The sequence below is a fragment of the Mauremys reevesii genome, unplaced genomic scaffold, assembly GCF_016161935.1.
Source record: "Mauremys reevesii isolate NIE-2019 unplaced genomic scaffold, ASM1616193v1 Contig1, whole genome shotgun sequence".
Lineage (NCBI taxonomy): Eukaryota > Metazoa > Chordata > Testudines > Geoemydidae > Mauremys > Mauremys reevesii.
The window spans coordinates 4,873,802-4,944,948 of NW_024100715.1; the positions used below are offsets into that span (position 1 = coordinate 4,873,802).

General features: G+C 51.6%; 1 protein-coding gene and 3 pseudogenes across 2 annotated transcripts in view; 2 read left to right on the plus strand and 2 right to left on the minus strand.

Moving 5' to 3' along the window:
- Positions 1 to 6,435: 6,435 nt before the first annotated feature.
- LOC120392534 lies at positions 6,436 to 12,614 on the plus strand (annotated as a pseudogene).
- A 3,590-nt stretch (positions 12,615 to 16,204) lies between these two features.
- LOC120392535 lies at positions 16,205 to 30,606 on the plus strand (annotated as a pseudogene).
- A 7,371-nt stretch (positions 30,607 to 37,977) lies between these two features.
- On the minus strand, positions 37,978 to 44,821 carry LOC120392528 (annotated as a pseudogene).
- Positions 44,822 to 69,423: 24,602 nt separating this feature from the next.
- LOC120392515 (killer cell lectin-like receptor subfamily B member 1B allele C) overlaps positions 69,424 to 71,147 on the minus strand; it is an 18,958-nt gene continuing 17,234 nt past the window's right edge. For both annotated transcript variants that reach the window (XM_039517319.1, XM_039517318.1), the window contains exon 6: positions 69,424 to 69,964. In XM_039517319.1, coding sequence (XP_039373253.1) covers positions 69,847 to 69,964 — 118 coding nt within the window. In that variant the 3' untranslated portion in view covers positions 69,424 to 69,846. The remainder of the gene's footprint in view (positions 69,965 to 71,147) is intronic.

The following is a 71,147-nucleotide window of genomic DNA, read 5'->3' on the forward strand; positions in this document are numbered from 1 at the left end:
TTCAATCTGTTGAATACTTGACTGAAGTAGTTAAAAAATGTTTCCCTGATTCCAAAATTGCTGAGGCTGTAACATTAAAGAAAGATAAATGTACTGCTAGAATTAGCAATGTTTTGGCTCAAACTGAGACTGAGGAACTTGTAGAAAAATTGAAAGTTAATGAATTTAGTGTATTTGTGGATGAATCTACTTCAGGGAATAAATACCTCGCAGTTGTTGTGCGATCCAATCGATCCAATGGCAAAATTACCTCACAATTATTAGAACTTGACACCAAAAATTGCACTGCAGAGGGGATTTACACTACTTTTAAAGAGTCTATGATGGGGAAAAATATTCCTTTGAATAATATTTTAGGTGTAGCTGTAGGGATATTAAAGAAGGTTTACATTAAACAGGGTTTATATGACAAATGATTTATTGATTTATTGTTAAGTAATACTTTATAACTTAAGGTTTATGTTAGAAGTACATTTGTAATGATTTATTGATAGCTGTATAAGGTTTATGTTAGAAGTAAGTCTGTGTGGATTTATTGTTAAAAATAGCTGTGTAAGGTTTATGTTAAAAGTAAATTTGTAAGGATTTATTGTTTAAAATAGCGGTGTCTGTGTAAAGCCTGCTCAAGGAGATACTTTGTACAAAACTTGTTAGACGTCAATTAACTCTAAGTGCCTGTTTTCTAAATGAAACTTTGAAGTCGCTACTTTGCTTTGTAAATGGCGGCTGTAAGCTGTTAACTGGTTAATGGACGTCAAATGACTCTAAGTGCCTGTTTTCTAAGTGAAACTTTGTAACTGCTACTTTATTTTGTAATGGCCGCTGTAAGCTGCTGATTGTTAATTGACTCAGCACCTTGTTAACTCATTGCACGAGCTGTCAATTGACTCTGTAAGCTGCTAATTGGCCAATTGACTTTGTTAACTCAGCGCCCAAGCCGTCAATTAACCCTGTGCCTCAGGCAAAACTATGTAACTATCTTGTGCTCCCCCTTCTCTGGCTGCCTTGCTGGCTGGAGCTCCTTCTCCAAAAAATAAATAAATAATAATAATAAAAAAAAACCCCACCGCAGTAAGCCAAAACAGTGGACCCCCCACCTCTGTTAATTAATTTTTATCTCATTTTATGTTTCTTGATGGTTAAAAGACAAGGAGTCTCACACCCCAAAAAGATAAAGAAGACAGTAAAATAAATGTAGTTATGAATGTGAATGAGTGTCTAGTTTAAATGCTGAATGAATGGTTAGGGAGTTACCAGCCGAGAAAATTCAGTGTTGGCTGAAGAAGGTATCAAGTGGAATCAACCAGATGACCCCCGGAGGGCGAACTGGAATCCACCCCGGCACCTCAAAGGAAACAAAGGACAGAATGGAACCAGCTATCTGCTGATTGATCTAGCAACAGCAGAATGAAGAACTAACATAGGGAAAAATCCCTATAAAACTGAACTCTGGAGAATAAGGACTTTGAGTCAATGGTTCTGCTGCCAGCCTCCAGGAGCATCAGGTGCACCTGACCCGGAGTCGGCTCCACTCTTGTGTGCAGGATACCTGGCCAGTATTCTGTCACAAGCAACTTTAGGCTGGTAACTATAATATCTACACAGAACTTGTATGAATGATTGTGTGAATGGATGGATATATATATATATATATATATAGTAATCATAGGAATAAGTAGCCAAACAACGTTGTTTGCTGTTATCTTCTATTTTATTGTGATATTTACAATAAATGTGACAAATGTCTTTTCCCCTTTAATAAGATCCTGCTAGTTTTTATTGGTATAACATAGCCTGTGATGGAGCCAGTGTAATGATAGGGCCAAAGAACACATTTTTCTCTAAACTGAGAGATGTTCCACACATAGTTTTAGTCAGGTGCATTTGCCACACATCAGCTCTGATCTCTAGTTCTGCTGCAAGTGTTTTACCTAATTTTGTGGAGCAATTTATATCAGATATGACTAACTATCCTGCACATAGTGTAGAAAAGAAAGAAGAAATTCAGGAGATGGTGGAATATTTTCTAAACATCAAATTAGGAATGTTAAAACAAAGTTTAACCAGATGGTTAGCTTTGCACCCATGTGTTAATAGAGTTTTGATCTTATGGGATGCCCTGTTTAACGATATTCAACTTAAATGTATCAGTTGAAAAAGCCCAAAAGCAAAATATATTTATGATGTAATGTGCTATCCAGAATTTAGAGCTTATTTGTTCTTTTTGAAATATGTTTTGGATTATATGAACAAATTTAATGCTCTTTTCCAAAGCGCAAGACCGCTGATTCATGGCATCAAACCGGAATCTGAAACTTTTTAAGCTTATAGCAGCAAATTACTTAAAGCCAAATTTCCTGAATGAAGAACTAGTAAAAATTAATGTAGCACATCCCTCAATTTTTAAAAAAATTGAAGACATTTACACTGGCCCAGAATGCGAAAACTACTTAAAATCTATTGAGCCAAACTTAGCTTTGCTTGTCAGAAAGAATATCCTACACTGTTATATCACTTGCTGTCAAGAAATGCAGCACAGACTGCCACTTGATTCTGTTGTTTTCACAGAAGTTCAGTTTGTAGATCGTGCAATATGCCTTCATGTTAATGTTGCCAAAGAGAAAAAAGCTATCACTAAACTTTGTGTCATATTTATGGTTGATTTCAACGCTGCTCAGAGTGAACTCAGAGCCCTGCCATTATCTCTTGAATTAAATCAAATTGCAATTTTAAAAAGCACACCAATTGATGAAATGTGGCAAGAGATTTCACAAATCAAAGATTATTCAGCTCCATTCATGTTTGCAAATATATCTGAACTGGCCAAAAAGGTTTTCACATTACCACATTCAAATGCAGCATGTGAAAGAATTTTTTCAATGGTAACTGAAATAAAAACCAAAATAAGAAACTGTCTGACAACCAAAACACTCAATTCTAGTGTAGTTATAAGGTCAGCTTTGAAAGCAAAGCAAGAGAAATGTTCTGATTTTGTAATTACTATTAAGCACTTGTATTTACATTGTAAAAATATGTACAGTAAAAATGACAGTGATAAAACTAGTACAAATATGAATGATGGTAATGATGTTCCTAGTGACGACTCAGACCATGAGTCAGAAAACAGATAAAACTCAGAGATGATAATAATAAGGAAAAGTATATAAAAGAGTGTTATTTGTTGTTTGCTTTATCTTATTTTATAATCATATGTTTACTTTTTATTTTTTCAAAGTAACTTTGATGTACAGTACACTGCAGGGCACATGCTGTGCTTATGAATACTTTTATTTTTAAAACAGTGAAATTTGTGTAAAATATATTGTTTTCTATCATTTCAATCCTACTCCTCATGTGTTAAATATTTTTACTGTATAAGTAATATACATTTAACACTGAAAAACGTCTATACATGTAAAAATTATAATAAATGTGAAATATCTCAAATGAATAAGAATAATTTGGATATAATATAATATAGTTATGAAAAGCACACATATGTTCCTTTGAGACTTTGAAATAAAAAACTTTATCTGGGAATTTTTCACCAGATTTGGGAAATTTTTAGCGCTAGGTTAGGAAAAGTTGGCATCACCACATAGAAGCACTGAGCTAGGGAAAGGGATAGCTCGGTGGTTTGAGCATTCAGCTACTAAACCCAGGATTGTGAGCTCAATCTGCGGGGGGCATTTAGGGATTTGGGGCAAAATCAGTACTTGGTCCTGCTAGTGAAGGCAGGGGGCTGGACTCAATGACCTTTCAGGGTCCCTTCCAGCTCTATGAGCGAGGTGTATCTAATATCTCCATATATCATTATTGTTACCCACAGTGAGGGACTCCCACTGGCATCAGCTCCATTTACCGAGCCCAAGAGAGCGACGGGCAGCTCTTCTAAAAGGACCCCATACAGAAGGAGTTGAATTCCCCAGATGTTCCATACTTTGATTCCCCCGGAGTGGCCATTTAGGGCGGATGGGGGGGGGCACCTGCCCCCCCCCGTTTTGTACCATCAGGGGAGATCAACACCCCCCCTTCCCTTGCTGCTCCCCCCTCCCCAAAATCTGAAATGGTGCCCCTGGATTCCCCCCACTGCACCAAGCCTGTTCCCCGCCCCAGTTCTGCCTTTCTGCTCATCATGCAGAGCAGCAGTTTCCTGCCTGTTCAGGCTGACAACCCTCCCCCCCTGCAAAATCCAAAATGCCCCAACCCGCTTGTATCGGTGCTAACGACGCCATGCGCCCACACCCCGCTGTAGCGACGACATCGGATCTCCCAGCTCCCCAGGGTTTGGCCATCCCAGTTTTCTTCTGGAAATTGGCTCTTTTTCGCCTAAGACTGTAATAAAACTTTCAGCACCTCACGACCTCCCCTTTTTGTGACCCCCGGCAACTTGCTGGGGGACAAACACGGGGGTGCACGAGGCAAGCTCGCAGCGTCCTGCGTGGGGGGCTCTCGGCCGCCGCTGCGGTGGGACCGGAACAGCCGCTGGGCCGATGGCCCAGGGCTGGGCTGTGGGGCTGGCTGGTTTCTGAACCGGGGACGCAATCCTGGGTTCACTCGCTACCGCGCGCCCTGCCAGCGCACCCAACCCCGAGGGAGAAACAGCCCGGAGGGGCGTGAAACGTAGGAGGTGCGGGAACGGGACAGCAACGGGCTGAGGCACGTCTGCTCCCACGAGCATCTCAGACAGAGTGTGCCAAGCGTTTTGTGCGCGCCCCTATTTATATGGCCACGTGACTGCGCAAATCCGCTCAGTGATTGGACCAGGAGAGGGGGGCGGGGAGCTCACAACTGCAGCTTCCAGGTTTCGTTTTCAGGTCTATTTAAACGTCCTCCTTCTTAACCCCGGTTTTGTGCCTTTTTATTTGCACTTGATTTCCCAGTTTGGGTAGACCATGCTTTGAGTTTGATTTAATGTCTGGTCTGCTGTTTTCTGGTTTCTTGCCTTATCCTTTACGTCATTGCTCTGTTATTTATGTCAGAGGCAACTGGTGCCCAGGATGATAGGTGCTATCAGGGAGGTAGAGTACGGACAGCGCTGGGAGAGCTTTCTCCCAGCGCTGGCGCTTTGACTACACTTAGCACTTCAAAGCGCTGCCGCACACAGCCGCGGCAGCGCTTTGAAGTGCTAAGTGTAGCCACAGCCTGGGCTGGTAGCCCTGCCTGTTGTAAAGCAACCTTAACATTTACAGTTATAAGACCCTGTTTTCAGTTGCTTATAACTTTGCCAGACTTCAACTGTTTGGACTGAAATTTTCCCAGGCAGGTCAGAGCATGTGTTGACCTTTGCTGCTATATGTGTTAACCCTCCTTGTACAATAGCCACCAAAATAACGGTAACACCAGGACAAACAACACATGCAGATTCTGAAAATTGCTGCTTGAATTTAGCACTACGGGAGCTGGAAGAAGGGGAGTTCTGAGGCGAGAGACGATAGGGAGCCTGCACCCTGCAGTTGGTGAGTAGGGGGTTAGGTTAGGGATTGCTGGGGGGGGGCTCTGCATCCCCCTGTGAGCAGGGGTTGGGGAGGGGGCACAAGCGCCGACTCCCTGGGTAACTTCAGCGTGGTGCCGTGTGTATGTGTGTGTGTGAGAGAGAGAGAGACACACACACACACACACATCTTTATTTTAAAGTTGAAAGTTAATGGATTAAATACAATAGATTAAAACAAGCATTTACATTGACTCTGAGAGTGGATGATTAGGCAGAGGAGGAGGAGGGGAAGGGGGGACGAAGGAGGGGTGCTGAGGGGAGGGAGGAGAGGAGTTAGGGGAGAGAGGAAGGGGACGAAGGGGGGAGGAGGAGGAGAGGAGGGGGACGAAGGGAGGGAGAGGGGGGGCTCGAGGGAAGTGGAGTTGGAGGAGGGGGTGAAGAGAGGGGGGGTGAAGGAGGAGGAGGAGGTACCGAAGGAGAGGGAGGAGGAGGGGCTGAAGGGGGGGTGAAGGAGGAGAGGAGGCTGAAGGGGGGGTGAAGGAGGAGAGGAGGCTGAAGGGAGCTGTTACCACTCAAGAGAGAGATCTTGGAGTCGTGGATAGTTCTCTGAAAACATCCACTCAATGTGCAGGGGCAGTCAGAAAAGCGAACAGAATGCTGGGAATAATTAAGAAGGGGATAGAAAATAGGCCAGAAAATATCATGTTCCTGCTATATAAATCCATGTGTGTGTGTGTGAGGAGGGCCTGCTCCTTCACCCCTTGGGTCGGTGCCTATCACAGGTGGGCAGATCCCTGTGGGTGGGGCCCATAGCAGATCAGGTCACTGGCCCCTCCACCCCCAAGGGCTTCAGTGGGGTTTAAGGGAGTTTAATCACCATGGCATCGCCTCTGGCAGGGGGTTGGGCAGCTGGGCAGGGAACGAGAAACCACAAATCGCCCCTCCACCCCCCTGACTTGTTCTGCTTGGGTCCGTCTGGGCTTTCAGATTGGCTGGAGAGTCCGGAGCAGGGTGTGGGGGGAGCGAGGGCCAGGACCCCCGCCCTGGCTCGGCTTCGCTGAATCGGACCCAGTCAGACAGAGGGGAGCCGACCCCAGCCCAGTGACTGTAGCCTGAGTGTCGCTGAGAGACAATGGGGCCAGCACCTGGGGCTGCTGAGAGCGAAGTGCCGCTGCAGGAGTTGCGTGTTGATGGCGATGGACACCTGGAGACTGACGGGGAGCCAGGTAATGGGGCGTCGCTGCCTGGGACCAGGCTGGAGAGACCCTGAGGCTGCCTGGGGTGCTGGAAAGGGGAGGTGGGGGCAGGGTCCATGGCCCTCCCGCTCCTCTTCCCTCTGAGGTCTCCCCCCCCACACACACCTGGCCAGTAGCTGGAGCCCTGCTAGGGAGCCCAGGCAGTTGCAGGGAGCCATGGACCCTCCAATTGCCTGGTGTGGGGGCCGACAGCAGCCCCTGGCCTTTATCCTTGCCCCCCCCCGGGCTCCCTGCCCAGAGCAGGGGGAGGGTCTACAGTTCCCAGAGCTGCAGCTCTTACCATGGCCCGGCTGCTGCTCCGAGGCCCTGCTCCCCAGCCAGAGCCGGATTGTGGTTACAGCCCCCGGGCAGCTCTGGGGAGCCGTGGACCCTCCATTGGCTCTTGGTGGGAGGTCTGGGGGGCAGGGACATGGGCCAGAGGCTGCTCTCAGTGCCCCCACCCTGGGCAGATGGAGGGCCCAGGGCTTTCCGCAGCTGCCTGGCTGGGGGCGGGGCCTCAGGAAGAAGAGGTGGGGCCATGGAGGAGGCGGGGGCTCTTGCCTCCCACATAGTGGAAGCAGCAACTGCCCAGCCCACTGTCTGTGGGCAGCAGGGAGTGGTCACCCCCCGGGGCTCTCAGGGCACCGATCCCGGCTCACAGCTGCTGCCTGGTGCACACAGCGGTGGCCGTGGGGCTGTGCAGGGGCCTCCTGGGCTGGGTGTGTCAGACCCCCTGGGACAGCCCTGGCCCAGCTCTGCCTGGTTCCTTCTCCCCCCTTCTGCTGTGTGTGGCCAGTGCGAGACCCCAGTGTGTGGGGACAGGCGCACTCGTGACAGCCTGGCTGGGGGTGCCGGGGGGGCACTGGGCTGAGGGGAAGGAGGGACTGTTCTGCCAGCCCCAGCCTGCCTGAGCCTCCGGGCTCCTCTCCCAGAGCGTCTGACGGGAGGAGCCATTGACAGAACGGGGCATGTTCTAGGGCAGCTCCAGCCCTGGTGCTGTCGGTGAGACGTGTCCTCGCGGCCCGGCCTGACGGGTCTTTGTGTTTCAGAACCTCCTCGTAACTGCAAGAAAAGTCAAACCGGTCCAGTTGTGGTTGCACTGATAGTTCTATCATCTGCTTTGATCGCTGCCATCATTGCTCTGGCAGGTGAGTTCCCAGCTTCTGCCCTGCTCCCTTCCCCTCCCCTCCCCTCCCTCTACGATCTCTGTGATTCCCATTCCCCTGGGACCTACCACCGTCACTCTCTCCTCCCGGCCTGTCTGGCTTCTGCCCCTGGGACAGAGGATTCCTGGGGGATGTTCCTCCACAACCCTCTTCCTGCTCCCCCCAGACCCCTGCACCTGGGCACTCTCTGTGTCGGACGATCTGACTGACATTAGCTCCCCCCAGCCCAGCTCTGAGCACTATGGACCCAAGTCACCTATACCATGTGCCATGAAGCAGTCGCTTACCAGGGTGTCTCATGGGACAGGGCGCAGAGCAGCAATGAGCCCTTTGCCTGCACTGTGTTGCTCTGAGGTTACCAGCCTGGCCTTCCTGCATCTTCAGGTGCTGCTGTGTTATTGAAATGAGCTATAGAATTCAGTCTAGACCCCTCCATCAACGCTGCATTGAAACCCACCAGTTGCTGATCTTGGCCATGAAGGGTCCCTTAGCACCATTCACTCCCCCAAGCTGCACAGCCAGCACATGTTAGTGCACAGGGTGTGTTTTTGCGGTGAACATGAACCCTGCTGTATCTGCCAGTAGTCTGCGGCAGGGCGGGGCTGTGAGACTGTCGGGGGTGGGATTTATCTATTGCCCTGGGATCAGATCACTGGGCCCCAGGGGGGTTTAGTAGCTGGCAGAGGGCATTGAATCTGGGTCTGTCTGCTTTAGGAATCCTTTGTGCCAAAGTCATGACCTCAGTGCGGTTGAATTGGTGCAAACGGCTACAGTAGACGCACTGCACTGGGGCACAAAGGAGCTTGCCTGGGTGCAGTTCGCTGCAGGAGTTACCAGAGTGAGCCCTGCTGCTCCAGCGCATCTCCAGGAGGTGTTTGCCCTGATGGAACTGCGTCACTGGGATTATACTGGTGCAAATTGCTCTGATACAGATGGGCCCTGAATCCTGGCTCCTGCTGCAATGGCAGGCTGTTGCAATGGGCAGCATTGGCTGCCACTGTGTAAGGTGGGATCTGTGAGCTTGGGGTTGGTTACACACCTACAGGTGCAGGGAGCTCTGTAGAACATTTGGCATCTGCCCTGGAGATGGATGGTAGAGAGAGCCTGTGTCGTCAGCTGTTAGTCACTGACTTCTCTGCTCAGTTCTGTAGGGGAGGTTGTGGGCTACTGTGCACTGCGCAGTTAAGTCTACAGGGTGAGACATGGCTTGTGAGTGAGATGAGCGCGTGCTCTTTCTTTGACAGTGGCCTGGTTTGACTGACTCTTCCAGACTTAGTGTCTGTTCCTCCCTGAGCGCCAGCCACATGGGAAGGCTTTAAAACCACTTACCCAGTTACTGTGGTGCAAAAAACGGTGATATGCTCAAAAATGTCTGGAGGGGTTTGAGTCAGATTCCTCTCAACTAGTCAGGCCTTTCAAATATCTCTTGGGTGTCAATTATGGGTGACCCCACTGCTGTTCTTTCCTGGCACTGAAAGGGTTACACTGTGTGAGGGCTTCCAGCAAGTGTCTTCCTTGCAGCTGTATTTGGGGAAAGAAAAGTCTGCAGGTAGGAGGTGAATTAAGTTACATCATTCCAGGCTGACAAGGTAACTGGTCACTTCCTGTTGCTGCGGTTTCTGATGCCACCTTGTGGCTTTCATGTCCCTGGGTGAAAGTTACTGCACAGTCTTCTGTTATTCACCTGCTGTTTGTTGCTGGCTTGAATGTCCAGCTGTTGCTCTTGTGCCTGGGGTGAAATGCTCTGGGCTGTGTTAGTGCCTCCCAGGCTGGGAGGGTCCCTGGAATCCTCCCTGCCAGGCAAATTTACTGTGACAAACGTCTCCCTCAACCTGCGTCTGATTGCAGTGGACAGGCCCAGGCTGGGGGCCCCAGTAGGTTTGGCAAGTCGGTCAATTGACTGCATGTTTGGCTGCAGCCAAACAGTGTCAAATACTCCAGCAAGAACCCTGGGGGTAGGAGGCCGCTTGCCATTTTGATTGCACGTGTGTTTCTTCAGAACTTCGTTTCATTGTTTCACTTTTTCATCTGAGTTAAAATAAGTCAGTTAAGTACATTTTTTTGTTTTTAAATTAGGTGTAATTTATCTAATCTAAAGCTAAACCTCCTGGAGACAATGAACTCTTGCTCTTGTTTGTTACTGTTCTGATAATTTTTTGAAATATTCAACCATTTTTTTGACATATTTGACTGGTCAATTGACCGATTTGTTTTTGTATTAGTCAAATGCCCAATTATAGATGCAACTCTTACCTCACATGTTACTTTCTCATTCTCAGTGCTGGCATATAAGCTTTTATCAGCTGATCTGTGCCCCCCTGCTGGCGCTGCATGCCTGGACGGCTGGATGGGATACCGAGGGAAATGCTACTTTTTCTCCGAGACTGAAGGGAACTGGACCTACATAGAGAGACTCTGCTCCTCCTTTGGTGCCTCCCTGGCTGGGATCGACAGTGAGCAGGAAATGGTGAGCGACTCTCTCATTGCGATACACTGGATTGGCACAGCAGCTGCTGCAGTAGGACCTGGGCTCTGTCCCTGTGGGGCAAGGAGCAGCTCTGAGCCCTCTCGTGCTGGGAGGCCACAGCGAATGGACTTCCAGCCCCTGAATGCCAGGCCTGGTTGGGCCCAGGGCCCTAGTGTCTGTGTGTGATCACAGGGATTGCCCATTCTCAGCTGCCCCCCTCCCCAAATAGGGAGACAGCCCCTGTCTAGGGCAGGGCTGACTTGGGCATCTCCTGGCTGCTGGGGTGGGACTGAGAACACAGGCAGTGCTCCTGCTTTGGGGATGGGAAAGGAGCAGCCAGCTGAGGATGGGGGGGGGATCCTCTCAGCATTAACCCCTCTTACTTCAGCTTGACTTGCTCCCTCCTCCTACCTTGCTGTGGTGAGCGGCGGCTGCTCTGTGAGAAGTGACCCAGCAGCTGCCCCCAGGCCAGGGGAACTTGGGGTGCAGGTGACTGGGAGCACAGGGGCGGGGCTGCTGTGTGCGGTGGGAGGGTTAATACGGCCTGGGTGATCTTGTGCTTTGCAAGAGGGAGGGGGAAATCCAGCGTCCTTCTGAAAATAAATTGAGCCCTTCAATGTGTGACTGGGATTCTCTGCAGTTCAGAGCCCTGGAGGGGGGGGCGGGGAAAGCACCAGAGCTGGGGTTGATCCGTGCTGTCTCTCTGCTTTCTTTCAGATGTTCCTGCTGCGCCATAAGGATGCCCATGACCACTGGATCGGCCTCTGGAGGGAGCAGGGGCAGCCCTGGAAATGGACCAACGGCACCGAATTCAACCACCTGTGAGTCTGTCTCACCCTTTGTACTAATTCCCTGGGCTTGGGGGTTCTGGTGTCTGAGCTGTTTGAGTTCAGGTGGATCCACCATTCAGTGCTAGTGAAACAACCAGACACGACCCTGGTCCGTTCGCGTCCTGCGTGTATTAGAGACCGATGGGAGCCGGCCACAGCCAGAGGTGCCCTTGCAGTGTGCTGGGATTTCAGCTGGGATACTCGCTGTTCTTCCCCAGCCCTCATCAGCAAGGTCCCTGGGGTGTCTGACACACACCACCCCCGTCATTGGAGCTAAATAATCCACTTCTTTAAGTGAAAACCCCTCCTGATTGATAAAGCTCTTACACAGGCCAGCCACTAGCGGGGGATGGAGACCCCCCCACTTCCCTGGTCTGGGTTATTTCAGTACTTTGAAAAATCAGGCTGTTATGGCGCTGGGTCAGTGCTCCCCAAGGCCAGTCCCCATTCTGCTGTATTGGACCCAACCTTTGGATCCCACCTGCTTCCAGCTCCACTGGGCCTGAATAGCTGCCAGACACTGTCCCTAGTTCAGGCCTCTGTGGCCCACTCCTGGGGTACAGACGCCCTGTCTGGTACCCTCCTTAGGATGTGGGACCCTGCAGTCCAGCTGCTGTGGGACCCAAAACCAGCGCTGAACCCTCCCAAACCTCCCTAGAGGCCATGCTGTCCCTAGAGCTCCACCCTCCACTCCAGATGAACTCTGGGAGAGTCATGTGACGGTTACAAACAAGGAACACCTGCTTTCGCAAAGGAACTTCTCAAACACTCTCTTTTCCCTCTTCCCAATGGACAGCTCAAGAGTTTTATAGATCAATGGAAGAGGAAACCCCTAAATGCAATTTCTTCTTTCAGTGTCTTCTTGGTTCTGAGCAGAGTGTTTCAAGGAGGCAAGATCCCTCCTGCCCCCCACTTTCCCTGCTCAGTCGTCTGGTTCTGGTGATGATCTGCCGCCCTTGTTAGAGGACCGGTCCCTTTCTGAAAATCAGTCTCACAAATTCTCCCCGTCCTGCTGGGGACTTTCCATTCTCCAGCTCCCCTGTGGGCTGCTCAGTATAGAGGGATTCTAACAGTCAGCAGTTCTGCAAAGCCCCCACTGTCCTGAGCTCTGCTTCTGAGGGGCTGTGAGAGTAGCTGCTCCGCACTCAGGCCTGCACTGCTGAGAACGGCTCCCCTGACTGTGACTGGTGAAATGCCCAGACTGCCTGACTGCAACACCCCGGCTTCTGTGTTGCAGGTTTGTGATAAGAGGAGGCGGTGACTGCGCGTATCTGAATGACGAGAAAGGGGTCAGCAGCTCACGGTGCTACATGGAAAGACGGTGGATCTGTAGCAAACTGAGGTGTATGTGATGGGCAAAGGGACTGCACTGGAAGGAAGCTCAAAATAAGTCTTCCAGAAATGACACTGATACAACTCACATCTACTTGAACGAGCCATGTCCCCATTCATTAGCCTGGCCAAGCTCAAGATCTCAAAATCAGGCAGTAGGGCCCTCAAGCGATAAGTGTGTGTCATTTAAACTGTGGATTCTTTGTATGTCCCTTCTGCTTCTGAACCTTTACACTCAGGGACACATTGTCAAGCTTCTCTCTGCAGCTGAGAGGGCGAGATCTTATGAGAAGGCGTCTCAGCCACATGCTGGGGAGGTAAGGGAAGGGGAGGCCTTGTTAGCTTAGACTCCAGAACAGCGTTTCTCAAATGTGGCCACCAGCCGATTGTTTTGCAGCCACGAGAGCCTCCGAAGTGGTCAAACAATCGCTGAGATGTTCAGTATTAAAGTTGCCTTGTAAATGCCATAAATCATAATGCGCACCCCCTTCTAAATAGTACCGTGCAGGCAGAGCTGAGCTACACAGCTGTGGTTTTCTTTCAAGTCACAAAGCATATTTATTGGCTAATCACTATGTTTACATCTCCTGTTACTGTAGCTCTGTAAGCGGCTACTGGCCGTCTCCCTGCGTGGTGTTTGGGTAGGTTGCGATTGTTCATGGGAGGAGGTGAAAGAGTTAAAAATGTGAATGAGGGTCAGAAAGTATTTCAAATAATCCAGTGCCAGAAAACTACCCTGAATGTGATAGACTGTCCCAGAGGAGTCACCTGCTGCTAAGAAAAGCAAAAACATAGAAAGAAAAATGAACATTTCAGCACTGGGCGAAAGGCAGTTTCTTGTGTTTCTGAAGCCGTCTGATGCCATTTCTGAGCAAGTTGCAGTGTGCACTGTTTGTAAGAGAGAAATTCATCACATTGAAATGTATGTAGTGCAGCATCCCTATAGCACTCATGCAGGGGAAGTTGAACAAAATTACCACGGTGAGTTTCAGAGGCACAAGCTGTTAAATAATGCAAAAACTAAACTCAAAAGACAACAGCAACAGATCAGAGATTTTGTTGTTAGTGTTCTCATTATTATTACTGGTCCTTTTTTAGATTGATTGGGTTTTTTTATCTGTGAAAAATTTTGGACATATTGGCAATACGTTCTTTCATTAATATTTGGATGTCTGTTATGTAAAGCATTTATAAATTTAGTTTAGAATTATTGTACTGTCCTTTTACTGTCCTTGTATTGTATTGTCCTTTTACCAAAAAAAACAAAAAAGACCAGAATGTGCAAAGCACTTTGTTTGTTTTTAGGTCCACTAAAGAGTAAACAAAACTGTGCCTTATATTTCTTATTGAATCTGCAAAAAGCCCTGGTGTAAATATGCACATGTAAATTATTTATTTTTCCTACAGTTAGTTAAGTATTGTCAGAGCTGCATTCTGTAGCTGCCAAAAATTTGTGAGAACCCCAGCTCTAGAAAGTATTATCATTTTGTTTTCTATGTATGGGTGGCTCCAAGCACCAGCAGGTCCACCGATCCCACAGCTTCGGCGGTAATTCGGTGGCAGGGATGCTGAAGGCACGGCACTGGCGGACCTCCCGCAGGCATGCCACCAAATCCGCGTGGCCAGTGGACCGTCTGCAGGCGTGCCATCGAAAGCTGCCTGACTGCCATGCTTGGAGCAGCAAAAACCATAGAGCCGCCCCTGTTTCTATGTAACCATTACTTCCCAGTATTTATTCACTCTCGCTTGCATCTCTCTTCTTTGGTAATAAACTCCATTCTTGTTTTCTGTGTGTGTAGATTTATATCTAAGTGCTGTGGTTTGAATAGAGTGGTTGGCCTGAATGGAGTCTTGCAATCTGCTGTGGCCTGTATTGATAAAGATGAGTTAAAAAATGAGTCAGGCTCTGAGACCTACCTAAAAATCACTAGACTTACAAATACTAACTAAGTTCTTTTTATTTATCTGCTGGTTTGTGAGCCTTTGCGGTCATGGTTTCTAGCGTTCTCTGCAAGCATTCAAGGCTTGGTTTTGTCCGCCGTCCCTAAGAAAACCATGAGAACTGAGATTGTGGCCTACTCCCGGGACTCTAGGCGCTGGGGCTTTAAGAAAAACACCAAATATCATCAGACAGATAAGGGGAGAAGGGGCAGTAAGTTACAGACTTTACAGAACTGCGCCACTCGCCCCAGAGCATAGCAAGGTTGCCCAGGAAGCACGGACGGTGAGTCTGTGGGCAGGGGCCGCTCGCTAGTGGCACTAACTGTGGGTGTTGGTGCTGCTGGTACAGAACTGTCAGCGGGAGCTCTCCCCTGTGCAGCCCGTTTGCACACTCACCTCCTCTGCAGCAGGCAGCCCCGCTTTGCAAAGCGATTCATTTTGGCTGGTGCTGGATTACAGCTCGCTCTGGTATTGAAGGTAGGGGAGTGAAATGTTCTCCGGATTGTCGGGGTAAAGGGCAGCAGAACTGTGCTTAGCCTGCCCTGAGCGAGGGGTCACCTAACCTGGAGGGGAGGGAAGCCCCCCCCCACTGGAATAGGGTCATGCAAAAGAATTCTTATGATGGTTGGGTGTGTGCAAGACAGGAAATCCCTTTGCAAAGGATTCCTTTCAGAGAATCATCAAATATCAGGGTTGGAAGGGACCTCAGGAGGTTCTAGTCCAACCCCCTGCTCAAAGCAGGACCAAACCCAACTAAATCATCCCAACCTGGCTCCTCTTCAGCCTTTTGCTTTTGTTCCTGGGCAAACCTTGTGCCCTGGCCTTCCTCCCCAGCCCTTTGTTCTCCGGCTGATCACATCCCACTGGCTTCCTGCAGAGGGGGGGCCATTCATGGTCGTTAGTTGCTAGATGCCAAATGTCTGGGCAACTGGAGTGGCCATTTTCTTCTGGTGGCCTCCATGGGCATGGGGCCCCAGGGCCTAGGCATCGGCCATGCCTGTATCTCTGGGTCTCTACAATGCGTAAACAACCTTTTCCCACCACCTGCTTAACCATGCCGCACATGGGGAAACCGAGGCACATAGTTTTCATACAAAATAGCGCAGAACATTCCCACTCTGTCACAGTTCCTCCCCTCCCCCAGTCTGTGCCTGGGACAGAGAGGCCCTTCTTTGCCCCTTCTCCTCCACTCCCACCCGTCTCTGCCCCTGCTCGCCCAAGGATTGCACTGGCTCCCCACTTTTCCATACCGCTGCACCCCTTTCAGGAGTCTGATTGACATACCCCAAGTTACACCTCACTTAAAAACGAGTAGCCTACAAAACCAGACATAAAAATGCAGAAGTGCCCCACAGCCACTAGTACTGAAAAATTGCTGACGTTCTCATTTGTCCCATATAATTATAAAATAAATCAGCTGGAAAGTTACATCAGTGTATACTCTATGGAGCAGTACAAACAAGTCACTCTCTGAACTTTTTAGTCACCATTGATGTCACTAGTGCTTTTACTTAGCCTGTTGTAAAACTAGGCAAAGAGCTAGATGAGCAGAGGCGGATTAGCAAAAACACCGAGGAGTCCTTGTGGCACTTTAGAGACTACAAATCTATTATGTATTTGGGCTGATACAGACTAACAAGGTTACCGCTCTGAAACCTGTCATCATGGGAGGCGGGACCCTTGCTCCTGCCCCTTGTCCAATCCAGAAGCGGTACATCGTGGTTTATAGTTTCAATTTCCTTGTGGCGGGCTTTTTCGGCGGTTTTCCTTGCACTAGCAATGGGGGAAGAAGACATGATGTGTGTGAAGTGGGGAGTTTGGACGCCTCACTCAGCTAATGCACAGAGACGGGGAGAGGAAGCAGAGACCTGCCCTGCGAGGGATGCTGCAGCCATGGAGTCCCTGGAGGAGGTAAGCTGTGATCTTCCTACAGAGCAGTGCCCTCTGCAATGGGGGACTGGGGCTAGGGTGGAGACGGGAGGTTATTCGGAAGATCGCAGTGTTTAGCAGCCCTGATATTATTTGTACAGCTCCCAAAGGCGGCCCGGAGCGCCTCGCAGTGCATAGGAATGAAGTCCTATTTGTTCTACAGCAGTTGTTGCATTTTGTATCCAAATTTTTTTTTGGCCAAAAACTTGGATTGAATATTTTCATTTACCGAAAACGGAGGGGTTGGGTTAAGGGGAGACTGGGGAGGGGTGTCCAGGAAATGGAAAGTCGCGTTTGGACGGGTCAGAAAACATAGTAACAAACAGCGAATTCCTACCAAGTGGACACGGGGCCTTGCGGTTCAAACCCGGCTCCTGATCTAGAGACGATCCTTCCTTGGGGGGGAAAATCCATCCCACGTCTAGAGACCGATCGCGTGTAACTCCCAGCTGAGACTCGCTCAGAGGCGGCGGGATGGGGGAGGGGGCACTGATTTGCCCTCCTGCCCCGGTCCCTCGGGCTGTAGGCAGAGGACGAGTCAGGACCTTGAAACCCGGCTCCTGACACATGTAGCCAGAAGTAGCGGTTACTGACAAACCAACCAGGAGTCTGGCGGCTCCTGTAAGACCGGGAGGGGGAAGGAGGCGCGCTCAGGGGAGCAGGTGGGGATTTGGGGAAGGGGGTCGGGGCACGCGAGCATCCACCGGCTCGGCGGAAGTTGGGGGATCTGCTGTCCGCAGCTCCCTGCTGGCCTCTCGGAGATCCGGCTGCCCGGCAGGGCTGGGGCTACTCGCTTTTCCCTCTCTCACCCGGTACGTCCCTCGAACCTCTTTTTTTAATGCTCGTAGCTTGTGTGGGTGTTACAGTTGCTTGTGAGAGGCTGGTTCCCGGGGGACGGGGCTAGCTGGAGTCTTTGCAATAAGCCTTTGCTGGAGAAACTCATAACGGGGCAACCTGCCAGCTTCGCTAACTCCTCCGGTGACTTAGAACAGGAGCAGCAAACAGGGAGAATTCTTCCCTGGGTGCTGGCTGGTGAGTCTTGCCCACATGCTCAGGGCTAGGCAACCTCCAGCACGGGTGCGAAGCCGGCGCGCGGGCTGATTTTCCGTGGCACTCACACTGCCCGGGTCCTGACCACCGGTCCGGGGGCTCTGCATTTTAATTTAATTTTAAATGAAGCTTCTTAAACATTTGAACAACCTTATTTATTTTACATACAACAATAGTTTAATTATACATTATAGACTTATAGAAAGAGACCTTCTAAAACCGCACCCGAAACCGTAAAGGCGCAGCACTTCTGAAAGGTTGCCAACCCATGGCCATATTTGGGGTTGGGAAGGAATTTTCCTCCAGAGCAGATGGCCAGAAGCCCTGGCTTGTTTTTTTTTTTTTTTTTGCCTTCCTCTGCAGCATGGGTCACTTGCTGGAGGATTCTCTGCCGCTTGAGGTCTTTAAACCAGGACTTGAGGACTTCAGTAACCCAGACATAGGTTAGGGGTTTGTTACAGGAGTGGGTGGGTGAGATTCTGTGGCCTGGGTTGTGCAGGAGGGAGGTCAGACTAGATGATCATAATGGTCCCTTCTGACTTAAAGTCTGAGTTTTGCCTGGAGCTCTCTCTGAGTGAAGGAGAGACTGTGGGATCCTTCGTTAGTTTGTTGTGTGCTTGCTTAGGGTGACCATAGTCCCGTTTTGGCCGGGACAGTCCCCTTTTTAAGCCTTATCCAGGGTGTCCTGATTTTTTGCAAAACTGAGCATTTGTCCTGTTTGCTCTTGGAACTCCAGCTGTTTCCAGGGGACTGGGCCAGCCCTGTGTGTGGGGTGGGGCTCAGGCAACCTGCTTCAGCCCCGCAGGGGAGAAGGCGAGCCAGTCCCGTGCAGCGTCCCGTTTTCACCCTAAATTAGAGGTGTTTTACAGATGTATAAATAAAGAGAATTATATCTTTTAAAATGCCTGGGGGAGGGGATCAGGAGGGAAAGAGAGAGAGAGACATGAATGATAATGAGGAGTCCAGTGGCATCTTCAAGACTAACAGATTTATTTGGGCATAAGCTTTCCTGCTTGTGCCCAAATAAATCTGTTAGTCTTTAAGGTGCCACCGGACTCCTCCTTGTTTTTGTCGATTACCAGACACATGTGACTCATTTTCAGTTTCCTAAACTCACTAGAGTGCACTTCTTCGAGTTCGGTGAACGCTGCCCAGGACAAAGCGGTGTAGGATACCCAGCAAAATATTATTTGTTTGACCTCTTGCAGTCAGCGCGCTACAGGAACAATTAGACTGTAACAAACTAGAGTGTGAATTTTCCTGCTGTGGTCTGTTCCTGTGTGCCCTGCTGACGCACATTAATAGAGCATTTTGATCTGTACTTCTTTGAAACAGAATGGATAGGTGAGTGGGCAGAGCTGGGAACGGGGTCTACGAGGTTGTGGGGGATGGATGAGGTGAGGCAGGACTTCCTTAAGGAATGGGGCTTTTTAAAAGGGACTTGTCAGGGAGCAAATGTGAGACTGCCTTGCAATCTAACTTGGTACTGGGGTAGCCCTGGGTTCTTGTTTAAGGATTTACATTTCTTACAGCGAACCTTGTGACTTTTGATTAGGGGGACAAGTTATTAGCGAGGTAGTTACATATTAAGGTAGGAGCCGAGCTTAACTGGATTTTAATAAGTAGGAATTACAGCATTTCCTCCCTAACTGTTTCCCTGACCTCTGATTCTGGGTGCACTGGGAGTTAAGGAAAGTTTGCTAAAACGACACAGGTGATGCAGTCTACTCTGAACAGCAGGGAAAGGACCCGTGTCGGCTGACCTGACCTCTGAAGGCAGCGCAAATCACTAGAGTATTTGTCTCTCTCTATCCGGGCGGCTTTTGATGCCGTGAAGATTAATATTTAAAAAGACAATACAGAAGAGAACGAACTCAGCTACTGGACACCTGGGAGACAGGTGGGGGTGGGGGTATTAAATCAATGACATGTGGGAACTGGGATGTGTTTGGAATTCTTCTTATTTCCTATGGCCTGGGTAGGTAGCAATGACTGCTCATTTATATCTAATGTTTGGAATTTAAAGTACCACTAGGGAAGAATATAGAATCCAATTGCAAGGGTGTGTGTGTGTAAAGCGTTAATGGCTTTACCCAAGACTCAAACCGAGGAGGAGAAGGTGGGCGGGGGGAGTAACCCGATTGCAGCAGTTGTTGCGGGAGGGTAAAACAAGTTGTCCCGCTCCTTTGGGGCTGGGTTTGGCTTGGGCTTACTGTCTAGTAACCCCGTCCGGTACGAGATGCCTGTCAGCGAAATGGTCGCAGGTCCGGGGATAATAAACTGGGGAACCCGGCTGGAGATGCCGTGGCGCTAAACGCTCCTTTTGGTCTGATAACACTGGAATGTTTTTCCTCTGTGCTTTCTTCGCAGCGCCCACTTCCCTAGCCGCGTTGCAATTGTCCTAATACACACCAGGGAGCTTGCAGCGCAATCGTGATTGTAAACCCCGGTTTAAAAAAGCAGTGACATTGCACTGGGGGGGGGGTTATGCCTCTGTGATTAAATGCGCGGGGGGGGTCTTATGGGCAGGGGCTGCTGGAACAATGTTTATAGGTAGGGGGGGCTCATGATAGCAACCAGGCGCTCGGTGGGTAGTAACTGCTTCAAGCGGCAGGGGCAGCACCCCAGTCCCAGCACCGCCGCTTGTGTGGGCAGGAGAGACAGGGACGCAGAGCTGCCATTGGTTCAGCTGCCGGCTGTGTGTGTATCAGCTGGTGCAGCGCTGCTGTGACAAGCTGCTGCCAGCTGCGCGGGAAGTTTAAAACTCGCGGGCTCCCGCAAAACTTTTGCTCTCTCTCCATTGGCCAATCATCAGAGGGCTTTTGTGCCGCCACACCGAGGTTTTAAAGGGTCCCCTGGGAACGCGCGTCTCTGCTGCTGTTCGAGCACCGAAGAGGCTGGTGAGACATCAGGGGTGAGCTGGGGCCGGTTGTTAAATTTAGAAGCGGTTTTAGAACCACTTGTTAACTGGCTTCCCTGCGAGGGAAGCTCTGATGGTCTCCGGTGGGGAAGGGTGTAATTCCTCCTTGTGGCCGCCGGGGGAGCCGACCTGCTGCTGTGGGAGCCATGTTGTTGCTGCTGCTTCTCGGACCTCTGGCCCTGGGGCTCCTGCTGCTGCCTGGTGGGTCCCCAGCTGCATCCTGCTGCTCGGGCTGTTCCCAGCCGCTCCCCTGTGTGAGTGTCTGCACCCCCCACCCAGAGCCAGTCCCTGCCTGCACTGCCCGCAGCCAGCCCTTGCCCCCCCTGCCATCCGTCCTGCCACCCCCGCTTGCCCCCTGCCCACAGCCAGCCCCTGCCACCCCTCCACCCCCTGCCCGCAGCCTGTCTGCATCACCTGCCCACAGCCATCCCCTGTTGCAGCCAGCCCGTGCCACACTCCCTGCCTCCAGCTAGCCCTGCCCCACGACCCTGTCTGCAGCCAGCCCCAGGTCCACTGGTGCCCTGCAGTTCTCAGGGCACTAACCCTGCACACCTGGTTCAATGATGAGGGCAGGGAGCAGCTGGGACCCACACGTGCACACCCGAGGGTGACCAGACAGCAAGTGTGAAAAGTTGGGACAGGGGGTGGGGGGTAATAGGACCTTATATAAGAAAAAGACCCCAAAATTGAGACTGTCCCTATAAAATTGGGACATCTGGTCACCCTAGCACACCCCCAGGGAGTGGCGGGGACCCACACATGTGAAGCAGAGTTCATTTCTAGTTCAGCCCCATCTTTTTAAAAAAGAACTTTAGGTAGGGTTAACATACATCTGTATTTTCCCAGAGATGTCAGGCTTTTAGGTTCTTAAATCACTGTCTGGGTGGTAAATTTTAAAAATTCCTCCCAGGAAAATACGGATGTATGGTAACCCTATTGGTACAAAAAATCCATACTGTGGCACATCCCTTAAATCAGAACTTTTTATAGGGAACCGGTTGTTAAGATTTTAGCAGCTTATCATTGGCGAGGGTTCCCGTGGGTGGGCGCTGACTGTCGCTGCTGAGCCCGTGAGAAACCGCTCGCGCCGGGCTCGTTGGGGGAGCGCAGGGACACTGGGGTGCAGGAACCCCAACTCGTGGGCTGGGCATCGCCCTTCGGTGACCCCTCCGCCTCCCTCCCTCTCCGAGGGCGGGGCCCTCTCTTTTCCCCTTCTCCTCCCCGAGCTGAGGGGGGGCTCTCCTCCCCTCCCCTCTGGACTGGGGAGGCGGGACCTCTTTTTCCTCCTCCTCTCCCTCTTTCCGGGCTGGGAGGGGCTCTCTTTTTTTTTTTTCCCTCTCCCTTCTCCACTGGGGCGGGACCTCTCTTGTGTGCCTGGGGGCAGGCTCCCTGGTCCGCTGGCTGGGACACCTGTGTGCAGCATGGAGCTACCTTGGCCCTTCCCCTCCCATGACCCCAAGCCGGTGCTGGGGGGGCATCAACACAGGGTGCTTCCCGGGGCACCTTCCCCCTGCCTGTGTTGCCGGTGAGAAAGGGGGGCGGAAAGGGCCACTTCAATGGTCCTATCACCCGCTGAGTGTGCACCTGGCCTTAGAAAATAACTGAAGTAGAAATGGAAAAGTTGCTGTAAATTGAGGCTTTGGACTTGGTGATTTAATTGCCTTGATTTTACTCAGTCCATTCTGTTCCCCCCTCTCCCCCCTCCACTCCCATTAGGGGATTCTCTACTTGCTCTTGTTTGCAGAAGGTATGTGTGGGGAGGGAGGGTTATTTTTCCCCCTCCTGTCCACCTCAGCTGGGTGCCTCTCACATGTGGGCAGGTCCTAGTGGGCGGGGCCCGTAGCAGATCAGGTCTCTGAAGCCCTTGGGGGTGGAGGGGCTGATAGGGGTTAAGGGGGTTTAATCATCATGGCACCACCTCTGGCGGGGGGTTGGGCTGCTGGGCAGGGAACGAGAAACCACAAATTGCCCCCCAGAACCTGACCTGTTCTGCTGGGTCTGTCTCGGTTTTCAGATCTGCTGGAGAGTCCGGAGCAGGGACGGGACCTCGGGCTTGGCTTTGCTGCTGCTGAATCAAACCCAGTTGGACAGTGAGGAGCCGACCCCAGCCCAGCACCCGCGGCAGCATCTGTAGCCCGAGTGTCAATGAGAGAGACAATGGGGCCAACACCTGGAGCCGCTGAGAGCGAGGTGCCGCTGCAGGGGAGAGCTAATGACGATGGACACCTGGAGACTGGATGGGAGCCAGGTAATGGGGTGTCGCTGCCTGGGAACAGGCTGGACAGAGACCCTGAGGCTGCCCCACATGGGGCCATGTTCTCAGTGGCAGCAGCAAGTGCCCAGCAACCCCCTGGCTCACAGCTGCTGTCTGGTGCACACAGCGGTGGCTGTGGGGCTGGGCAGGAGACACACTGAGATACACTGGCCCAGCTCTGCCTGGTTCGTTCTCCCCCCTTCTGCTGTGTGTGGCCAGTGTGAGACCCCAGTGTGCGGGGACAGGCACACTCGGCAGTGTGGGCCCAGCCAGCGCTCGGCAGGGGGCAGAGCGGGGGTGGGGATGGTGGGGGGGCAGCTTGAGCTCCTGCCACCAGAACATGCGGGTTCTTGTCTCTGTGCCCCTGAGCTCACCAGGCCCCGTGACAGCCTGGCTGGGGGTGCCAGGGAGGGCACTGGGCTGAGGGGAAGGAGGGACTGTTCTGCCAGCCCCAGCCTGCCTGAGCCTCCGGGCTCCTCTCCCAGAGCGTCTGACAGAAGGAGCAATTGACAGAATGGTGCATGTTTTAGTTCAGTGCTTCTCAACCTTTGTGGACGATTTGTGTTGCGCACCCATAAGTTTCACCTCACTTAAAAACGGCTTGCTTCCAAAATCGGACATGAAAATACAAAAGTCTCACAGTCACTGTTACTGAAAAATTGCCGACTTTCTCATTGTTACTTATATAATTATGAAATAGATCAATTGGAATATAAAAACTGTACTTTTCAGTGTATAGTCTATAGAGCAGTATAAACAAGTAATTATAAGAAATTATAGCTTGTACTGACTTAGTGCTTTTTATGTAGCCTGTGGTAACACTAGGCAAATATCCAGATGAGTTGAGGTGCCCCCTGGAAGACCTGTGTGTATCACCAGGGGTACACACACCTGTGGTTGAGAACCACTGTCCTAGGGCAGCTCCAGCTCTGGTGCTGTCGGTGAGACGTGTCCTCGCGGCCCGGCCTGACGGGTCTTTGTGTTTCAGAACCTCCTCGTAACTGCAGGAAATGTAACTACAAGAAACGTACAATTGTCCTCACAGTCGCCCTCGCAGCCACTGTGTTCTTGGGTCTCATCATCGCTGTTATTGTCCTGGCAGGTGAGTTCTCAGCCCTTCCTCCCCCCTCTCTGCACATCCCATTCCCCCTGGAGCCACCACAGTCACAGTCTCTCCTCCTGGCCTGTCTGGCTTCTGCCCCTGGGACAGAGGATTCCTGGGGGATGTTCCTCCACGACCCTCCTCCTGCTCCCTCCGAGACCCCTGCACCTATTGCTGGGCCCCAGGCACAGTCACTGGTACCTGTGCAGAGTGGGGGTGATTGACAGGAGAAGGTGCAGGGCAGCGATGAGCTGGGCCCTCTGCCTGCAGCATGTCATCCTGAGGTACCAACCTGGCCTTCCTGCATCCCCGGGTCGTGCCCTGGGCCGGGCTGGCAGGTGCTGGCGTGTCACTGAAATGAGCTGTAAAACGCAGCACAGACACCTCCATTAACGCCGTGTGAAACTCACCAGTTAGTGACCTCGGCAGTGCAGGGTCCCGTAGCGCTACTGACTCCCCCGCCTGCACAGACAGCGAGTGCTAGTGCAGAGGCAGCTGTTCACTGTGCAATGTAATGACATTAGTGCAATTGAATTGGTGCAAACTGCTCACATAGATGCACTGCAGTGGTGCAGAAAGGGGCCTCCCTGGTGCCCGTCACTGCAGTAAGTTACCACAGCAGGACGTGCTGCTCTGGCACATCTGTGTGAGGGGTTTGCACTGATGTATCTGCCTCACCATCCTCACATTGGTGCCAGCTGCCCTGCTACAGGGGGGCCATAAGTCCCAGCTCCCTGCTGGACTGGCCAGCTATTGCCATGGGCAGCATTGTCTCACACAGCGTAAGGTGGGATCTGTGAGCTTGGGGTTCCCCACCTGTTGGTGCAGGGAGCCCCCAGAATGCAGTGGGGTCAGATGATGGAGATGGCACCAGTCAGAGGCTCCCAGAACTGAAAGGCTCCTTGCTGTGCCCTGTCCCTCCTAGGCAATAGTGGAAGTGGCCCTGCAGGTCTGGAAGCCTTTCTCCTGGGGGGCTGTATATTCCCTGTCTGGGGTGTGAAATGTGAAGTTGTGTCCCACAGCTGCAGCAGCTCCCTGAAATGAGTGACACAAATCACACACTGAGCAGGACTATAAAGCATCATATGCACTGACTGCCCTGCTCCGTTCGTGTGTGAGCACTAGTGCGTACTGCACACTGCACCCATTACTGCTCCAGGGAAATACATGCCTGGTGCATGACCTGCTTGTTCTTTGATCTCCGCTGCCTCAGCTGCGAATGTTCTCCCGAGCTTACATGTGTCCCAGCCCCAGGGGAAGGCTTAAAAACCAGCTATGGAGTTACTGGTGCAATATGAGGTGCAAAAAAAGTGCTATGCACCAAAATGGCTGGAGGGGTTTGAGTGAGACTCCTCCCCACCCCAAAAAGGAAACAACATGAGATCCCCCTGAGGAGAGGGAGCAGGAGTGATTAGGGGGGCGAGGAATCGCTCTCTGACATGGTGTTTGGAATGGGTTAGCAACTCTTCCCATAGTAACCAGAGGCAGAGTAATTAGGGTCATTCACCTACTGCACTGACCTTTCCAATAGCTTCTTGGTGTGAGCTATGGGAGACGACCCCCCCTCCCCCCAGCTGCTCTGTGATGGCACGGAAAGGGTTACACTGCAGAGTTTCCTTCTAGCTGCTCTACTTGGGAGAAGAAACATCTAGACCTCAGAGGAGACTCAAGCTACAATATTCTCAGGCTCCTGGGGATCTCACTAAGGGGCTGTTTAATTGTGGCTCAGGCTGTAAACTTATCACAACAAACAGCTCCATTGCCCTGTGGTTGGCTGTGCTGGGTTCAGTCTCCTGAAGGGAAGGGAGTTCGTTCCCATCTTCATCTCAATCTGCCTCTCTAGGGAAGCAAAGCGCAGAGCAGAAGGAGGGGAGCAGTCCAGGCGAGCAGAACTCCTTGGGGTACCAGACCTGGCAAATCATGTTGAAGTTGATCTCCTACCCATTCATTATTGTCCCTGCTGGCCCCCTGGTAACTGTCCCCTCCCTCTGCAGCTCCCTGCCCACCCCCGGCTGTAACACTGAGCTCGGGCCCAGCTCTCTGTGCTGGGCTTCATGGCATGAGCGGTTTTTCAGCTGCATCCGTGTTGAATGTGAACCCAAGAGAGAGAGACCAGAGTCAGATAACCCCCATCTGGGGCTGGATTCCCAGCATCCCTCATTCCCCTGGCTCCCTCATGCCCTCCCAGCACCTGCCAGCTTCGAGGTGTCTCAGAAGCCTGGGACGCAGGGGCTGATTTCCCCATGTTCTCCTCATGGCCGGGCAGCAGGTCCCTCTCACACCGTGTGTTACTGTCTCATTCTCAGTGCCGAGATCTGAGCATCCCTCAGCTGCTCTGGGCCCTCCTGTTGGCCCTGCATGCCCAGATGGCTGGATCGGGTACCGAGGGAAATGCTACTATTTCTCTGAGGCCGAAGGGAACTGGACCTACAGCCAAAGCCACTGCTCTTCCCTCAGCGCCTCCCTGGCTGGGATGGACAATGAGCAGGACCTGGTGAGAGATGCTCTAATTACAACGTCCTGATCTTGGCTCAGCAGCTGCTGCAGTAGGACCCGGGCTCTGCCCCTGCAGGGCGAGGAGCAGCTCTGAGTGCATGAACTTCCAGCTGCTGAATGCCAGGCCTGGCTGGACCCAGGGCACCTCTAGTGTCAGTGTCTGACGGCAGGGATCACCCACTCTCAGACCTCCCAATAGGAGACTGTCCCCCTCTAGCACCGGGCTGGCTTGAGTGTCTTCTGGGCTGCATGGGGGTAGGGGGGTACTGAGATCCCAGAATGACTTGAAGAGCCAGTGCTCCTGGGTAGCCAGCTGAGGATGGGGGAGGCTCCTGTTAGCCCTGGTTCCTTCTGGCTGAGGACTGGGGGGCTCTTCTCTCATCCCTGGCCCCGCCCAGCATCCCTTATTGAGATCAGCTGGGCTCTTTCCTTCCCCTTCCCTTGAGATGGTGAGGGGAGCTCGGCTGCTCTGTAAGGTGAGGCTTTGGCACAGAACGTGGCCTTCTGTGGAGAGGTGCAGGGGGCAGCTTAGACCCAGCAGCACCCAAGAGCTGCCCCAACCCAGGGACAGATTGGGGTGAGGGGGAGCTGGGTTTGGGGTGGGGAAGTTACAGGGCTGACTCTAGGTTTTTTGACACCTCAAGCAAAAAAAAATTTGGCTCCCCCCACCCACCAGTGCCCTTCCCCACCCACACCCCCTGCTGCCCCAGCCCTGGGCTCCCCACTCCCAAACGTGACCTCCTCGTTCACCACAGCAATCCCCGTTTGCACTTGCAGTGGGGATCAAACCGTTTCTCCTATTTTTATTTCACTTTAGTATAAATCGTGACCCGCCCCAACCCCATCTTTAGTGCTCCAAATGCACATGGAAGCCATAGGGACTAACCCTCAGACCTTGTACCCAGAAAGGGATGGGGATCTAGTGAAGAGGGTGCAGGCAGCGGAGCGGGTGTGGGGGCGCTTGGGGGCTTGACACTGGCAGAGAAGTGGGGTGTGATGTACTCGCGGAGGAGGAGAGGGGGTATCGGGAGGGTTGTGGGAGAAGAGGTGCAGGGGAAGGGGGAGGTGCGGAAGGAGAGGGCTGGGGGAGGGTGCAGGGGAAGGGGTGCGGTGATGGGGGAGGTACAAGTGGAGGGGATGGGAGCAGGATGGGGGGCGCAAGGGCTGAGAGGGGCAGGCGCTGACAGCTGCTTCCCCAGTGCCCTGGTGGGGCAGTGTCCCCCCACTCGGAGCCGGGCTCTGCCTCCCCGCCCAGGACAGGCAGCGCGGGGCTGAGGCGGGAGAGGTGTGCGGCGGGCTGGGTCCAGGGGCAGGAGGGGGAGGGGGCAGCTCCCTGGCAGCTCGGGCTGTCCAGCCACTCGCCCTATCAGCGCGAGCCGGGATCCGCGCCCCCTGCCCAGCCCACTCGAGCGGGGAAACGCCGCCCGCCTAGGGAGACTTGGTGCAGAGCAGCAGGACCCTTCCCCCCTTCTCTGCATCCCAGGCCCTGCTTCCCTCCCTCCCCGGCTCCTCACACCCAGGCTGGGCTGCAGTTCAGGCTGCCAGAGCATCGTCCCCCGGAGCTGAGCCCCTCTCGCCGCCCGCCGCAGCCCGGGCCCAGCTCCGGGGATGATGCTCAGGGCAGCCTGAACTGCAGACCAGCCTGGGCAACTCAGGCTGCCGTGACGCCATCTAGCGACAGCAGCCAGAACTGCAGTGTCAGTTCCAGCTCAGCCTGGAAGCCTCAGCTGACAGGGAACATCTTGGTTCAGGGCCGGCCCTTGGCTTTTTATGCCCTAAGCGCAAAAAAAAAAAAAAAAAAGGCGGGGGGGGGGGGGGCCCTGGAGCCCTGCCCCGGGTAAAGTGCTGCCCCAAGCACAAGCTTGGAGCGCTGGTTCCCAGAGCCAGCTTTGGGAAGTTAATACTCAATTACCCAGAGCTGGGCGGGAGGGAGGAGAAAATCCCCAACCACCCCCTGGAAACACTCAGAGCTCTTCCGTGTCCACCTGGGATTCCCTGCCTAGAGCCTGGGGGAGCAGCAGGGTCGGGGCTCTGAGCCCACCTCTCCCTCTGCTGTTTTTAGGATTTCATGCTGCGCTATAAAGGCAAACCCGACCACTGGATCGGCCTCCGGAGGGACCCGGGGCAGCCCTGGAAATGGGCCAATGGCACCGAATTCAACAGCCTGTGAGTCCTCTGTGAATTCCCTGGGCTTTGGGTCCCTGGTGTCTGAGATACTGAGTTCAGGCAGACCCACCAGTCAGTGCTATGTACTTGGTGTATGTACTGGCCAAAGCCTTCAGATCTGTCTGGCTGTAGTGGGGCCAGCTGGGTTAAACATGCTCGAGAGTTACAAATGCTGAGCGCCTGGGGCTGCCATTGGAACTGGGGTACAGTAGACATGGCCCAGATGACATCCCAAGACTGATTTCAGTGGGAGCTGGGTGTGATCAAATAACCAAACCCCAGTTGAGCCAATAGCAGGGTTTGACCCTGGACCATCAGCGCTAAAAGAACGGCAGAGCAGGTCGCGCTGGCCGGGGAGTGGCACTGAATGTGAAGGAAAGCATACAGTCAAGTACAGTAAAAATCTTAAATGAATCCAACTGTACCATAGCATCTCTAGGAATAGAAATTCCACACTCGAAGAATAAGAATTTAGCAGCAGGAATATACTACTGACCAGGATGGTGACTGTGAGACTCTCAGAGATTAGAAGTACTTGTGGCACCTTAAAGACTAACAAATTTATTTTAGCATGAGCTTTCGTGAGCTGCAGCTCACTTCCGAAGAAGTGAGCTGCAGCTCACGAAAGCTCATGCTAAAATAAATTTGTTAGTCTTTAAGGTGCCACAAGTACTCCTGTTCTTTTTGCGGATACAGACTAACACAGCTGCTACTCTGAAACCTGTCAGAGATTAGAGAGGCTACAAAAGCAGAAAACCCAATAATAATGGGGGTTTTCAAGTATCCCCATATTGGATGCATCCGATGAAGTGGGTATTCACCCACGAAAGCTCATGCTCAATACGTCCGTTAGGTGCCACGGGACGCTTACAGATCCAGACTAACACAGCTACCCCTCTGATACTTAAAACTACAAGATATTTAAGTCCAAAGTAGATTGTGAAGGGTTACAAAGGGATCTCACAGAACTGGGTGACTGGGCACCAAAATGGCAGATGAAATTCAATCCCACCCAGAGTCAGAGGCTGGTGGTCGGGGGAGGGGAGATCCCAGCCTGCCCAAAGAGCCTCCTCCCAGCCCAGCACATGACTACTATTGTGTAGCCAGGCTGGGACCATGGGGGAGGATTTGCCTAAGGGCCTGGATCCCGCCCTGTTCCCAGGTGGGAAGTTCTGGCTTCCAGCTCTCACGGAAAGCTCTGTGTGAATGGCTGGGGTCACACCACAGCCGCTGGGTTTGTGCTGCAGTCTCTGTGCTGCTGGCGTTTCGCTCCAGCCCTCCCCAATACAGCCTGGCCTGAGAGCTGCTGTAAACTGTCCAGGGAGCCCTGCACCCAACAGTTCTGTGCTGCGTTACTGCTGCTCCTCACCACGCCGACACTCACCTGGAACCTGCGCTCAGGGCACTTTGGGCGGATTGGGCCAGCAGGGACCCATCCAGACCCAGCTGGGGGCGTGGGGGGAGCAGGAGCTGGGGTTAAAATATCCCCCCAGCATAAATGCTCCATGGAGGCCAGTTGATTTTAGAACCTCTCTTGGTCCAGCTGCCCCCTTCTGCTGGGGGCGGGGCCTGTGGCTGGTGCAGGAGCGGGAATCGTGAGGGGCTGTGAGTGCAGCAGCTCCCTGCACTGTGTGAGTGTCTCCCCCTGTCTGCGACTGATGGGAAATGCCCAACTCCTACCTGACTCTAGCTCCCTGGCTTCTGTCTTGCAGATTTCCGATAGGCGGAGGTGACTGCGCGTATCTGAATGATCTGGGTAGGGTCAGCAGCTCACAGTGCACCAGTGAGAGGTACTGGATCTGCACCAAACCAATGCATTTACAGAGGCAAAGGAGGTTGCTGCAGAAGGGGACTCATAAGAAGAGTACTGTAGAATTAGTCCCAGAAAAGCCAGACTGATCGCTGTACAATATCACATCTGAGCAATTCCAGAATATCAGGCAATGCTCTGCGCATCTCTGGGCAGAGCATTATTGATTCAGGTGAAAACCAGAGATGCTATTTGCACATCTTGTTCCCCCACCCCTGCCACCTGTTTTTCCTGCCAGTGGAACCCCTCTTACACTCCTCATAGGATACCTAGGGCCTGGTATGTAGGAGAAAGAGGGAAAATGTCTGGTCACTCCCTTCCTGGAGCCAAGTGGGTTAGAAGAGGGAAGGGAGTGAGTAGGTGTGACATTAGCAGACCAGGTACCAGCTCATGCCAAAGTCCCCATGTTCACCTGATTTAACCTTGTAAATAACCCTTATTTCCTTCTTAATAAATTGTCATAAGACTGGCTCCACGAGCTGTCTTTGGTGTGAGATCTAAGGTGCAGTTCACCTGGGGTGCCTGGACCTGTGGGACTGGGAGTAAGCTGAATACTGTTGTGATTCTGACTGTAAGAGACCATCTAGCTCACAAAGGCAGGCTCACCTTGGTGGTGAGACAGATTGGACTAACCAAGGGGACTGCATGGTTAGGCTGTTATGGCGCCAGAGGAGTTTACACTGGTTGTTTGGTTGGTGAAATCTAAGTCTAGAAATCTAAGTCTCAACCAGTTTGGGTTTGTGCCTGGTTCCCAGCAGTCTGCCCTGAGGTTGGCACTCACCGGGCCTTGGCTTCAGTTCCCTCATTACAGGACAGAGCTGAGCCTGCCCAAAAGGGAGTGTGGGGACAAGAGGTATGTGACCCAGGGACCCCTTGGTGCCAAGTGGCAGGCGGCATAGAAGGTTTTACATGAATCCCCTGGGTCTGATCTCTACATCAGTAGTTGTCAACCTTTCCAGATGACTGCACCAGAGGCCCAACTGAATAACCACCTCCTACCATAGACCACTAAACCTTCAGGGAAAGTTGCTCTTGAAAAAATGAAGCATTTGCAAAAACACTAGCATGCTACAGCCTTCTGCTGTTCACAAAACTATCCCTCTTGCATGCATATTATCTGCACACACAGCTCAGCTTTAAGATGCTAAACAAATCTATGAGTCAACTAGAAAGAGTCATGTTCTCATCGCAAATATTAACACAATCTTTTCTGATACTCGAAAGGACAATAAAAGGCATTCACTCAGGCTTATACAATTTCTCTGAGATGTCAACTGTTAATGTGATTAATACGTCACACACGTAGAACAGTAACATTAAGTAATAAAGCAACACAGAGACTAAACAAACCCACAAAAACAAGTGACACCACTGAACATATGAAAGGAAGTAAAACATCAAGTGGTTGGTTTTTGGGATTTTAAATGAGTGTTTAGGACCCATGCTGAGCAATTGCAACAGAGCCCCGCAGAAACAGGCAAAGTTCTCCTGGGGCTGGTCTACAGTGGGTGGGGGGAGTTGATGTAAGATACCAACTTTAGCTACAGGAATAGCATAGCTGAAGTCGACGTATCTTATTTCAACTTACCTTGGGTCCTCACGACACTGGATCGACAGCTGTGGCTCCCCCGTAGACTCTGCTACCACCGTTCGCCCTGCTGGAGTTCCAGAATCGATAGTGAGCGTGTTTGGGGATCGATATATCGTGTCTAGATGAGATGCGATATATCAATCCCTGATAGAGCGATTACTACCCACTGAATCGGTGGGTAGTCTGGACACACCCCGGAGGGTGAGGGTGTGGGAGTGGGAGAGTGTGTGTGTGTGTGTGTGTGTGTGTGAGAGAGAGAGAGACTGACCAACTCATTTGCAGACAGATTCCCTGCTTCAAAGAGCTTGCAAATAAGGTCTTTATCTTACAAAACACTTAGCACCACTGGCATGGCTGCATGTCCTCGGGAATGGTGGATGAAGCACGAAGGAACATACGAATGTTTAGCATATCTGGCATGTAAATACCTTGCAATGCTGGCTACAGAAGTGCCATGCAAATGCTTGTTTTCACTTTCAGGTGACATTGTAAATAAGAAGTGGGCAGCATTATCTCCTGTAAATGTAAACAAACTTGTTTCTCTTGGCGAGTGGCTGAACAAGAAGTAGGACTGAGTGCACTTGTAGGCTCTAAAACTTTACATTGTTTTGTTATGGAGTGTAGTTATGTAACAAAAAAAAGCTACATTTGTAAGTTGCACTTGCACAGTAAAAAGATTGCAGTACAGTACTTGTATGAGGTGAACTGAAAAATACTATTTCTTCTGTTTGTCACTTTTACAGAGCAAATGTTTGTAACCAAAAAATATAAAGTGAGCACTGTACACTTTAGATTTTTTTCTACATTTTCAAATATATTGATTTCAATTACAACACAGAATCTAAAACATTTAATACATTTCAGTTAGTATTCTATTGTTTAACAGTGCGATTAAAACTGTGACTAATTGCAATTAATTTTTTTAATTGATTAATTTTGAGTTATCGTGTGAGTTAAGTGTGATTAATCGACAGCCCTAATTAAAAACATACAATATTCCTGCTGGAAGGTTGCATTGTAACACAACTTTATGGCTTAGAAGCCAGAATGAGAACACACAGCACCAAAACCAGAGACAAAGGGCTTGGCTACACTTGAGAGTTACAGCACTGTTGGTGGCTTTACAGTGCTGTAACTCACTCCCCATCCACCTTGGCAAGGCACATACAGCGCTGTATCTCCCTGGCTACAGCGCTGCATGTACTCCACCTCGACAAGAGGAATAAAGAGTATAGCGCTGCTGCTGCAGTGCTGGGGTGCCAGTGTAAACAGGGAATAATCTTAGTACGCAGTGACTGACCTACAGAAGCTTCCCATAATGCTTTTAAAGTGAAGGTTCCGCTCTTTGTTTTGTTGTGAACTCCGGGCTCCGGAGCTGCTTATAAAAAAAAACAAACCCAGCTCCTGTTTGCTGTGAATGAGCAGAGGCAGGGGGCTCCCTTTGGAATGCCCACAGGTAGCGTTTGCTTGGAGAGGGAGAGGGAGAAGGGGTCTGTTTCAGCCAGCAGCTGCTTAGCTGGTCTGTGAGGAAAAAACTCAAGAGCTGGTTTGCTTTGAGTGAGTGAGAGAGAGGGGAGGGGAAGGGGGTCGGAACTTGCAAGGCAGCTGCTGACACACAGTCAGCTCCAAAAATCCACTCTCTCTCTCTCTCTCTCTCTCCCCCCCCAGGCTCCCTGTCACACATCCCCCTACACCCCCCTTTTGAAAAGCATGTTGCAGCCACTTGAATGCTGGGATGGCTGCCCATAATGCAGCACTCCCAATGCCGCTGCTGAAAATGTGGCCACGCCAGTGCGCTGTCAGCTGTCAGTGTGGACAGACTGCAGTGCTTTCCCTGCTCAGCTGTACGAAGACAGGTTTAACTCCCAGCGCTGTACAGCTGTAAGTGTAGCCATACCCAAAGCAAACTGCTCCTTGAGGGGGCAAGACACGACTCAGCCTACCTTGTTCTAGGCTGTTTCTTTCAAGACTGGTTGCTGTTCCCAGGCTTCACTAGAGCCCTCTAGTGTGCAAGCAGGACCAGGCAGCCTCCCCCTTCCCTCAACTATCCCTTAGAGCAACAGCTTGTGATTCCACAGAAGCTGGGAACAGGCGACAGGGGATGGCTCACTGGATGATCCCCTGTTCTGTTCATTCCCTCTGGGGCACCCGGCATTGGCCACTGTGGGAAGACAGGATACTGGGCTAGATGGACCTTTGGTCTGACCCAGTGTGGCCTTTGGTCCAGGGCCAGATTAACTTGCCTATGGGCCCGGGACTATTAGCGGTTCTAAGGTAAGAAGTAGGCTATTATATTAGTTTCTTTCTGGGAGGGAGTTTGGGTGCAGGAGGGGGGGCTCCAAGCTGGGGCAGAGTGTTAGGGTACAGGAGAGAGTGAGGGGTGCAGGCTCTGGGCGAGAGTTTGGTGCAGGAGGTGGATTCTGATCTGGGGCAGGCGGTTGGGGTGCAGGAGGGGGTGCACGGAGCAGGCTCTGTGTAGGAGGCACTTACCACAGGCGGTGTGACGGGTTGGATCACAAAACCCCCTTGGGGCTGCCAACTGATGTGCCAAGATTACTTCTGCCTCTGCTTTCCCTGCCAGCCTGGGACTCCAGCACCCTGTCTTGCTGAGCCAGACGCCCATCTGCTCCAACACAGACCCAGGGTCTGGACCACATGCCCCAAAGCTGCACTTAACTGAAAGCAACTGAAGAAGTGTTCCTGTCTTTACCACTCAGCTGCTCAACTTCCAATGGGGTCTAAACCCAAAGAAATCCATTTTACCCTGTATAAACCTTATACAGGGTACGGATAGAGAGACATGCCCAGCTGTTTGCTCCCCTAGGTGTTTTTACTTATTAACCAGAGTATGTATTAAGTGATTTTATTGAATACAGAAAGTAGGATTTAAGTGTTTTCAAGTAGCAACAGACAGAACAAAGTCACCAAGCAAAATAAAATAAAATGCACAAATCTATGTCTAATCAAACTGAATACAGCTAAGATCCTCACCAGTTCCAGAATGCTCCCTTTTACACACTAATCTCCTTTTAGCCTGGGTCCAGCAATCACCCACACCCCCTTGTTCCAGTTTCTTCCAAGTATCCTGTGGGGTGAGGAGGCTCTCTCTTTAGCCAGCTGAAGACAAAATGGAAGGATCTCCCATGGGTTTAAATTGACTCTCTCTTGTGGGTGGAGACCCCCCCCCGCCTCCAAAGTCCAGCTCCAAGATGGAGTTCTGGAGTCACCTGGGCAAGTCACATGTCCATGCATGACTCTCAGTCTTCACAAGCAGAAGCCATTGTGCACATGGCATTTTGTATGTCTCCAGGAAGACTTATGTGGATTGGAGCAGTGCAAGATGCATTGTTCCCCAAGTGCTTCCTGATCAGGTACTTAACCTTGCAAATCCCTTCCTTCCTAAAGAAGCTGACCAAATGCCTCACAAAGCTTACTTAGAAACCAAGCAAGTATACAGCCCATATTCTTAATCTCAAGTACAAAATGATGTATGTGTACAAATAGGATGAATATAGTAGACCATAACCTTTACAGATATACGTTACTTAGCACAGGCAGCACAAAACATATTCCAGTTATGTCATATTCCCATAAAGCCTGGAGGTACCATCACACCTTGAGACTCAGAAAGGTATGCAGAGACTTGCCCATGTGACTCCAGACTCCATTTTGCTGTAATTTTCCACAGTAAGGACAAAGAGGTTCTTACACCTGGAAAAAACTATAAAAGGCTGATGCCTCATCTCCCTCTTGTCTTCAATCCTGCTTCTTACCTTGGGACTTGGGTCATCAGTCCCTTGTGTAGAGCTTCCATCTCAGCAGGGGTTGTTCTCCAGAGACTTGATTTGAACCTGCAGTTTATTCCATCACTGCTACAAGCCTGAACCACAGACTTTGCCATTACTGTATGTAATTGGTTCCACTTAACCAATTCTAGCTCTCATCTCTATCTTTTATGAATAAACCTTTAGATTTTAGATTCTAAAGGACTGGCAACAGCATGATTTGTGGGTAAGATCTGATCTGTATATTGACCCGAGTCTGGGGCTTGGTCCTTTGGGATCGGGAGAACCTTTTTTCTTTTACTGGGGCATTGGTTTTCATAACCATTTGTCCCCATAACAAGCGGCACTGGTGGTGCTACTGGGAAACTGGAGTGTCTAAGGGAATTGCTTCTGTGACTTGTGGTTAGCCAGTGGGATGAGACTAAAGTCTTCTTTGTCTGCCTGGTTTGGTTTGCTTTAGAGGTGGAAAAACCCCTGCCCTGAGCTGTAACTGCCCTGCTCGAAGCAATTTGTCCTGAATTGGCACTCTCAGTTGGGTCCCACTAGAACCAGCCTCGTTACACCAGGCTAAGCAGCTGGGGGAGATCTCTTACTTGTGCCTAGAAAGCCTTGCCCTCCTGAGGACAAGCAGCACAGACACAGATACTCACACTTCCTTCGTTAGGAGTTTGTATCCCACCTCCTCCCTTGAACTCTGGGCTGCTGGAGTTCCACACTTCACACTCCTTAATACCTCTCTCCTTTCTGGTGAGTTACGGTCACAGAGGTGCCCAACACAAAAGGGGTGGTGTGAGCCTGCACACTTTAAAATCAATCGGATTTTCAACATATGGCAAAACTGACCCACAAGGAACATCTTAACAAGAATTTTTGTGGGGGGGGGGAACGTTCCCCACTCAGCTCTATTCCAGTCCACAGAATCTGGATGGTGAATAATTTAAAAGATTCCAGAGATAATTTTCTCCAGTGAAAAGCTCGAGTGGGGGAAGATGGAAGTTGGTGAAAGCTGAGGCTGATGTCTTGGCTCTATTCTCAGGTAGGCAGAGTCCCTGGCCTAGCTGAGGTAGGGCTTAAAAGGCTGGACTAGAGCAGTTTCACTGGCAGGCAAAAGAGGTGGCAGGGGTGGGGAGCTAAGTTCCCTCTAAGCTGCACGGCCACACAGCAGGCTATCAAGGGCCGCACAGGTGCACCGCCACAGGGGCCTGGCCCTGGAGAAGAGAGAAGTAGGGGACGTGCAGGGCTGTGGTGGGGAGAGACGCCTCTCCCCCAGCCCCAGGGTGAGAGAGTGTTGGGGGAAGTCCTCTATGCCATAGCCCTGGGGCAGCCTGCACCCTAAACCCTGTGATTCCCAACAGGGGGGAGGGATAGCTCAGTGGTTTGAGCAGTGGCCTGCTAAATGCAGGGTTGTGAGTTCAATCCTTGAGGGGGCCACTTAGGAATCTAGGGCAAAAATTGGTCCTGCTAGTGAAGGCAGGGGGCTGGACTTGATGACCTTTCAAGGTCCCTTCCAGTTCTAGGAGATTGGTATAGCTCCAATTATTACATTACCTAACATTTAGCCTCTAACCTGCAAGTCACCAGCTGTGTCTGTGTGATGCCTGCTCAAAGAGATACTTGGTATAAAACTTGTTAAACATTAATTAACTCTAAGTAAGCCAAAACAATAGCTGTTATAGTATATAGATAGAGACCCCCACCCTCTGTAAGTTTTCATCTCACTTTATTTTTGATTGTTAAAAGACAGGGAGTCTCACATAAATTGTTAACACCCCAAAAGGTAAAGAGACAGTAAAATAGATGCGATTAAAATAGAAAATGTATGTGGAATGAGTGCCTAGTTTAAATAATGAATGAATGGTTAGGGAGTTACCAGCCTGAAGAATTCAGTGTTGGCCAAAAAAGGTGTCAAGTGGGATCAACAAGATTAACCCCGGAGGGCAAACTGGAATTCACCCCACCACACCTCAAAGGCATTAAAAACAAACATCTGATAACATGGAGCCAGCCACCTGCTGATTGATTTAGCAACAGCAGAATGAAGCAACTCTCATGAACTGACATAGGAATAAATTCCTATAAAGCTGGACTCTGAAGACTGAGGACTTTGAGTCTATGGTTCTGCTGCCAGCCTCCAGGAGCATAAGATGCATCTGACACAGACTCAGCTCCATCCTCATGACCAAGATACCTGGCCAGTAGCTTGGCATGAGCAACGGCTAGGCTGGTAACTAACATCTATACAGAACCTGAATGAATGAATGAATGAGAGAGAGAGAGGAATAAGTAGTGATAGAAGTAAATAGCAAAACAATGTTGTTTACTGTTGTCTTTTGTTTTGTTATGGTATTTACAATAAATGTGGCATCTTTGCCTTATCCCTCTTAATAAGATTCTGCTGGTTTTTATTATATTGGTATAACACCTAGCCCCACCCCAGAATCCTCACCCTCAGCCCTCACCCCAACCCTCCACCCCAGCCCTTAGCTGCCTCCCACAGGCCGAGCCCCTCCACCTCACCCCTGCCATCATCACCTCCATAGTGGTGCACATAAAATTCATTCCACACATGAGTGTAAAAAATTAGAGGGAACATTGGTGGGGGAAACAAGACATGCACATAGTGTTTCTGGGTTTCACCAAAATCAACAGTGTTCTGCCCAGTGACACTCAGAGCATTCCCTGATATTCTGGAGTTCGTCAGATGTGATGGTCACAGAGATCACAGTCAGGCTTTTCCAGGGCTAATTTCCACAATACTCTTATCATCCCCCTTCCACAGCATCCTCCTTTGCCTTTGTAAACTCATCGGGTTTGGTGCAGATCCAGTGTCTCTCATTGGTGCACCGCGAGCTGCTGACTCCATCCTCATCATTTAGATACCCACAGTCTCCTCCTCCTCTTACCACAAACCTGCAAGACAGAAGCCAGGGAGCTGGTGTCAGGCAGGAGTTGGGCATTTCCCATCAGTCACAGACAGGGGGAGACACTTGCACAGTGCAGGGAGCTGCTGCACTCCCAGCCCCTCATGATTCCCTTTCCTGCACCAGCCACAGGCCCCGCCCCCAACACAAGGGGGCAGCTAGAAAGGGGACAGTGACACAGCAGGCCCAACAGAGGTTCTTTGATCCACTGGCCTCCATGCAGCCTCTATGTTGGGTGGATATTTTAACCCCAGGTCCTGCTCCCCCCATACATCCAGCTGGGTTTCTATGGGCCCCAGCAGGCCCAACCCACCCAAACTGCCCCAGGGGGAGATTCCAGGTGAGTGTCAGCATGGTGAGGAGCTATTTCTGCTGAGCTAGCTCCAGCCTGTCTACTGGGCTGGGAGGCCTGATAGCGGCTGCAGTGCAGACACACGCCCAAGCAGGCCTGCTAACAGACAGCCCCATGACGCAATCACAAAGGCAGGCTGTTGCCTACACCAGGGCACTCGTCCTGGAACACATGACAATATCTGACTGGGATCAAACAACAGGTTGTCAACTGACTGGCTTCCTAAGCCACTCTGGGCACATTTTCTGGCCTATCGCCAGCCACCAAGTGCCTTTTTAAATACAATTCAGTGGTAAGCACCTAAAACCGACCATATTGGGTCAGACCAATGGTCCATCTAGCCCAGTGTGCTGTCCTCTGATACAGGCCAGTGACAGATGCTTCAGAGGGAACAAACAGAACAGGGCTGTCATCGAGTGATCATCCCCTCATCCAGTCCCAGCTTCTGGCAGTCAGAGGGGAAGGAACAGAGGGGGGTGGGGAGTAACCCAAGGGATGGCATCTCAGGCCCAACACCGCACTGCGAGGAGGAGCTGCGAATCCCAGGCAGACACTGGCTTCCATCCATCACTAATGCACTGAGTACGCAAGAACCTGAGTGCGCTCTGGCTGGTTCCACAGCACTGATTGGTGGATCGACCTGAACATGGTATCTCAGACCCCGGGGACCCAAAGCCCAGGGAATGCAGAGATGGGAGAAAGACTCACAGGTTGTTGAATTCGGTGCCATTGGCCCATTTCCAGGGCTGGCCCAGCTCCTGCTCCCTCCAGAGGCCGATCCAGTGGTCGGGTTTGCCTTTATAGCGCAGCAGGAAATCCTAAAAACAGCAAAGGGAGAGGTGGTGTCAGAGCCCCGGCCCTGCTGCTCCCCCAGGCTCTGGGCAGGGAATCCCAGGTGTACACGGAAGGGCTCAGTGTTTCCAGGGGGTGGCAGGGGATTTTCTCCTCCCTCTTGCCCAGCTCTGGGTAATTCAGTATTAACCTTCCCACCCCAAACCCAGCTCCCCCTCACCCCAATCTGCCTTGGGCTGGGGCAGCTCTTGGGTGCTGCTGGGTCTAAGCTGCGCCCACCCCCCATGCAAGGCCAGGTTCTGTTTGCAAGCCCCGTCTTACAGAGCAGCTGAGCTCCCCTCACCATCGCAGGGGAAGGAGAGAGGAGACAATCTGCATTGGGGAAGGGCTAGGACTGAGAGAAGACGTCCTCCCCCCTATTCTCAGCCAGGAGGGGCCAGGGCCCAGACGTCCTCTCTCCCCAACTGGCTGCTCTTTCCTCTGCACAGGAGCAGCTCTGGCTGTGTTGAGCTGGGTTCTCAGTCCCCCTCCATGCAGCTCAATAGGCCAGGAGATGCCTGAGCCAGCTCAGCCTTAGAGACAGGCAGTCTCCTATTGGAGGGGGAGGGGAGGAAGAGAATGGGTGATCCCCAGGGTCACACACTGACACTAGAGGAGCCCTAGGTCCTGCTAGGCCTGGCATTCAGCTGATGGCACAAGAGGAGTCAGAGCCCAGGTCCTACTGCAGCAGCCACCACTAAGCCAAGGTCGTGTATCACAATTAGAGAGTCTCACCATGTCCTGCTCACTGTCGATCCCAGCCAGGGAGGCACTGAGTGCAGAGCACTGGCTCTGGCTGTAGTTCCAGTTCCCTTCAGTCTCTGAGAAATAGTAGCATCTCCCTTGGTACCCGATCCAGCCGTCCGGGCAGCAGGGCACAGCGGGGGGGCCAAGATCAGCTGAAGGAAGCTTATATCTCTGCACTGGGAATGAGAAAGTAACACGTAGTGTGAGTGAGACCTGCCGCCTGGCCACAAAAACCATGGGGAGATGCGCCCCTACGTCCCAGGTTTTGAGATGCCTCAAACCCCTCAGCAGGTGTTGGGAGGGAGCCAGGACAACGATGAGAATCCAGCGCCAGAGTGGGGTTACCTGACCCTGGTCTCACTCTCTCAGGTTCACATTCAATAGGGTTGCAGCTGACTAATAGCTCATGCTTCGCATCCCAGCACAGAGAACTGGGCTCGAGCTCAGTGTTAGAGCAGGGGGTGGGTAGGGAGCTGCAGAGGGAGGGGACAATTTTTGGGAGACAGCAGGGGAAGAACAATTAATGGGTAAGAGGTCAACCTCAACACGATTTGATTTGCTAGGCCTATTACCAGAAGGAATTTTGCTAGCCTGGGGTCCTCCCCCTGCTCTTTGCTTCCCAGGAGAGGCAGGCTGAGATGAAGACGGGAACAAACTCCCTTCTCTTCACCCGACTGAACACCCGCTCCCTGGGTCCGTCCAGCTCAGCCAGCCGCAGGGTGAGGGAGATGTTTGCCATGATCTGTTTGCAGGCTGAGCCTGAACAGCTACACTGCAATTAGTCCCTTAGCCCAAGAAGCCCCATGAGCCTGCGTCAGCTGCCTCAGACCAGCCGCAAGCGTCTAATTGCAGTGTGGAGGTCCCCTGAGCAGCCAGGAACACTGTAACTTGATTCACCTCTTACCTACAGACCTTTCTTCCCCCAAATACAGCAGCTAGAAGGAAACTCGCTGGAAGCCCTCACTGCAGTGTAACTCTTTCAGTGCCATGAGAGAGCAGCAGTGAGGTCACCCATAACCAAAGCCAAGCAGCTACTGGCAAGGTCAGCGCATTAGGTGAATAACGAGACAGGGTTATCAGGGTCACTATGGGAAGAGTTGCTAAGCCATTCCAAACACCATGTCAATGGGTGATCCCCCTCCCCCCAGAATCACTTCTGCTCGCTCTCAGCTTCAGGGAGATCTCATGTTGTTTCCCTTTTGGGGTGAGGAGGAGTTTGACACAAACGCCTCCAGCCATTTTTGTGCACGTCACGTTTTTTGTTCATTTTGTACCACAATAACTCTGTAGCTGGTTTTAAGACTTTCCTTGTGTCTGGGATTGGGACACACTTAGGTCTGGGAAAATATTAGCAGCTGGGGCAGTGGTGATCAAAGATAGATAAAGTCATGTGCCAGGCATGGATTTCCCTGGAGATTTCACAGTACAGCGTGCTGTACACATTAGTGCTCACACATGAACAGGGCAGGGCAGTCAATGCATACGATGCTTTCTGGTGCTGCTCAGTGTGTGGTTTGTGTCACTCATTTCAGGAAGAAACTCAGCTGTGTGGGGCACTGTGGCATGCTGTGCTTCAAAGCAGCACCCTGGAACCCCCCCTATTCACCACTGTCATATAATTCTATGTTTTGTAGAAAGTTTGCCTTGTGAGGCTTCATTTTAAAAGTCTTGATCTGTTGAACATTAATATCCTGTTGGATTGTATGTGCTGTCATTAGACGGGAAGTTATGAAGTTTTGCTACATGTATTACAGAAATATGTTGCGAGGTTAGGAACACCCACAACCAGCCTTTCAGGTACAACCATGGAGCAGCCAGATGCTGCTGATGGCCCACTAAAGGAATCCATACTCCCAAGGTGTATCTCAGGAACCGTATACAACGGAGACTTTTCAGAGAGAGCAGGTAGACAATGAAGACTGCTTGATTCAGGTCATAGCAAAGGATCTTTCCAGCAAGCTGGAAGAAACTATAAAAGGGGGAAGTAACATCACCCTTTGGCCTCACTTCTCCCACAAGTCAACACCTGGAAACATGTCTGGAGGTAAAAGACTAATAGGGGAGGTGGTCCTAGGGTGGAAAGAAGAATCCCAGCCTGAGTATTAAGGAACTGTACCATCTACCAGGGTCAGACACTGCTTCACTCAAATCCTGTCTAGTTTATAGAACTCAGATTGCGATTTTACTCAGGCAAAACAGTACAGTTCTGGGATCCTAGGCTGGGGAAATTGCAGGGTGCCTCTCTATTGTTAGTTCATGAGTGAACTGGGAGAAGCTGGGTGTGTCCCCTGCCTGTGGATGGCGGTGTAAGTACAGTACCTGACAAAGGTTTGTGGCTTAGCAACAGCATCACAGTCCGAGAGGAAGCCTAGGTTGGAGGGACAGAGGGATCAGTGGCACCCAAGTTCCAGGTTGCACCCTGGGGAACCCGCCACAGGCACAATTTCACGTTTCACACCATGTACAGAGCTGGATTTGGGAATATACAGGCCCCCAGGAGAAAGGCTGCCAGGCTTGCTGGGCCCCTTCCAGTACTGCCTAGAAGGGACAGGGCACAGCAAGGAGCCTTTCAGATCTAAGAGCCTCTGACCAGCGACATCTCCATCACCTGACCTCACTGTGTCCTGAGGGCTCCCTGCACCTATAGGAGTGGAACCCCAACCTCACAGATCCCACTTTACGCTGTGTGAGCCAATGCTGCCCATTCCAATGGGATGCACAGAGAGGGGGGACGGAGAGCAGAGAACTCACCTGCCAGGACAATAACAGCGATGATGACACCTAAGAACACGATTGTGAGGGTGACTGTGAGTCTCTTGCAGTTACAAGGCGGTTCTGAAACACAAAGACCTGTCAGGCCGGGCTGCGTGGACATGTCTCACTGACAGCACCAGGGCTAGAGCTGCCCTAGAACATGTGTAACCCACACACCTTCTGGGTGTGATGTTGTCTCATCTAGTGGCACTGAGACCACTTCCAGAGAGAGAGAAAATGAGTTTGCTCTACAGCCTTAGCTAACAGCCAGTTGGCTTTTAGCTCATGCAGTAGAGGCTCATGCACTAAGCTCCAGGTGTCCAGTTCGATTCCCCTCCCACAAATCAACAACTGGGGCCTGTTAGCATTACACATGCACCGTTCTGTTGACTGCACCTTCCATCAGATACTCTGGGAGAGGAGCCTGGAGGCTCAGGCAGGCTGGGGCTGGCAGAACAGTCCCTCCTTCCCCTCAGCCCAGTGCCCTCCCTGGGCACCCCCAGCCAGGCTGTCACGGGGCCTGGTGAGCTCAGGGGCAGAGAGACAAGGACCCGCATGTTTGGGTGGCAGGAGCTCAAGCTGCCCCCATCCCCGCCGTGCCCCCTGCCAAGCGCTGGCTGGGCCCACATGGCCGAGTGCGCCTGTCCCCGCACACTGGGGTCTCACACTGGCCACACACAGCAGAAGGGGGGAGAAGGAACAAGGCAGAGCTGGGCCAGGGCTGTCCCAGGGGGTCTGACACACCCAGCCCAAAAGGCCCCTGCCCAGCCCCACGGGCACCGCTGTGTGCGCCAGGCAGCAGCTGTGAGCCGGGATCGGTGCCCTGAGAGCCCCTGGGGGAGACCCAGTCCCTGCTGCCCACAGACGGGGGGTTCTGGGCACTGGCTGCTGCCACTGAGAACATGGGCCCATGTGGGGCAGCCTCAGGGTCTCTCCAGCCTGGTCCCAGGCAGCGACACCCCATTACCTGGCTTCCAACGGGTCTCCATCGCTCTCAGCTCTCCCCTGCAGCAGCTCTTGGCTCTCAGCAGCCCCGGCTCCGCGCTCCCTCTCGGCTCCTCTCGGCCTGCCTGGGTCCCATTCAGCGGCCGCCGGGGCGGGGGTCCTGGCCCTGCTCCTCCCCCCGTCCGGACTCTCCAGCCGATCTGACGGACGCAGCAGGTCAGGGGCAGGGGCGATTTGTGGTTTCTCGTTCCCTGCCCAGCAGCCCAACCCCCCGCCAGGGGCGGTGCCATGGTGATTAAACCCCCTTAACCCCATCGCCCCCCCCCACCCAGGGCTTCAGAGACCCGGTCTGCTACGGGCCCCCCCGCCCGGCCAGGCACCCAGCTGGGGGCGGGAAGAGCAGAGCCCCCCCCGCAGCAGCCCGGCAAGCGCCAGAGGGGGACGCGAGACCCAGGCCAGCCCCCGGGTGCCCGTTTCCATCAAAGCACCGGGGGGGGGGTCACTGCCCGGCCGGCCAATAACTCGGGGGGAGGGGGGGAACCGCAGGGGGGTGCAGCGGGGACGCTCCGGTGGCGGGGAAAGGCGGGATGGTGCCAGCGCGTGAGCGGTGCCCCCCCAGCGCGTGGGGCTCGGGCCGGTCCCGAGCCGGGGAAGGGCAGTAACCTGGGACCCACCGGCAGCGTCTTACCTGGCGCCTGCAGCCGCGCGGGACAGGGACCGGGACAGGCCAAGGGCCGCGTTCTGCGGGAGCCCGCGCTTTTCTAACCGCTCCCCGCCAGCCAATCAGGAGACCCAGCGCTCCCGCCACAGCTTAGCGCGGGACCCGCTCCCAGTGCGGGCTTGGAGCGCTGCGGCCTGGAGCCGCCCCTGGGTGCAGTTGGCACCAGGGACTTTAGATCCGCCAAAATCCGACACCCCATTTCCCGCCAACCGCACAGACCCTCCCCCCTCTTCCTTTGGAAGCGCAGCGTCTGTGTCCCTGTTACGAGGGACCAGGGCGGCTGTAACCCCAAGAGCTTCAGGTGTACCATCAGAAAAATGAACCGCTCCCGATTTGCTACTTTGGCTGCACTGAGCATGCGCAGCCGAACTGAGCATGCCCAGTAACCTCCGCTGTCGCCACTGCCCTCTCTCTGCCCTCACTGCTACTCACGATTTGCTGCCTGCTCTTTGGGGGCGTTTAAAATGCTCAAGGGGGCAAATCGCAGCGGGGGGGCTGCCAGGGTCTGAGCGGGGGACACAAATTTACTGGACAGAAGGGTTCAAGCTGCTGCAGGCAGCGGCAGGAGAGAGGCTGAGGGGGAAAAATCGGGGTGGGGGTGGTAGCCGCGGTTAAGCCCCGGGGAGGGGAGACGCTGCCAGACCCTGTGCGGGGACAAAACCCCCGTTTAGGGAGGGGGTGGGGGGGGACAGTGGCCCCTCGGGATGAGCCACCTGCTGGGCTCGCAGATCTGGGGGTGTCGGGGCTGTGGGGGGGGGCACAGGCTGTTTTCAGTTGTGCCCCGTGTCAGCCCTGGAGCAGGGGGCGGGTTCCTGGGGCTGGGGCTTAAAGGCACCGGCAGCCCGATTCCTACACTGTCAAAGCGTAGACAGCGGAGCTCCTCTATCTTATATAAGTGCTGCGGGGCTGTTACTGCTCCAGCCAGGAGACTGAATGTGGGGAAATATTGTACAGACGCCCCCGCCCTCCCTCAAACTCTGCCTCTCACATTTTGACTATGTAAAAGTCTCTTCTATCATTTTCTATGTCTACATGAAATCCCTGCAGCTCCTTTCTCTTATACAACGTGCTGATTTGGTAACTCCCTCCCAGAGCCCACATGTCTGTACCCCCTCCTGCACCCCAATCCCCTGCCCCAGGTCAGAGCCTGCACCCGTCACTCAAACTCCCCATAGCCTGCAACCCTCCTGCACCCCCAACTCCATCCCAGAGCCTGCACCCCAAACAGGGCCGGATTAACCTGTTGTGGGCCCGGTGCTAAACATATTTGTGGGTCCCCATGGGGGAAATGGGGACATGAGGCATGGGGGCAGAGTCCTCAGAGCGAGGGGCTGACTTGGGGCAATGGGATATGAGTCATGGCACGGCAGGGACAGCCCCACTCCACCCAGCCCAGTACAAGGGCACTGTTTACAAACCAGGAGCTGCCAGACCCATGCTGTCCAGCCCAGCCCTGCACTGCCATTGTGCTTCTTCCCCTTGGGTGTGGGCCCATGCTGCACCATGCTACCCCCTGCTCAGCACCCCTCTGGCTCCCTACGCGCAGTGCCACACCACCCAGAGACCCCCACAAATCCCCTGCCCTGAACCCCTCTGACTCCCTTCACCCAGTGCTGCACCATCTAGAGACCCCCACAAACCCCCCTGCCCAGTGCACTCCCAGATCACTCCCCCACCCACTCAAAACCCCCCTACAGATCCTCTCACTGACCAGTGCCCCCCAGCTGAAGACCCCCCACAGCCCTCCCACAACTGCACAGTGCCCCACACCTTCCCACCCAGAGCCCCCCTACAGATCCCCTCACTGTCCAGTGCCCCCACCCCAACTGCAGTGACCCGCACAGACCCCCCACACTTCCCAGCACCCACACACACACAGATCTCCCCCACTGACAGGCCCCCAACACATAGATCTCCCCCCCCCAGTGCCCAGCACCTACCCAGACCCCCTAGAGACCTACTCTCCCAAACCCTAGCCCCCAGCCACAGTAGCCGGCCCTGATGGGAGGTGACTGTGGCTGCGAGGCTGAGATGGCAGCGCAGCCAGAACTGGTCCTGGGGCAGGAGAACTGTGGCCTCTTGGGAGTGGTGGAAGCAGCCAGGCTGGAGCAGGAGCAGAGCCTACCGGGGCCAGGCTCTCTCAGGACCCAGCTGAGCCTCCCCCCTCCCCGACTGTTCCCTGAGAGTGGCTGAGACTGGCCCAGCCTCTGCACCGGTCCCAGGTGGCTCTTCCCCCGGGGAGGCAGGTGGGGCCCCACAAGTCCCAGGCAGTGGAGACAGCTCAGAGCTGGAGCAGTGCTGGGGAGTGGGGCAGATCCCTGAGACGTGACTCCCGCGATCCTACCCAGCCCACCCACACCCATTGGCCCCGTGGCCAGCAGCCTTGCAGAGCACACACCTCTCTCTCTCCCTGCTTTCCTATCACCAGTTATGTTACTACAGGAATGAAATCGAGACATCCCATAAAACAGCTAGTTCCACATTGTTCTTCAAACCTCAGATCATTGAAATGTAGCTTTGCATTTGAGATACTATATGACTGTAGTACATTTTGCACCGCCTGCATCTACACTGACATCAGGAGAGGAGAAGAGGACAAGACTGTCCGTAGCATATATGATTTTAAAGAAAGGAGAGACACACACACCCACTATCAATACAACAAGAAGGGAGAACAGTAGCTGGTGCCAAGAGAGAAGATGCAATGAAACCCTTCTGTACCCACAACTGATGTCTGAAAAGCATCAGTCACTCTGCAGATCAAAGAAAGAAAGAGCAGCCAGTTTCAGACAGATAGGATCCTTATGACCTATATAGGAGAAGTGTACTTCCCTATAGCAGTTTCCCACCATAATAAATAAATCCATAAGAAAATTAAGCAAAAATTAAGATTAGGAGTCTGATTGAAATTATGTACATTTTCAGCATTAGTTTAGTATGAAAATATTGCAGCTACTTTTCTTTTACTCCTGTCTTCATAAAAAGCAAAAGAGTTATAAGATATAATTACAAAGACTAAAGTGCATGCTTTACTATAATTAGGACCAGGCAATCCAAGATGAAAACTACACCGTGGCAGAGTCCTACAACCAGGTCTTTGAGGCCAATCCCTTTATCAATACAATCCTCAACCAAAATATGAGGAAGGAGACGAGTCACCCTCAAACTTTTGACAATAGCTCAAGGTCAGACACCCAGAAGACCAGCGCCATTCGTATTCTGGTTTTGGATAAAATACTTGATCTTGCCTACATCATAGAAACCTTCCTCTCTCCAAGTCTATACCCCACTACACCCTTTAGCGATAAAGTAACCATTAAAGAAGTTCTGAATCAGTCGTCTTTCTTCCCAATTTAGGTTTAACAATAAAGCTGCAACCTAAGTAGCTATGGGAGATGACAGTGCAACTGCTAGGTATTGGTGGGGGAAAAGTGTGCTACTAATGTCCTGGATATACTGGCAGGGCCGGCTTTAGGCTAATTCAACTAATTCCCCTGAATCGGGCCCTGCCCCTAAGAGGGTCCCGTGCCCAAGCCCTGGTTCGGTGTATTGGCAAGAGTCAGTGCACTGTACCGGGGTGGCCCGGCTTCTCCAGGGGACAATTTAAAGGGCCTGCGGGCCCTTTAAATTGCCACCACTGCCACACTGCTGGAGCCATGGGGTAGGGCTGTTGGGATCTGTGGGCTACTTAAAAAGTCCATCGCCCCTGTTGCTTCTATTGCCCCAGCCCTTTAAATAGCCACTGGAGCCCCGCCGCTCCCCCAGGGCTCCGGCAGCTGTGTACATGGCCAGGGCTGTGGAAGCAGGGGAGCCCCAGGTGGCTGCTGTTACTCTGGTGGGGGAGGGAGGAGGAGGAGGGAGCACTTACCATACCGGGTGGTCTGTACCCCCTGTACCTGCACCCCGTGCCCTGTCTCCAGCCAACCCATGCTGCACCCCCCCTGCCTGAAGCCAGCCATTCCTGCACTCCTCTGTCTTCAGCACTGCCAATCTATGCCACACCCCCCTATGGCCCTGCTTGAAGCCAGCCAGCCCACCCCACCCCACCCACCCCTGTCTCCAGCCATTGCTGCACCCCTTGCCCTGCCTGCAGCCAGCCCCATGTCCACTGGTGCCCTGCAATTCCCTGGGCAGTAACCCTGCACACCTGCTTCAATGATGGGAGAAGAGAGCAGCTGGTACCCACACACATGTGCACACCCTAGGGTGACCAGACAGCAAGTGTGAAAAATCAGGATGGGGTGGAGGTTAATAGGATCCTATATAAGAAAAAGACCCCAAGATTGGGACTGTCTCTATAAAATCGGGACATCTGGTCACCCTAGCACACTCCCAGGGAGTGGCGGGGACCAGGGGCGGCTCTAGACCCCAGCGCGCCAAGCAGGCACGTGGGGCGGCCCTTTCCCGGGGGGGCGGCATTTGGCTCCGGTGGACCTGCCGCAGGCATGCCTGCGGCAGGTCCACCGGAGCCCGGGACGAGCGGACCTGCCGCAGGCATGACTGCGGCGGGTCCCCTCTTCCCGCGGCTCCGGTTGAGCTCCCGCATCAACCGGAGCCGCGGGAAGAGGGGACCCGCCGCGGGACCGGGGAAGGGCGGCGCAGCGCACCGCGCTGCTTGGGGCAGCCTGATTTCTAGAGCCGCCCCTGGCGGGGACCCACACATGTGAAGCGGAGTTCATTTCTAGTTCAGGCCCATCTTTTTAAAAAAGAACTGTAGGTAGTGTTAACATACAGCCATATTTTCCTGGACATGTCAGACTTTTTGGTTTTTAAATTGCTGTCTGGGAGGAATTTTTAAATCTGGAAATATAGTAACCCTATTGGTACCAGAAATACATATTCTGGCACATCCCTTAAATCATAACTTTTCATAGGGAACCGGTTGCTAAGAAAGGAAAGGCTTTTTTTTCCCCACCTTTTTTTCCTTTTTTTTAAAGTCATCCCTGCTGGGGCACCGCCGAAAATGTTTGAATTGGGTGGGCCCCAAACTTCCTAAAGCCGGCCCTAACTAGTCTGTTCACTGTTATAGCTTTTAATATGCTACTGCAAACACTGTAATAGAGCATTAATGTCCCAATGTACTGTAGCTTGTTTTAACTTACCGTAATACTAGAAGTGGTGCATGTGAACATTGCCGTAACGAGGGCAAGGCGAGTGAGGCATTTGCCTCGGGCACGGAAAGTGAGGGGCTCAGAAAGTCTCTCCTTCAGCGGCAATTCGGCAGCAAGTCCTTCCCTCTGAGAGGGACTGTGGTACTCGTTGCCGAAGTGCCGCTGGTCGTCTTCAATGGAGAGGGGCAGCGCATACGGCTCTTTTGCAGAAATTCGTTGGTGGATCCTTCCCTCTAATAGGGAAGAGTCGGACATGCTGCCTCTGTTCCTTGCCTTATGTGCCAAAAATCCCTACTGACGGCTCTGCATGTGAAGCTCTCTTAAAAGCTGACACTACAGTAGTGATATTCCCTAGCCAGCATGCATAGGGCTGGGTGTGGGGAAGGGGAGTGAATTTAGGTATAAGTAACATCTCTCACACCAAACAGGAACTTTTACAAAGTTCATTATTATGCCTTGTCTTACAAACACCAAAAACTATTATTACATATGCAGAAAGGTCAATAATCACCCCCTCCCCATATATACAGAGTTGTGCTTCTGCATATAGTATCTATGTCAGATTAATATTGAGTTACCAGCTGTTCAGGAATCAGTCAAGAGTCAGCTGCCAAGCCACATGTTGATTCCTATTGCAAACTGTATGGGTGACCCTTGAGGCATTCTGAAGCAAGAGATTACTGTAAAACTGTAAATAAGACATAGAAAGAATAAAATTTTCCTAGGTTTTGTTTGTCAGATTTATTGTATTATGTATAGTAGGTGTTTAATATAAAAACCAGGTAGTATGGTTTACAATGTTTTAACAAGAGATTATTCTATTACCATTATCCAGTCAACTTGCACACTATTTTGAATTAGTGATAATTCACAGAGAGAGAAAGAAGAAAGCTGAATTTAGATAATTATTAACCAGATTCCTGGTTATTCACCAGCCACTTTGCTTCAGTCCATGGCATAAAGCATCATAAACCCAGGACAGTATTGACAAGATAATATTCACCTCGAATTTGCATCTGCTACACTCCCCGCCCCCGCCTCATTCCCAGTCACAATATTCAGGATATAGCCTAGTAAGAAAGTGGCCTGGCTGAAGCATGTAGCTGCCAACTGAAAACTAGTACTGAGTACAATAGCCTTGAGAATCATAGAATCATAGAATCATAGAATTCAAGATCAGAAGGGACCATTATGATCATCTAGTCTGACCTCCTGCAAGATGCAGGCCACATAAGCCGATCCACCCACTCCTTAGCAAGCGACCCCTGCCCCATGCTTCGGAGGAAGGCGAAAAACCTCCAGGGCCATTGCCAATCTTCCCTGGAGGAAAATTCCTTCCCGACCCCAAATATGGCGGTCAGCTGAACCCCGAGCATGCGGGCAAGACTCTCCAGCCAAACCCTCTGGAAAAGGTTATATCATACCATTGACCCATTGTACTATTTACCAGTGTGGCACTTAATTGACCTATTGACTAAACCCGTTATCCTATCATACCATCTCCTCCATAAACTTATCTAGCTTAATCTTAAAGTCATGGAGGTCCTTCGCCCCCACTGTTTCCCTCGGTAGGCTGTTCCAGTATTGCACTCCCCTGATGGTTAGAAACCTTCGTCTAATTTCAAGCCTGAATTTCCTGACTGACAATTTATATCCGTTTGTCCTCGTGTCCACATTAGCACTGAGCTGAAATAATTCCTCTCCTTCCCTGGTATTTATCCCTCTGATATATTTAAAGAGTGTAATCATATCTCCTCTTATCCTTCTTTTGGTTAAGGAAAACAAACCGAGCTCCTCAAGTCTTCTTTCATACGACAGGCTTTCCATTCCTCGGATCATTCTAGTGGCCCTTCTTTGTACCTGTTCTAGTTTGAATTCATCCTTCTTAAACATGGGAGACCAAAACTGCACACAATACTCCAAATGAGGTCTCACCAACGCCTTATATAACGGGACTAGCACCTCCTTATCCCTACTAGAAATACCTCGCCTAATGCAACCCAAGACCGCATTAGCTTTTTAACGCCACATCACATTGCCTACTCATAGTCATCCTACGATCAACCAGGACTCCTAGGTCCTTCTCCTCCTCCGTTACTTCCAACTGGTGCGTCCCCAGCTTATAACTAAAGTTCTTGTTAGTCATCCCTAAATGCATAACCTTACACTTCTCACTATTGAATTTCATCCTGTTACTAATACTCCAGTTTACAAGGTCATCTAAATCTCCCTGGAGAATATCCCGATCCTCTTCCGAATTGGCAATACCCCCCAACTTGGTGTCATCCACAAACTTTATCAGCCCACTCCTACTCTTGGTTCCCAGGTCAGCAATAAATAGATTGAATAAAATCGGACCCAAAACCGAGCCTTGAGGAACTCCACTGGTAACCCCCCTCCAACCGGACAGTTCCCCTTCAATACTACCCTCTGCAGTCTCCTTTAACCAGCTCCGTATCCACCTCTGGATTTTCATTTCGATCCCCATCTTTTCCAATTTAACCAGTAATTCTTCATGCGGTACCGTATCAAACGCCTTACTGAAATCCAGATATATTAGATCCACCGCATTTCCCTTGTCTAAAAATCTGTTACTTTCTCAAAGAAGGAGATCAAGTTGGTTTGGCACGATCTACCTTCGTAAATCCATGTTGTAATCTATCCCAGTTGCCATCGGCCTCATGCTCCGGAACCACTCTCTCTTTTAAGATTTTTTCCATGACTTTGCATACTACAGATGTTAGACTAACAGGCCTATAGTTCCCCGGGTCACTTTTTTTCCCCTTCTTGAATATAGGAACTACATTAGCTAATATCCAGTCAGTCGGTACAATCCCCGAATTTAGGGATTTATTAAAGATTATCGCTAACGGGCTAGCAATATCCCTCGCCAATTCCCTTAATATTCTAGGATGAAGATTATCCGGGCCCCCCGATTTACTTCCGTTAAGCTGTTCAAGTTTGGCTTCTACCTCAGATACCGTAATGTCTACCCCCATATCTTCATTCCCTTCGGTCCCTCTATCACTATTCCTTAGCCCTTCATTAGCCTCATTAAAGACCGAGGCAAAGTATCTCAGATATTGTGCCATGCCAAGATTATCCCTAATCTCCACTCCGTTTAAAGTTTTAAGCGGTCCCACATCTTCTTTCTTGGTTTTCTTCCTATTTATATGGCTAAAAAACCGTTTGCTATTGGTTTTAATCCCCTTCGCTAGGTCCATCTCCACTCGTCGCTTTGCCTTTCTCACAGCTTCCCTGCACCCTCTGACCTCAATAAGGTAGGTTTCCTTGCTGATCCCTCCCATTTTCCAGTCCTGGTACGCTTTCTGTTTTTTCTTAATGACCCCTCTAAGACGCTTGCTCATCCAGCTCGGTCTAAAACTGCTACCTATGAGCCGTTTCCCCCTTCTCGGGATACATGCCTCTGACAACTCCTGCAACTTCAGCCTGAAGTAACCCCAGGCGTCATCTGCCCCTAGATCCCTAAATATGTTAGCCCAGTCCACTTCCCTAACTAGTCGCCTTAATTTAGTAAAGTTGGCCCTTTTGAAATCGTACACCCTAGTCTCAGATGCACTATTGATTATCCTCCCATTTATTTGGAAACGAATTAGCTCATGATCACTCGAGCCAAGGTTGTCCCCTACAACAATTTCCTCAACAAGGTCCTCGTTACTGACCAAAATCAAATCTAAAATGGCATCCCCCCTCGTCGGTTCAGCAACCACTTGATGAAGGAATTCATTAGCTATCACGTCTAGGAAAAGCTGAGCCCTATTATTATTACTAGCATTTGTTTCCCAATCTATATCCGGGAAGTTAAAGTCCCCCATGATCAAGCAGTTCTTATTAGTGTTTACCTCCTTAAAAACATTAAAGAGCTCTCTATCCGTCTCTAAGCTAGATCCCGGCGGTCTATAGCACACCCCAATCACTATCCCGGGTGAGGCTCTGGTAGTTTTCTTCCCCAATGTGACCATTGCCCAAACAGACTCTGTATTATCCATTGCATTGCTAGTTACCTCATTACATTTCACCTCATTATTGATATACAGTGCTACTCCCCCACCTTTACCTTTGCATCGGTCTTTCCTAAACAGCACATACCCTTCCATACCTGTACTCCAGTCATGGCTACCGTTCCACCATGTTTCGGTTATTCCTACGATATCCGGTTTCAATTCCCGGACCAGGAGCTCCAGTTCCTCCATTTTGTTACCTAAGCTTCTCGCATTGGTGAACAAACATCCTAATTTTTCCTGTTGGGCTCCTCTCACTCTTTTCACCCAACTCGGTAGGGACACAGTACTTCCAGTATGTCTTATAGATCTAGTATCCGTCCCCCCCCTCTTCCTTACACGTAACTGCCCCCCTCTGGCTATATCTGTTGTTATCTTGTTGTCCTCACTCCCAATGTATAAATTTGGCGTGGAGAGCACCAGGACCTCTCCCAACCGTCTCCCCCCAGTGTCTAGTTTAAAGCTCTTTTAATCAGATGAGCCAGCCTCCCTCCTAGAAGTCTACTTCCTTCCCTACTTAGGTGGAGCCCATCCCTTGAGAACAGTTGTCTGTCCCCAAAAGCCTCCCAGTGCCCATACATCCCAAAGCCCTCCTTGTAACACCACTCCCTCAGCCAACTATTAATCGTCACGATCCTCTCACCCCTTTGGCGCCCTTCCCTAGGGACAGGTAGGATCCCACTGAAGATCACCTGAGCCTCAATTTCCTTGAGCGTCTTACCCAACCTGGCATAGTCTCCCTTGATCCTTTCTAGTGAGAATCTAGCAGTGTCATTCGTTCCCACATGAAGGATGATCAAAGGGTTCTTACCCGCTCCTCTTAGGATCCTTTTCAACCTCAGGTCCACATCCCGTATTTTAGCACCCGGTAGACAGCACACCCTTCTGTTCTCCGGATCGGCCCTGGTCACAGGCCTGTCCAACCTTCGCAGTATGGAATCCCCAATCACGTAGACCTGCCTTCGCCTGGGGACAGCACGGACCTCTAACCTATCCCCTGTTCCCCCTGGTTGCAAGCTCCTTCCATTCCTATCATCCCTTGTGGTTCCCCTTAAGCCATCCTGTATCCTCCCTGGGCCCAAACTTGGTGCTACCTCCATCGACTCCTCCCCTTTTTCTATGGGACTGGCTGCTCGTCTCTTTTTCTTTGGCCTTTTTTTGCTTAATTCTGAGCACTGTGTCTGCAGTGAGATGCAGGGTGGCCCTGGTGCCATGGCACCATTGTAAAGTCGATACTGACTCTAATCCCATAGGCGGCAGGTTTGTATAATTTTTGGTGGTGCCCAAAATGGTGGTCTATCTCCCCGCTCTCGCCCTGTAAGCCGATATAAAATTAAGCTACAACGCATCAGAAACACACGATTACAAGGGTCATTTAAAAGTGGAAAGTGAGAAGCAGCACTTGCCTGCTTCAATATACGGTATTAAATTTTGTTACACCTGTTGTGCCAAATTGGGAATGTTCTTAATGTTTTCTCTGAATACTGTGTGGATGCCTCAGTTTCCCCTGCAAGGTGCCAACTGAAGGTGTTGGGGACAAAGAGATCAGGTGGCCTCCTTGTCCAGAAGAGATACAAAGGCTAGAGGAGGGAGTGTCAGTTTGGAGCTGGCTGGGGAAATGGGGAGAGGCCCAGAACTTGGGTCTAGGCTCCCCACCCTCCAAGATGGACCTGACTGAGGGGTCATTTTCTGTACCTACAAGCTCTGTTTAATCTGTGTTCCTGTTGTCTAACAAACCTTCTATTTTACCGGCTGGCTGAGAGTCACGTCTGACTGCAGAGTTGGGGTGCAGGGACCGCTGGTTGCCCCATGACCTGCCTGGGCGCACGCGCTGCAGAAAGTGCACGGTGTGCAAAGAGCTGAATGCTCCAAGGTCAGACCCAGGAAGGTGTAAGCTTCTTATCTTGGAGACAGTACGCTCAGAGAGAGGAGTCTCTCGCAGAGTCCTGACTGGCTTTGTATGGAGTAGTTCCAAAGCATCACAGCATCCCCTTCCACACCATGGGCTTCCCGGAAGTCTGCACAGGCACTGACACTCCCTCCTCTGCCCTCTCTCTCTTTTCCAGGCATTAGGAGGCCACCTGATCTCTTTGTTCTCCAACACCTTCAATTGGCAGCTTGCAGGAGAGTGGCCCAGGCCATCAGGTGCCAGGAGACAGGGTTTCGGCCATTCTCTGTGCAGACAGCATCACACTGGCCCTCTAGGGCTCTACAACAATCACACCCCCTTATCCCACCATCTAGATACTTGAGAAATGCATAGGGGAAACTGAGGCACCCACACAGTATTCAGAGAAAACATTAAGAACATTCCCACTTTGTAACACCTGTATACAACTAGTTATATACTTTAAAGGGGTGTAAAATAATCAAGTATTGTGCTAAACACAATGATACTCCAAACTGACCACCACATTTAAGTTGCACATTTTTCCCCTCAGGTGAGGGCTCTGGGGTGGGGCTGGGGATGAGGGGTTCACAGTGCAGGAGGGTGCTCAGGGTTGGGGTGCTGAGGGTGCATGCTCTGGGGTGGGGCAGGGCTGGGGATAAGTAACTTGGGATGCAGACAGGCTGCCCCAGGGCTAGGACCAGAGAGGACTCCCCCCCCCCCACCCCATTATCAGCAGCAGCAAGCTCCAGGGGAGGGATCCCTCCTCTCCCCCCGCAGCACACTCACTCTGCAACAAAGTCACTGCACATGCTCCTAGGGACTCTCTCAGGTCCAGAAAGCCCACTCGCCTCCCCTGTGGTGGGTATCGGGTGGCACAGAGTCCCTGGGCAATGCTCTGGAACTGCTCCCCACCAAGCCAGTCAGGACTTTGGGGAGCCTCCTCTCCCTTGGAGCAGACTTTTTCAGGGCAAGAAGCTCACACATCTTCATCTCCTGGGTCTCTCCTTAGTGCATTCAGCATCCTCTGCCCCTCCATGTGCTTCCCACAGCGATCCCACCCCAGCGGGGTCCAGGGGAAGCCACAGGGTCCCGCCCCCCCACTTCGCAGTCAGACATGACTCTCAGCCAGCCAGTAAAACAGAGGTTTATTCGGTGACAGGAACATGGGCTAAAACAGAGCTGGTAGGTACAGCGAACAAGACCCCACAGCCGGGTCCATTCTGGGAGCAGTGAGCCAGACCCCCATCTGCACTTCCCTCCTCATCCCCAGCCAGCTCCAGACTCCCAAACCCCCTCCAGCCCCTCCTCTCTGCTCAGTTCCTTTCCTGGGCCAGGAGGTCACCTGACCTCTTTGTCTCCAACACCTTCAGCTGGCACCTTTGCAGAGGAGGGCCCAGGCCATCAGTTGCTAGGAGACAGAGTGCCAGGCATTTAGGTGCACTGGCCCTTTGCTCTGTAGCAATCACATACCCTGATCCACCACCTAGATACTTTAGAACTGCATAGGAGACACTGAGGCACAAACAGAGTATTCAGAGAAAACATTAAGAACATTCCCAGCTCGTCACACCGGGGTGGGGGGCTGCCATCATGTGTGGCCTCCCCACGCCTGCTATTCCCCCTGCGCGCTCTGTACCCACAAACCTTACCTCCCCTTTTCACGTATTCACACACAAATGAGTGGAAGTGCGCACCTCACTCATCCAATAGGTCAATTTGGCACATTAGCCAAGAGGAAGCAAATCGTGAGTGTTTTCGACCACAAACCCCATCCCTCCAGATTTGCAACCATCCCTGGACCAGTGACAGGTGCATAGGGAGCCAAGTCAATGGAAATAATCACGGAGGAAGCCAGTGGAAAAAATGAATGGGGCCACTCTGGTTACCACCTTGGGGTCAGGGGAGTGCTCTGTACCCCCAAACCTTACCTCCCCTTTTCACGTATTCACACACAAAAAAGTGAAAGTGCGCACCTCACTCATCCAATAGGTCAATTTGGCACATTAGCCAAGAGGAAGCAAATCGTGAGCGTTTTCGACCACAAACCCCATCCCTCCAGATTTGCAACCATCCCTGGACCAGTGACAGGGACATAGGCAGCCTAGTCATTGGAAATAATCAAGGAGGAAGCCAGTGGAAAAACTGAAAGGGGCCACTCTGGATACCACCTTGGAGTCAGGGGAGTGCGCTGTACCCCCAAACCTTACCTCCCTATTCACGTATTCACACACAAAACAGTGGAAGTGCGCGCCTCACTCATCCAATAGGTCAATTTGGCACATTAGCCAGGAGGAAGCAAATCATGAGCGTTTTCGACCACAAACACCTTCCCTCCAGATTTGCAACCATCCCTGGACCAGTGACAGGTGCACAACCATCCCTGGACCAGTGACACATGCATAACCATCCCTGGACCAGTGACAGGTGCATAGGCAGCCAAGTCACTGGAAATAATCAAGGAGGAAGCCAGTGGAAAAAATGAATGGGGCCACTCTGGTTATCACCTTGGGGTCTGGGGCGTGCTCTGTACCCACAAGCCTTACCTCCCCTTTTCACGTATTCACACACAAATGAGTGGAAGCGCGTGCCTCAATCATCCAATAGGTCAATTTGGCACATTAGCCAGGAGGAAGCAAATTGTGAGTGTTTTCGACCACAAACCCCATCTCTCCAGATTTGCAACCATCCCTCGACCAGTGACAGGGGCACGACCATCCCCGGACCAGTGACAGGTGTGTAGGCAGCCAAGTCATTGGAAATAATCAAGGAGGAAGCCAGTGGAAAAAATGAATGGGACCACTCTGGTTATTACCTTGGGGTCAGGCGAGTGCTCTGTACCCACAAACCTTACCTCCCTATTCACGTATTCACACATAAAAAAGTGGAAGAGCATGCCTCAAGCATCCAAAAGATCAGGGTTCAGCAACCTTTCCGAAGAGCTGTGCCGAGTCTTCATTTAGTCTCTCTGATTTAAGGTTTCGCATGCCAGTGATACATTTTAATATTTTTAGAAGGTCTCTTTTTATGGCTATAATATATAACTAAACTATTGTTGTATATAAAGTATATAAGTTTTTTAACATGCTTAAAAAGCTTCATTTAAAATAAAATTAAAATGCAGAAACCCCCAGAACGCTGCAATAGGTCAATTTGGCACATTAGCCAGGAGGAAGCAAATCGTGAGCGTTTTCGACCACAATCCCCATCCCTCCAGATTTGCAACCATCCCTCGACCAGTGACAGGGACATAGGCAGCCAAGTCATTGGAAATAATCATGGAGGAAGCCAGTGGAAAAAATGAATGGGGCCACTCTGGTTACCACCTTGGGGTCAGGGGAGTGCGCTGTACCCACAAACGTTACCTCCCTTTTCACGTATTCACACTCAAAAAAGTGGAAGTGCGCGCCTCACTCATCCAATAGATCAATTTGTCATATTAGCCAGGAGGAAGCAAATCGTGAGCGTTTTCGACCGCAAACACCATCCCTCCAGATTTGCAACCATCCCTAGACCAGTGACAGGTGCGTAGGGAGCCAAGTCAATGGAAATAATCATGGAGGAAGCCAGTGGAAAAAATGAATGGGGCCACTCTGGTTACCACCTTGGGGTCAGGGGAGTGCGCTGTACCCACAAACGTTACCTCCCTTTTCACGTATTCACACTCAAAAAAGTGGAAGCGCACGCCTCACTCATCCAATAGGTCAATTTGGCACATTAGCCAGGAGGAAGCAAATCGTGAGCGTTTTCGACCGCAAACACCTTCCCTCCAGATTTGCAACCATCCCTGGACCAGTGACAGGTGCATAGGGAGCCAAGTCAATAGAAATAATCATGGAGGAAGCCAGTGGAGAAAATGAATGGGGCCACTCTGGCTACCACCTTGGGGTCAGGGGAGTGCTCTGTACCCCCAAACCTTACCTCCCTTTTCACGTATTCACACTCAAAAAAGTGGAAGTGCGCGCCTCACTCATCCAATAGGTCAATTTGGCACATTAGCCAGGAGGAAGCAAATCATGAGCGTTTTCGACCGCAAACCCCATCTCTCCAGATTTGCAACCATCCCTGGACCAGTGACAGGAGCACAGCCAACCCCGGACCAGTGACAGGTGTGTAGGCAGCCAAGTCACTGGAAATAATCAAGGCGGAAGCCATTGAAAAAAATGAATGGGGCTACTCTGGTTATTACCTTGGGGTCAGGGGAGTGCTCTGTACCCACAAACCTTACCTCCCTTTTCATATATTCACACACAAAAAAGTGAAAGAGCATGCCTCAAGCATCCAAAAGATCAGGGTTCGGCAACCTTTCAGAAGAGCTGTGCCGAGTCTTCATTTAGTCTCTCTGATTTAAGGTTTCTCATGCCAGTAATACATTGTAATATTTTTAGAAGGTCTCTTTTTATGGCTATAATATATAACTAAACTGTTGTTGTATATAAAGTATATACGTTTTTTAACATGCTTAAAACGCTTCATTTAAAATAAAATTAAAATGCAGAAACCCCCAGAACCCTGCAATAGGTCAATTTGGCACATTAGCCAGGAGGAAGCAGAATGTGAGTGTTTTTGACCAAAAACTCTGTCCCTCCTGATTTGCAACCCCATGGATCAGGCGGCAGCAAGTCCTGAGCAGGATCCCAGATGGTTACGTTGTGCGGCAGAAACTGCTACTAGTAGCAAAACGGGAGGGTTTCGAAATGTGATGGTACACCGGCGAACCGCTGATCTCCGCCCCCGCCCCCATTGCAGAGTCAGCGTCCCAGGGCACTGCTCTGCAGGAAGATCACAGCTCAGCTCCCCCAGGGACTGCAGCCCCCCATCGCAGAGCAGGGGTGAATGTCAGCGTCCCAGGGCACTGCTCTGCAGGAAGATCACAGCTCAGCTCCCCCAGGGACTGCAGCCCCCCATCGCAGAGCAGGGGTGAGTGTCAGCGTCCCAGGGCACTGCTCTGCAGGAAGATCACAGCTCAGCTAACCCAGGGACTGCAGCCCCCCATCGCAGAGCAGGGGTGAGTGTCAGCGTCCCAGGGCACTGCTCTGCAGGCAGATCACAGCTCAGCTCCCCCAGGGACTGCAGCCCCCCATCGCAGAGCGGGGGTGAGTGTCAGCGTCCCAGGGCACTGCTCTGCAGGCAGATCACAGCTCAGCTCCCCCAGGGACTCCAGGGCTGCAGTATCCCGTGCAGGGCAGGTCCCTGATCCATTTCCCCTGCTCTGCATTAGCTGAGGGGGGAGCCCGAACTCCCCACTTCTCACACAGCGCGTCCTCCCCTATAGAAAAAGCGCACGAGGTAGCCAACCAGAAGGGGGGTGCACGGCAATAATGCACAGGGGCGTGGCCATACACTGTATTAGCATACTGCGCCTGGATTGGACAAGAAACCAAGGAGCCTAGCTTACATTGGCTAATAAAATGAATGAAACTTTACTGGCGTGGCGGGACAGTTGAAGGTATCGAAGTCAACTTTGCAGTCGTTGCATAGATAATCCAGCCCCATGTTGGACGCATTTTCACCACTACATGTGAAAGATCTAGTGTAGAGTCAAGGGACACATTGAAATATCCTGCTTTCCTTAAGTCACCCAAAACTGAGCCTCTCACTTTTTTAGCCATACACTGGTGAGTTAATCACGTATTGTTTTAGACAAGGATGAAGGCTTCCCACATCCACTGCTTCCATAATGTTTGATGTGGTTAGACAGAAATGGATCAAACTTAGTTTTTTTCTCAGCCCTGGTCTCCTGCCAGTCAATAATGAACAATTAGTGAAGAGAAAGGGTACTTGTGTAGCCAGATGTGTATATTTTTGTCATATTTGAACAAAAATGTCTATACTTAGAGAGAATCTTTTTTCCCCCATATCTCCTTTATTTATCAACTGATTCTGATAAAATTTGAAATGGAGTCAGATTTTTCTTTTTTAGAGGCTTCTCATAGTCATAGAATCATAGAACTGGAAGGTACCTCGAGAGGTCATCTAGTCCAGTCCCCTGTGCTCAAGGCAGGACTGATTATTATCTAGACCATCCCTGACAGGTGTTTGTCCAACCTGCTCTTAAAAATCCCCAATGATGGAGATTCCACAACCTCCCTGGCCAATTTATTCCAGTGCTTAACCACTCTGACAGTCAGGACGTTTTTTCTAATGTCCAACCTAAATCTCCCTTGCTGCAATTTAAGCCAATTGCTTCTTGTCCTATCCTCAGAGGTTAAGAAGAACAATTTTTCTCCCTCCTCCTTGTAACAACCATTTATGTACTTAAAAACTTATCATGTCCCCCCTCAGTCTTCTTTTCTCCAGACTAAACAAACTCATTTTTTTTCAATCTTCCCTCATAATTCATGTTTTCTAGACCTTTACTCATTTTTGTTGCTCTTCTCTGGACTTTCTCCAATTTGTCCACATCTTTCCTGAAATGTGGCACCCAGAACTGGCCACAATATGCCATTTGAGGCCTAATCAGCGCAGAGTAGAGCAGAAGAATTATTTCTCGTGTCTTGCTTACAATACTCCTGCTGATACATCCCAGAATTCTGTTTGTTCTGCTCTGCGCTGCGCTTTGCTTCCCAGGAGAGGCAGGTTGCTACACCCTCCTTCGTTTATCACAGCAGTCATTTCCCATTTTGTATGTGTGCAATCAGGGGTGGCAGGTTTGTATAAGTTTTGGTGGTGCCCAGAATAAGTCCAAGTCCCGACCCCCCACCACCTGCCTTGTAAGCCCATATACAGTAACTCCTCACTTAAAGTCATCCCAGTTAACGTTGTTTTGTTGTTACATTGCTGATCAATTAGAGCAGTGGCTCTCAAACTTTTTTTTTCCATGGCCCACTTGAAAAATGCTGAGGGTCTTGGTGGACCACTTAATGATCTTTCCAAATGCTGTTTGTACCATTAGCTAACTATTGTAAAGCACTTTGGATAAAAGTGCTATATAACCCCCCCACCCAAATAATAATTAACTTTTTTTGTTCTACACATAAAAGCACACAACTCATTTTTTAATATCGGTAGCCTTAACCTTTCTAATGCGATGGATGTGCCCTCTCTTCCCTGCCACAGCAGCCCCCAAGCTGGGGCTGGGAAGAAGGGGGGTTTTCCCCCTCTCTCCTCCTCTGTCCCCCACTGCAGCAGCCCCTGAGCTCTGGCTGGAAAGGAAGGGGGTCTCTCTCTCCTGCCACAGCAGCCACAGAGCTGAAGCTGGGAAGAAAGGGGGTCTCTCCCCAGCAGTCGCAGCCCTGAGCTCAGTGTTACAGCAGGGAGTGGGCAGGGAGCTGCAGAGGGAGGGGACAGTTATTGTGGGCCTGCAGGCCAATAATTAATGGATAAGAGGTCGAGTTCAACACGATTTGCCAGGTCTGTTACCCTGAGGAATCCTGCTAGCCTGGGGCACTGCCCCCCTCGCCCTGCTCCACGCTTGGCTTCCCAGGAGAGGCAGGCCGAGATGAAGATGGGAACAAACTCCCTTCCCTTCCCCAGACGGAACACCCGCTGCCTGGGACCATCCAGCACAGCCGGACACAGGGCGATGGAGACGCTTGTTGTGATATGTTTACCTGGCAGGAAGGATTCCAGGGACACTCCCAGCCTGGGGGTACTAACACATCTCAGAGCTTTTCATCTCAGTCATAAGAGCAACAGGTTTCAGAGTAGCAGCCGTGTTAGTCTGTATCCGCAAAAAGAACAGGACAACTTGTGGCACCTTAGAGACTAACACACATTTATTTCAGCATGAGCTTTCGTGGGCTACAGCCCACTTCTTCGGATGCATCTGATGAAGTGGGGCTGTAGCCCAGGAAAGCTTATACTGAAATAAATGTGTTAGTCTCTAAGGTGCCATAACAGCGTCAGTTGCACGTTCAGAGCAATACACAGCAGGTGACTGACTAACTGCGAAGGAAGCGAAGTAACTTTCAGTCAGGGATATGAAATGGCCACAAGGTGGCGCCAGAGCTCCAGCTACAGGAAATGGCCAGTTACAGTGACTGGCTGGGTTGCCAACTTTCTAACTGCCTCAAACTGCCCCTTCCCTTCCCTGAGGCCCCACCCCACACTCCCTTCATTCCCCCTCCCTCCCTCCCTTTCACTGGGATGGGGCAGGTGGTTGGGGTCAGGGGCGACTCTAGGAATTTCGCCGCTCCAAGCATGGCGGCACGCGGCGGGGGGCGCTCTGCCGGTCGCCGGTCCTGCGGTTCCGGTGGACCTGCCGCAGACGTGCCTGCAGATGCTCCACCAGAGCCGCGGGACCAGCGGATCCTCCGCAGGCACATCTGCGGGAGGTCCACTGGAGCCGCCTGCCACCCCCCGCGGCATGCCGCCCCAAGTGCGCGCTTGGCATGCTGGGGCCTGGAGCCGGCCCTGGTTGGGGTGTGGGAGCGGGTACGGGCACTGGGCTGGGGATGCTGCGGGGGGCAGAAATGAGGGTTTCAGGGTGTGAGAGGGGCTCAGGGCTGGGGCAGGGGACTAGGGTGCGGGAGGGGGGGCAGGCTCCAGCTAGGGGTGTGGGGCTGGGGATGAGGGGGTTGGAGTGCAAGAGGGGGTTCAGGGCTGGGGCAGAGGGTTGGGGTGCTGCAGGTGGTTCGGGGTCCAAGCAGCACTTACTGCGGCTCCCGGCATAGGAACCGACTTCCCCTTTGCTTGACCCCCACTCCACTCCTTCCCCCAAGCCCCAGCCCCCGTCCCGCCTCTTCCCACCCCTGCTCCGCCCCGGCTCTGCCCCTACTCCACCCAAGCCCCAGCCCCCGCTCTCGTAGGAGCAGGGTTTTATAATTGTACTCTGAGAATTAATGTATGATTTGTTTTCATCCTGCAGCAGCACGGCAAGCCCCAGAGGGGGGAACTTCAATGCCCAGCCACTAGCTGCCCTGTTTCCCACCACAGCACACGGGGAGGAAGGGGGTGGGGAAGATGCCCAGCCATCTGAATACATGGGGGGACAGGGAGGCAGGTTGCTCACATACAGCACATGCTAACAGAAAGCAACGCACCACGCCCACTGCGGACCCTGGCTGCGCACGGGCAGGGTTGTCCTGGGGCTGTGGCTCCGTCAGGGCATTGGCTGTTTTGCCATCTGCTGCTCCACAGAGATCCCCAGCAGCACCTCCCATTGGCAACTGCAATGTGATGTTCACAGCAAAGCACAAGGCACGGTTCGCATCTACAATCCAAGCACAGCGCCCTGCAGCTGGGTTAGAGGCCGAGTGCACAGAGGCAGCGGGATGAAGGCAAAACATCCAGCTAGGAATAAGGAACCGCTATTGACATCAATGCAGGCTATGAGCTGTGTCTATGTAGATAAAGACCTCATGTCCCTCAAGCCTGACCAGCAGCTCCCGGCTATCCCAGGCCTCAGCTCCCTCTGCCACAGTTTTGTCAATACTCCTCAGTCCCACCCCAGAGCCCCCTGCAGTTCTAGCCCTAGGTTACCCCTACCAGCTCTCTTGATTCTCTTCACTCCTTCTTGGCAGATACAGGATACACAGCGGAGCAGTGTGCAGGTTTCCTTGGCATTCACTTGGAGTGAGCTCTGTCACTTGAGGCTTCAACCTTCATAAGTAACATGACCATTGCAACCCCACACCAGCCAAACCCATACATGGCGCCAGCAGGGCTTCTGGAGGCTATTTCTTGTGCTGCGCAGGCCACAGGGAAATGTTTTACTCTATATTTTGTGCCCTCAAAACAGGTTTTACTTTTTTAAACGCAGCCTGTTTTATTTGTCTCCTTCTGCACCATTAGCCAGGCTCTGGGCAGAGATTTTCAGAGCTGCTTAAGGGACCTGGATGCCTAGTTCATCACAACTCATAAAAACCTCTTTAAAATGAGCTTCCTAGTGCCTGACTGGGGGTTGCCTGCTGGGGCTGACCCAGTGACCTCTGGATCTAGAAAGGAGGTGCCTCTAACAGAAGAGAGAGAAACCCAGTTGCTTCTAGCAAACAACCTGCCCATATGCTGCAGACAAAGATGAAACACCCCCAAGGTCCCTGCCAATCTGACCTGGGGAAAATTCCATCCTGACCCCCATATATGATGATCACTTAGACCCTGGGCATGTGAGCAAGAACCAGCCAGCCAAGCGCCTGAGACAGAGAAAGCTTGGTACCATTCCAGAGCATTGGCCCACCCCATCCAGCGTCCCATCTCCAACCATGGCCAGTGCTGATGCTTCAGAGGATAGAGACAAGAAGCAAACACCTCCCCCCCACCCCCAAAAACAGAATACACTGTGGGAGGGGGAAATCCTTTCCTGACCCCTTCAGATGACCAGCTGAAGCCCTGAAGCATGAGATTTAGGACCATAAGACATATACCAGAAGAGACCCCAACATTGTCCAGCCCACACCCACCATCACCAGCAACCGCCTCATACAGTCACACTCATAAATGTGTCCAGTCTCTCATAAAACTAAGTTGGTTGCCCCACACAACTCCTACCGGGAGGCTGCTCTAGAACATCCCTCCTTTGATGGTTAGAAACCTTCTACTCTCCAGCCTGGACTTGTTCTTGGCCAGCTGAGACCCATTTGGTCTTGTAGCTACATTATCCTTTAGCTAGAAGAGCTCTGCACTCTCCCTGGTGTTTAATAACTCCCCACCCCCACCTATTTATAGAGAGCCATCAGATCCCCTCTCAGCCTTTGTTTTTCTAGACTAAACCAGCCAAGCTCTTCCAGTCTCCTGTTATAAAACAAGCCCTTTATTCCCCAGGTGACATTACACCTCACTTATGCTTATGATATGAGTATGGCATAACTAAGATGTAGTTTATGCAAGATGCATCTTGAGAGATATCGTTGGAAAGGTTTTGATTTACTGAATGTGATTCTCCAATTTGTATGCACGTATCATTTCTTTATCTGAAGGCAGGAATACTGACGATGTAACCATTACAACTCTGGTTACACATCGGAAATGCCCACCAGATAGTAAGCAATCAGCCTGGATGGGCCATTACGAAAGACAGTGGGTCTTTGAAGATGCTGATCTCCCATCTTCCTGGAGTTCCTTCCTCTGAACATTACAAATAAACCTTGTCTCTGTTGTAGGAGCAGCTCAAAAGGTTTGTTATACTTCCCCCCACACACCCCATTTTGACTCCTTTCCCTCTCTGAATACCTGTGACTTGCTTTCCCCCTTCCTCCTGGGATGAATGGGCTGCTTGAACAGCTGGAAGATCAGAAGAGCTCCCAGGTAGACAAGGTGTCTGGAACTCTAATTAGGCAGTGATCACACACCCAGAGCATGGACACTGCCCGAGGTGGAGTGTGACCAACCAGATGTGGCCAAGTCATCTCTAGTCGCAGGCCATGAGGAGCAGATCCTTAAAAGGGGAAGGGGCCATGTGCTCAGGAGTGCACTCACAAGCTTGTACCTCCCATGAAGGCCCTTCGCCTGGACCGCCTGGCCAGTGGTTCGCCGCGTTGCATTCCATCGTGCCTCAGGAAGACTTACTTTCATCACACCATCCATCGCTGCGCTGTGAGACACTTACCGGGAAGGATCCTGACATCTCCAGTGCCGTGCCTGTCCTGAGAGCGTGAGTATGCGAGTGTGACCCCACCCCCCATTCTTTTGAGCTTAACTCTCACTATAATAAACGTGCTGCTTTCTGCCAAACTCTGGTGGGTCATTAGTCCTCCATAAATTTACTAGCTGCCCCAATTTCTGGTAATAGTCTTATGGTTGCTTTAACACCACAAGGTCATGTGATGATGTCACCTGGTATAAAATACCACCTTGGACACTTTTCCACTGTGTGTGTGTGGTGGGGGGAGACAAGCGGAAGGGAAATCAAGCAGGGAAACAAAAGATTCCTGCGATATGTAAGGCTGGAGAATGAGTTAATCCAGGTCACTAGTTCTTCACTGAATCCCCACCCAGGATGACTAAAACTGATCTGAGGAAAAAAGTCTGGGTCCCAGGCTGAGACAGGGGTCTAGCCTGTGAAGTAGGAAATATCTGGAACGCTAAGCTTCAGAAGCTCTGCAAGCTGCCGAAAACAATATTTAGGGTGAGAAAACACTATTTGTAACCAGTTTCCTTAGTGAATTAAATTTAGGTTGCGTGTTTGTTTATTTTGCTCAGTGATCTGCTTTGTTCTGTTTGTTATCCCTTATAATCCCTTAAAATGCATCCTTTGTAGGTAATAAACGTGTTTTGTTTTCTAAAACCTAGTTTGTGCAATTCATAACTGGGGGGTGGGCAAAGAACTGTGCGTATCTTCCTCCGTATTGATGGAGGGGGTGATTTTCATGAGCTTATGCTATATAGATCTCTATACAGGGCAAGACAATATAATTTTGGGTTTACGCAAATAGTATTCAGCATCAGGCACATGATACACAGATGGGCAGACAGGGAGATAACCTCAGTCATCACCTGCCTGAAAGGTCCTGAAACCTTCTGGTGACCTGCATTAACTCCAGTGCACAAGCGTGCTGGGCAATCCCTTAGCTGAATCCTTCCACAGAGAGCTGATCGCAGTCTCTGTGTGATTCTGCAGCTGGGTGTGTCCCTAACTGTGTGTGCGCTGGAAGAGGGCTTGAGAGCCTGGCACAGCAGCCCAGAATAAGGGGAATCCAGGCTGGTGGGACAGGGGGGCTCAGTGGGACCCCAGGACATCCGGTGTCACCCCAAAAGGGGGACCCCAATCATCCTCGTAGCTCTTCTCTGCACCTGTTCCAGTCTGAATTCGATGTTCTTAAGGTCTTGGAGTTAATGTGGGTCACCAAAAGGTTTCAGAACCTTTCAGGCAGGTGGTAACTGAGGTTATCTCCCTGTCTGGCCATCTATGTATTGTGTGCCTGATGCTGGATACTATTTGAGTACTGAGCCAGGTGAAAATTGAGAGATTGCAAAATCCACAAAAATAGAAATCTACAGGAAGACACAAACAGCGGGGTGTCTCATGAAAGAAAGGTACACTGTGCCTGGCTGTACAGTGCTGCAAGGATTTCAGGTGAGCAGGACACGGTTAGACAGGAGAATATCTTGTTAAATAAGTCCAGGCTCTAGAACACGTTATGTTTTTATTTTATATATAACCATTTGTTTCCAAGACTTCTGCTTGAATCGCTGCTTTGTTAAACTGATCCTTGATTTCACTATGAACATACGTAAGTGCTGTGTGTTAAGCGGAGCAGTGATCTGAGGTGGAACTGTTCCTTTGGAAGCAGCGAATCTGTAAATAACACAGGTGTCCACGGGACCGGGGGCTGGACGCTCAAGGTGGATGATCAGAGGGTCTGAGGGCAGAATGGGCCTATTGCTACCCTGCAGTGTCTGCAAACCCAGCAGCAAGTGTGTGTGTGGCACAGACAAGGCTCTCTCATACAAAGGGCAGATGGTCGTGAGCAGGGGTGAAAGTAACTTAAAGGACTCACCCGGACATAGGGTGTCCGGGCTCCTGGGCAAGGTGGGTGTGTGTGGCTCTGGGACCCTGGATGGGGCGGGGCCTCGGGCGGAAGGGTCAGTGCTGGGGCCAGACTCCCCCAGCCAGCCCTTCAGTGCTGCCCGCCCTGCACTGCCCAGAGCCCTGGCAGCGATTTAAAGGGCCCGCAGCTCCCTGGAGCGATTTACAGATCTGCTGCCTGGAGCCCCAGGCCCTTTTAAATTGCCGAGCCCTGGGGCAGCTGCCCCTTTTGCCCCCCACCATCAGCAGCCCTGCCAATACGGTGCTTAAAGCACTGCCGCGGCAGCACTTTAACGTCGGCTGTGTACCGGCCCGTACCAGTGGCCACTTTCTTACCGGTATGAGGTACCGGCCCGTACTGGCTTACTTTCACCTCTGGTCGCGAGATGCATCACAGGTTAGTAATTTCTTCCAGGTTTAGGACAGTTATAAATTACAACTCAACACCCCAAGCCAGTAAGAAGGGCCGAGGGGAGGAACTGTGACTGCGAGAGGCACCTGAGTCCCAGCACCTCCCGGGGTTCTGCTCTGCCCCCGGCTTAGAGCTCTGCCTAAAGCCACAATCCTGCCCCGTGAGCCTAAACACCAGTATTTCATGTTACAGATACACAAATAAAGATCCTCAGCCCGACTGTTTATATCACAGCAGCTTCTTTCTGGCAGATCCATTTGAACTCAGCAGCACACGTCTCAGACTGAATCTGGGTGCCTTTTACAGACGCACAGCTGTTCCCATCAGCAGAGCCTGAGAAGCTGCAAAATTAAAGAGAGAGTCGGTGTCACTGTGGTCCCTGTAACAAGGAAAGGCCCATGGGTGAGTCTTTCTTTCCCCTCACTCTAATGGGAAGATTGGCTCTGGTGTTGGCCTTCCTCTCTGTAACTTTCCTGCAGAGCTTCAGGTGAGAAGACAGCCCTGGAGGTGAGATGAGCGAGGGGGTCTCTGGCAAGGAATGAACTAGGCTGAATCTCATGGGTCAGTGAGCTCAAAGGGCAGATGGTCGTGAGCCACCTTGAGCTCCCGCATCTCGGCTTTCCTTTGAAAACCAAATCTGAGTCTCAGGGGAGAGAGGAAACCTGCACCACGTGACCTGGGTAATGGGACGGCTGCAGGGAGCCTGAGGATGTGTCCAGATGAACGGTTAGGGCTGTATTCACAAAGGGACTTAAGAGTCTAACAGGGGCACCAGAACAGGGGGGACCAGGGGGCCATGGCCCTCCCATTTTTTGAAAGTGGAAGTGCCTGATCCCTGCCCCTCCTATTCCCACCAAAGCCCTGAGCCTGGGCAGCTGTGGGGAGCCACAGACCTGTCACCTGCCAGGGGTGGAGAGGCCTGAGAGCAGCCCCCAGCCTGTGCCCCTGCCCCCCGGACTTTCCCCCCCAGAGCAGGTAGAGGATGCACAACTCCCCACAGCTGCCCACACAGCTCTTACCGAGGCTCTGAGGCCCTGTCCCCAGATGGAGCCAGGTCAGGATAAGAGCAGCGTGGGCAGCTGGGGGGAGCCACGGACCTTCCACCTGCCCTGGATGGAGGGTCTGGGGGGTGGGGACTCCAGTCGGGGGCTGCTCTTGGCCCCTCCATCCTGGGCAGTTGGAGGAGCCTGGGCTTTCTGGCCTGCTTCCAGCTTGGCCGGAGCAGGGCCTTGGGGGAAGAGGAGGGGCAGGAGTTGGGCCATGGAAGGGGTGGGACCCCCTGGCCCCCACACTTTTGAGAAGGCTCCATCGCTCCTGGAGCCTAACAGCCACTTTAGGCACGTACATCCCAGAACCATGTCCAAAGCCCTGGCTTACCTGCAACCAAACCCTTGAGGCACCTACACTTTTTCAGTGCCTCAATTTTCATAGTGAAGGTTTCCTAGGCACCTGTGTGTCTGCCTGTCAGCTTGTTCGCTGCTGCCTCCCTCTAGGCTACTGGATGCCTAAGTCGCAGCATGATGC